The sequence below is a fragment of the Tenrec ecaudatus genome (assembly GCF_050624435.1).
Source record: "Tenrec ecaudatus isolate mTenEca1 chromosome 2 unlocalized genomic scaffold, mTenEca1.hap1 SUPER_2_unloc_11, whole genome shotgun sequence".
In the NCBI taxonomy this organism is placed as follows: Eukaryota; Metazoa; Chordata; class Mammalia; order Afrosoricida; family Tenrecidae; genus Tenrec; species Tenrec ecaudatus.
Genome location: NW_027457571.1, coordinates 548549 through 620637, shown reverse-complemented (window position 1 = coordinate 620637; position 72089 = coordinate 548549). Strand labels below are relative to the sequence as shown.

At 46.7% G+C, this 72089-nt stretch overlaps 1 pseudogene; it reads right to left on the bottom strand.

Annotated features, from left to right (window-relative positions):
* Nucleotides 1–55988: 55988 nt before the first annotated feature.
* LOC142435835 (thyroid transcription factor 1-associated protein 26-like) lies at nt 55989–56780 on the bottom strand (annotated as a pseudogene).
* Between the last annotated feature and the right edge of the window lie 15309 nt (nt 56781–72089).

Sequence of the window (72089 nt, the reverse complement as noted above, 5' to 3'; positions counted from 1 at the left end):
TACCTAGCGGATACTTGGACTATGTAGGTTACCTAGCGGGCACTTGGACTATCTAGGTTAACGAACGGGCACTTGGACTATGTAGGTTAGCTAACAGGAACTTGGACTATCAAGGTTACCTAACGGGCATTTGGACTATGTAGGTTCCCTAGCAGGCACTTGGATTATGTAGGTTCCCTTCTTGCACTTGTACTATGTAGTTTACTAGCGGGCATTTGGACTATGTAAGTTACCTAGCGGGCACTTGGACTATGTAGGTTCCCTTTCAGGGACTTGGACAATGTAGCTTAACTAGCGGGCACTTGGACTATCTAGGTTAACTAGCGGGCCATTGGACTATGTAGGTTAACTAGCGGGCACTTTGACGATATAGGTTAGCTAACAGGAACTTGGACTATCTAGGTTACCTAACGGGCATTTGGACTATGTAGGTTCCCTAGCGGGCACTTGGATTATGTAGGTTCCTTTCTTGCTCTTGGACTATGTAGTTTACTAGCGGGCATTTGGACTATGTAAGTTACCTAGTGGGCACTTGGACTATGTAGGTTACCTAGCAGGCACTTGGACTGTCTACCTAGCGGGCACTTGGACTATCTGGGTTAACGAACGGGCACTTGGACTATGTAGGTTAACTAGCGGGCCATTGGACTATGTAGGTTAACTAGCGGGCACTTTGACGATCTAGGTTAGCAAACGGGCACTTGGACTATGTAGGTTACCTTGCAGGCACTTGGACTGTCTAGGTTACCTAGCGGGCACTTGGACTGTCTAGGTTACCTAGCGGGCACTTGGACTATCTAGGTTAACGAACGAGCACTTGGACCATGTAGGTTACCTAGCAGTCACTTGGACTATCTATGTTAGCTAACGGGCACTTGGATTATCTAAGTTATCTAGCGGGCACTTGGACTATGTAGGTTACCTAGCGGGCCCTTGGACTATGTAGGTTACCTAGCGGGCACTTGGACTATCCAGGTTAACGAACGGGCACTTGGACGATGCAGGTTCCCTAGCGGGCACTTGGAATATGTAGGTTACCCAGCGGGCACTTGGACTATCTAGGTTAACGAACGGGCACTTGGAGTATGTAGGTTAGCTAACAGGAACTTGGACTATCTAGGTTACCTAACGGGCATTTGGACTATGTAGGTTACCTAGCGGGCCCTTGGACTATGTAGGTTACGTAGCGGGCACTTGGACGATGCAGGTACCCTAGCGGGCACTTGGACGATGCAGGTACCCTAGCGGGCACTTTGACTATGTAGGTTCCCTAGCGGGCACTTGGACTATGTGGGTACCCTAGCGGGCATTTGGACTATCTAGGTTACCTAACGGGCATTTGGACTATGTAGGTTCCCTAGTGGGCACATGGATTATGTAGGTTCCCTTCTTGCACTTGGACTATGTAGTTTACTAGCGGGCATTTGGACTATGTAGGTTACCCAGTGTGCACTTGGACTATCTAGGTTCCCTAGCGGGCACTTGGACTATCTAGATTCCCTAGCGGGCACTTGGACTATATAGGTTCCCTAAAGGGCACTTGGACTATGTAGGATCCCTAGCAGGCACTCGGACTATGAAGGTTCCCTAGCGGGCAATTGGACTATGTAGGTTCCCTAGCAGGCCTTTTGACTATGTAAGTTCTCGAACGGGCACTTGTACTATGTGGGTTCCCTAGCGGGCATATAGACTATCTAGGTTACCTAAAGGGCACTTGGACTATGTACATTACTAGCGGGCATTTGGACTATGTAGGTTACCTAGCGGATACATGGACTATGTAGGTTCCCTATCAGGGACTTGGACAATGTAGGTTAACTAGCGGGCACTTGGACTATCTAGGTTAACTAGCGGGCCATTGGACTATGTAGGTTAACTAGCGGGCACTTTGATGATCTAGGTTAGCAAACGGGCACTTGGACTATGTAGGTTACCTAGCGGGCACTTGGACTATCTAGGTTAACGAACGGGCACTTGGACTATGTAGGTTAGGAACAGGAACTTGGACTATCTAGGTTACCTAACGGGCATTTGGACTATGTAGGTTCCCTAGCGGGCACTTGGATTATGTAGGTTCCCTTCTTGCACTTGGACTATGTAGTTTACTAGCGGGCATTTGGATTATGTTAGTTACCTAGAGGGCACTTGGACTATCTAGGTTAACTAGCGGGCCCTTGGACTATGTAGGTTAACTAGCGGGCACTTGGATTGTCTAGGTTACCTAGCGGGCACTTGGACTATCTAGGTTAACGAACAGGCACTTGGACTATGTAGGTTAGCTAACAGGAACTTGAACTATCTAGGTTACCTAACGGGCATTTGGACTATGTAGGTTCCCTAGCGGGCACTTGGATTATGTAGGTTCCCTTCTTGCACTTGGACTATGTAGGTTACCTAGCAGGCACTTGGACTGTCTAGTTTACCTAGAGGGCACTTGGACTATCTAGGTTAACTACCGGGCCCTTGGACTATGTAGGTTACCTAGCAGGCACTTGGACTATCTAGGTTAACGAACGGGCACTTGGACTATGTAGGTAACCTAGCGGGCACTTGGACTATCTAGGTTAGCTAACGGGCACTTGGACTATCTAAGTTACCTAGCGGGCACTTGGACTATGTAGGTTACCTAGCGGGCCCTTGGACTATGTAGGTTACCTAGCGGGCACATGGACTATCTAGGTTAACGAATGGGCACTTGGACTATGTTGGTTAGCTAACAGGAACTTGGACTATCTAGGTTAACTAGCGGGCACTTGGACGATGCAGGTACCCTAGCGGGCACTTTGACTATGTAGGTTCCCAAGAGGGCACTTGGACTATGTGGGTACCCTAGCGGGCATTTGGACTATCTAGGTTACCTAAAGGGCATTTGGACTATGTAGGTTCACTAGTGGGCACTTGGATTATGTAGGTTCCATTCTTGCACTTGGACTATGTAGTTTACTTGCGGACATTTGGACTATGTAGGTTACCTAGCGGGCACTTGGACTATCTAGGTTCCCTAGCGGGCACTTGGACTATCTAGGTTCCCTAGCGGGCACTTGGACTATATAGGTTCCCTAATGGGCACTTGGACTATGTAGGATCCCTAGCAGGCACTAGGACTATGAAGGTTCCCTAGCGGGCAATTGGACTATGTAGGTTCCCTAGCAGGCCCTTTGACTATGTAAGTTCTCTAACGGGCACTTGGACTATGTGGGTTCCCTAGAGGGCATATGGACTATCTAGGTTACCTAACGGGCACTTGGACTATGTACGTTACTAGCGGGCATTTGGACTATGTAGGCTACCTAGCGGATACTTGGACTATGTAGGTTACCTAGCGGGCACTTGGACTATCTAGGTTAACGAACGGGCACTTGGACTATGTAGGTTAGCTAACAGGAACTTGGACTATCAAGGTTACCTAACGGGCATTTGGACTATGTAGGTTCCCTAGCAGGCACTTGGATTATGTAGGTTCCCTTCTTGCACTTGTACTATGTAGTTTACTAGCGGGCATTTGGACTATGTAAGTTACCTAGCGGGCACTTGGACTATGTAGGTTCCCTTTCAGGGACTTGGACAATGTAGCTTAACTAGCGGGCACTTGGACTATCTAGGTTAACTAGCGGGCCATTGGACTATGTAGGTTAACTAGCGGGCACTTTGACGATATAGGTTAGCTAACAGGAACTTGGACTATCTAGGTTACCTAACGGGCATTTGGACTATGTAGGTTCCCTAGCGGGCACTTGGATTATGTAGGTTCCTTTCTTGCTCTTGGACTATGTAGTTTACTAGCGGGCATTTGGACTATGTAAGTTACCTAGTGGGCACTTGGACTATGTAGGTTACCTAGCAGGCACTTGGACTGTCTACCTAGCGGGCACTTGGACTATCTGGGTTAACGAACGGGCACTTGGACTATGTAGGTTAACTAGCGGGCCATTGGACTATGTAGGTTAACTAGCGGGCACTTTGACGATCTAGGTTAGCAAACGGGCACTTGGACTATGTAGGTTACCTTGCAGGCACTTGGACTGTCTAGGTTACCTAGCGGGCACTTGGACTGTCTAGGTTACCTAGCGGGCACTTGGACTATCTAGGTTAACGAACGAGCACTTGGACCATGTAGGTTACCTAGCAGTCACTTGGACTATCTATGTTAGCTAACGGGCACTTGGATTATCTAAGTTATCTAGCGGGCACTTGGACTATGTAGGTTACCTAGCGGGCCCTTGGACTATGTAGGTTACCTAGCGGGCACTTGGACTATCCAGGTTAACGAACGGGCACTTGGACGATGCAGGTTCCCTAGCGGGCACTTGGAATATGTAGGTTACCCAGCGGGCACTTGGACTATCTAGGTTAACGAACGGGCACTTGGAGTATGTAGGTTAGCTAACAGGAACTTGGACTATCTAGGTTACCTAACGGGCATTTGGACTATGTAGGTTACCTAGCGGGCCCTTGGACTATGTAGGTTACGTAGCGGGCACTTGGACGATGCAGGTACCCTAGCGGGCACTTGGACGATGCAGGTACCCTAGCGGGCACTTTGACTATGTAGGTTCCCTAGCGGGCACTTGGACTATGTGGGTACCCTAGCGGGCATTTGGACTATCTAGGTTACCTAACGGGCATTTGGACTATGTAGGTTCCCTAGTGGGCACATGGATTATGTAGGTTCCCTTCTTGCACTTGGACTATGTAGTTTACTAGCGGGCATTTGGACTATGTAGGTTACCCAGTGTGCACTTGGACTATCTAGGTTCCCTAGCGGGCACTTGGACTATCTAGATTCCCTAGCGGGCACTTGGACTATATAGGTTCCCTAAAGGGCACTTGGACTATGTAGGATCCCTAGCAGGCACTCGGACTATGAAGGTTCCCTAGCGGGCAATTGGACTATGTAGGTTCCCTAGCAGGCCTTTTGACTATGTAAGTTCTCGAACGGGCACTTGTACTATGTGGGTTCCCTAGCGGGCATATAGACTATCTACGTTACCTAAAGGGCACTTGGACTATGTACATTACTAGCGGGCATTTGGACTATGTAGGTTACCTAGCGGATACATGGACTATGTAGGTTCCCTATCAGGGACTTGGACAATGTAGGTTAACTAGCGGGCACTTGGACTATCTAGGTTAACTAGCGGGCCATTGGACTATGTAGGTTAACTAGCGGGCACTTTGATGATCTAGGTTAGCAAACGGGCACTTGGCCTATGTAGGTTACCTAGCAGGCACTTGGACTATCTAGGGTAACGAACGGGCAATTGGATTATGTAGGTTACCTAGCAGGCACTTGGACTATCTATGTTAGCTAACGGGCACTTGGATTATCTAAGTTATCTAGGGGGCACGTGGACTATGTTGGTTACCTAGAGGGCATTTGGACTATGTAGGTTCCCTAGCAGGCACTTGGACTATCTAGGTTAACGAACGGGCACTTGGACTATGTAGGTTAGCTAACAGGAACTTGGACTATCTAGGTTAACTAATGGGCACTTGGACATGCAGGTTCCCTAGCGGGCTCTTGGACTATGTACGTTTCCTAGCGGGCACTTGGACTATCTAGGTAAACGAACGGGCACTTGGACTATGTAGGTTAGCTAACAAGAACTTGGACTATCTAGGTTACCTAACGGGCATTTGGACTATGTAGGTTCCCTAGCGGGCACTTGGATTATGTAGGTTCCCTTCTTACACTTGGACTATGTAGTTTACTAGCGGGCATTTGGACTATGTAAGTTACCTAGCGGGCACTTGGACTATGTAGGTTACCTAGCAGGCACTTCGACTGTCTAGTTTACCTAGCGAGCACTTGGACTATCTAGGTTAACGAACGGGCACTTGGACTATGTAGGTTACCTAGCGGGCCCTTGGATTATGTAGGTTACCTAGCGGGCACTTAGACTATCTAGGTTAACGAACGGGCACTTGGACTATGTAGGTTAGCTAACAGGATCTTGGACTATCTAGGTTAACTAGCGGGCACTTGGACGATGCAGGTTCCCTAGCGGGCACTTGGATTATGTAGGTTCCCTAGCGGGCACTTGGACTATGTGGGTACCATAGCGGGCATTTGGATTATCTAGGTTACCTAACGGGCATTTGGACTATGTAGGTTCCCTAGCGGGCACTTGGATTATGTAGGTTCCCTTCTTGCACTTGAACTATGTAGGTTACTAGTGGGCATTTGGACTATGTAGGTTACCTAGCGGGCACTTGGACTATGTAGCTTAACTAGCGGGCGCTAGAACTATGTAGGTTACCTAGCGGGCACTTGGACTATGTAGGTTAAGTAGCGGGCACTTTGACTATCTAGGTTAGCTAACAGGAACTTGGACTATCTAAGTTACCTAGCGGGCACTTGGACTATGTAGGTTACCTAGCGGGCACTTGGACTATGTAGGTTAACTTGCGGGCACTTGGGCTATCTAGATTACCTAGCGGGCACTTAGACGATGTTGGTTAAGTAGTGGGCACTTGGACGATCTAGGTTAAGTAGTGGGCACTTGGACGATATAGGTTAACTAGCGGGTAATTGGATTATCTAGGTTAGCTAGCGGGCACTTGAACTATGTAGGTTAACTAGTGGGCCCTTAGACTATCTAGGTTAGCTAACGGGCACTTGGACTCTGTTGGTTAATTAGCGGGTATTTGGACTATGAATGTGCACTAGCGGGAATTTGGACTATATATAGGTTACCTAGCGGGCACTTGGACTTTGTAGGTTACCTAGCGGGCACTTGGATTATGTAGGTTCCCTATCAGGCACTTGGACTATGTAGGTTACTAGCGGGCATTTGGACTATGAAGGTTACCTAACGGGCACTTGGACTATGAGGGTTCCGTATCCGGCACTTAGACAATGTTGGTTAACCAGCGGGCACTAGGAATATGTAGGTTACCTAGCGGGCAGTTGGACTATCTAGGTTAGGTAACAGCACGTGGACTATCTAGGTTACCTAGTGGGAACTTGGACTATGTAGGTTACCTAGCGGGCAGTTTGACTATGTAGGTTACCTAGCGGGCCCTTGGATTTTGTAGGTTATCTAGCGGGCACTTGGACTATCTAGGTTAACGAACGGGCACCTGGACTATGTAGGTTAGGAACAGGAACTTGGACTATCTAGGTTAACTAACGGGCATTTGGACTATGTAGGTTCCCTAGCGGGCACTTGGATTATGTAGGTTCCCTTCTTGCACTTGGACTATGTAGTTTACTAGCGGGCATTTGGATTATGTAAGTTACCTAGTGGGCACTTGGACTATCTAGGTTAACTAGCGGGCCCTTGGACTATGTAGGTTACCTAGCGGGCACATGGACTATCTAGGTTAACGAATGAGCACTTGGACTATGTAGGTTAGCTAACAGGAACTTGGACTATCTAGGTTAACTAGCGGACACTTGGACGATGCAGGTACCCTAGCGGGCACTTTGACTATGTAGGTTCCCTAGAGGGCACTTGGACTATGTGGGTACCCGAGCGGGCATTTGGACTATCTAGGTTACCTAAAGTGCATTTGGACTATGTAGGTTCACTAGTGGGCGCTTGGATTATGTAGGTTTCCTTCTTGCACTTGGACTATGTAGTTTACTAGCGGACATTTGGACTATGTAGGTTACCTAGCGGGCACTTGGACTATCTAGGTTCCCTAGCGGGCACTTGGACTATCTAGGTTCCCTAGCGGGCACTTGGACTATATAGGTTCCCTAAAGGGCACTTGGACTATGTAGGATCCCTAGCAGGCACTCAGACTATGAAGGTTCCCTAGCGGGCAATTGGACTATGTAGGTTCCCTAGCAGGCCCTTTGACTATGTAAGTTCTCTAACGGGCACTTGGACTATGTATGTTACCTAGCGGGCACTTGGACTATCTAGGTTAACGAACGGGCACTTGGAGTATGTAGGTTAGCTAACAGGAACTTGGAGTATCTAGGTTACCTAACGGGCATTTGGACTATGTAGGTTCCCTAGCGGGCACTTGGATTATGTAGGTTCCCTTCTTGCTCTTGGACTATGTAGTTTACTAGCGGGCATTTGGACAATGTAAGTTACCTAGCGGGCACTTGGACTATGTAGGTTACCTAGCAGGCACTTGGACTGTCTACCTAGCGGGCACTTGGACTATCTAGGTTAACGAACGGGCACTTGAACTATGTAGGTTAACTAGCGGGCCATTTGACTATGTAGGTTAACTAGCGGGCACTTTGACGATCTAGGTTAGCAAACGGGCACTTGGACTATATAGGTTACCTAGCAGGCACTTGGACTGTCTAGGTTACCTAGCGGGCACTTGGACTGTCTCGGTTACCTAGCGGGCACTTGGACTATCTAGGTTAACGAACGAGCACTTGGACCATGTAGGTTACCTAGCAGTCACTTGGACTATCTATGTTAGCTAACGGGCACTTGGATTATCTAAGTTATCTAGCGGGCACTTGGACTTTGTAGGTTACCTAGCGGGCCCTTGGACTATGTAGGTTACCTAGCGGGCACTTGGACTATCTAGGTTAACGAACGGGCACTGGACGATGCAGGTTCCCTAGCGGGCACTTGGAATATGTAGGTTACCCAGCGGGCACTTGGACTATCTAGGTTAACGAACGGGCACTTGGACTATGTAGGTTAGCTAACAGGAACTTGGACTATCTAGGTTACCTAACGGGCATTTGGACTATGTAGGTTACCTAACGGGCACTTGGATTATGTAGGTTCCCTTCTTGCACTTGGACTATGTAGGTTACCTAGCAGGCACTTGGACTGTCTAGGTTACCTAGCGGGCACTAGGACTATCTAGGTTAGCTAAGGGGCACTTGGATTATCTAAGTTATCTAGCGGGCACTTGGACTATGTAGGTTACCTAGCGGGCCCTTGGACTAGGTAGGTTACCTAGCGGGCACTTGGACTATCTAGGTTAACGAACGGGCACTTGGACTATGTAGGTTAGCTAACAGGAACTTGGTCTATCTAGGTTAACTAGCGGGCACTTGGATATGCAGGTGCCCTAGCGGGCACTTGGACTATGTATGTTACCTAGCGGGCACTTGGACTATCTAGGTTAACGAACGGGCACTTGGACTATGTAGGTTAGCTAACAGGAACTTGGACTATCTAGGTTACCTAGCGGGCCCTTGGACTATGTAGGTTCCCTAGCGGGCACTTGGATTATGTAGGTTCCTTTCTTGCTCTTGGACTATGTAGTTTACTAGCGGGCATTTAGACTATGTAAGTTACTTAGCGGGCACTTGGATTATGTAGGTTACCTAGCAGGCACTTGGACTGTCTACCTAGCGGGCACTTGGACTATCTAGGTTAACGAACGGGCACTTGGACTATGTAGGTTAACTAGCGGGCCATTGGACTATGTAGGTTAACTAGCGGGCACTTTGACGATCTAGGTTAGCAAACGGGCACTTGGACTATGTAGGTTACCTAGCAGGCACTTGGACTGTCTAGGTTACCTAGCGGGCACTTGGACTATCTAGGTTAACGAACGAGCACTTGGACCAAGTAGGTTACCTAGCAGTCACTTGGACTATCTATGTTAGCTAACGGGCACTTGGATTATCTAAGTTATCTAGCGGGCACTTGGACTATGTAGGTTAACTAGCGTGCCCTTGGACTATGTAGGTTACCTAGCGGGCACCTGAACTATCTAGGTTAACGAACGGGCACTTGGACGATGCAGGTTCCCTAGTGGGCACTTGGAATATGTAGGTTACCCAGCGGGCACTTGGACTATCTAGGTTAACGAATGGGCACTTGGACTATGTAGGTTAGCTAACAGGAACTTGGACTATCTAGGTTAACTAGCGGGCACTTGGACTATGCAGGTACCCTAGCGGGCACTTGGACGATGCAGGTACCCTAGCGGGCACTTTGACTATGTAGGTTCCCTAGCGGGCACTTGGACTATGTGGGTACCCTAGCGGGCATTTGGACTATCTAGGTTACCTAACGGGCATTTGGACTATGTAGGTTCCCTAGTGGGCACTTGGATTATGTAGGTTCCCTTCTTGCACTTGGACTATGTAGTTTACTAGTGGGCATTTGGACTATGTAGGTTACCCAGTGTGCACTTGGACTATCTAGGTTCCCTAGCGGGCACTTGGACTATCTAGGATCCCTAGCGGGCACTTGGACTATATATGTTCCCTAAAGGGCACTTGAACTATGTAGGATCCCTAGCAGGCACTCGGACTATGAAGGTTCCCTAGCGGGCAATTGGACTATGTAGGTTCCCTAGCAGGCCCTTTGACTATGTAAGTTCTCGAACGGGCACTTGGACTATGTGGGTTCCCTAGCGGGCATATAGACTATCTAGGTTACCTAACGGGCACTTGGACTATGTACATTACTAGCGGGCATTTGGACTATGTAGGTTACCTAGCGGATACTTGGACTATTTAGGTTCCCTATCAGGGACTTGGACAATGTAGGTTAACTAGCGGGCACTTGGACTGTCTAGTTAACCTAGCGGGCACTTGGACTATCTAGGTTAACAAGCGGGCCCTTTGACTATGTAGGTTAACTAGCGGGCACTTGGATTGTCTAGGTTACCTAGCGGGCACTTGGACTATCTAGGTTAACGAACGGGCACTTGGACTATGTAGGTAACCTAGCGGGCACTTGGACTATCTACGTTAGCTAACGGGCACTTGGACTATCTAAGTTACCTAGCGGGCACTTGGACTATGTAGGTTACCTAGCGGGCCCTTGGACTATGAAAGTTACCTAGCGGGCACTTGGACTATCTAGGTTAACGAATGGGCAATTGGACTATGTAGGTTAGCTAACAGGAACTTGGACTATCTAGGTTAACTAGCGGGCACTTGGACGATGCAGGTACCCTAGCGGGCACTTTGACTATGTAGGTTCCCTAGAGGGCACTTGGACTATGTGGGTACCCTAGCGGGCATTTGGACTATCTAGGTTACCTAAAGGGCATTTGGACTATGTAGGTTCACTAGTGGGCACTTGGATTATGTAGGTTCCCTTCTTGCACTTGGACTATGTAGTTTACTAGCGGGCATTTGGACTATGTAGGTTACCTAGCGGGCACTTGGACTATCTAGGTTCCCTAGCGGGCACTTGGACTATCTAGGTTCCCTAGCGGGCAATTGGACTATGTAGGTTCCCTAGCAGGCCCTTTGACTATGTAAGTTCTCTAATGGGCACTTGGACTATGTGGGTTCCCTAGAGGGCATATGGACTATCTAGGTTACCTAACGGGCACTTGGACTATGTACGTTACTAGCGGGCATTTGGACTATGTAGGCTACCTAGCGGATACTTGGACTATGTAGGTTACCTTGCGGGCACTTGGACTATCTAGGTTAATGAACGGGCACTTGGACTATGTAGGTTAGCTAACAGGAACTTGGACTATCTAGGTTACCTAACGGGCATTTGGACTATGTAGGTTCCCTAGCAGGCACTTGGATTATGTAGGTTCCCTTCTTGCACTTGTACTATGTAGTTTACTAACGGGCATTTGGACTATGTAAGTTACCTAGCGGGCACTTGGACTATGTAGGTTCCCTTTCAGGGACTTGGACAATGTAGGTTAACTAGCGGGCCATTGGACTATGTAGGTTAACTAGCGGGCACTTTGACGATCTAGGTTAGCAAACGGGCACTTGGACTATGTAGGTTAACTAGCAGGCACTTGGACTGTCTAGGTTACCTAGCGGGCACTTGGACTATCTAGGTTAGCTAACGGGCACTTGGATTATCTAAGTTATCTAGCGGGCACTTGGACTATGTAGGTTACCTAGCGGGCCCTTGGACTATGTAGGTTACCTAGCGGGCACTTGGACTATCTAGGTTAACGAACGGGCACTTGGACTATGTAGGTTAGCTAACAGGAACTTGGTCTATCTAGGTTAACTAGCGGGCACTTGGATATGCAGGTGCCCTAGTGGGCACTTGGACTATGTATGTTACCTAGCGGGCACTTGGACTATCTAGGTTAACGAACGGGCACTTGGATTATGTAGGGTAGCTAACAGGAACTTGGACTATCTAGGTTACCTAACGGTCATTTGGACTATGTAGGTTCCCTAGCGGGCACATGGATTATGTAGATTCCTTTCTTGCTCTTGGACTATGTAGTTTACTAGCGGGCATTTGGACTATGTAAGTTACTTAGCGGGCACTTGGACTATGTAGGTTACCTAGCAGGCACTTGGACTATCTATGTTAGCTAACGGGCACTTGGATTATCTAAGTTATCTAGCGGGCACTTGGACTATGTAGGTTACCTAGCGGTCCCTTGGACTATCCAGGTTAACGAACGGGCACTTGGACGATGCAGGTTCCCTAGCGGGCACTTGGAATATGTAGGTTACCCAGCGGGCACTTGGACTATCTAGGTTAACGAACGGGCGCTTGGAGTATGTAGGTGAGCTAACAGGAACTTGGACTATCTAGGTTACCTAACGGGCATTTGGACTATGTAGGTTACCTAGCGGGCCCTTGGACTATGTAGGTTACCTAGCGGGCATTTGGAGTATCTAGGTTAACGAATGGGCACTTGGACTATGTAGGTTAGCTAACAGGAACTTGAACTATCTAGGTTAACTAGCGGGCACTTGGACTATGCAGGTACCCTAGCGGGCACTTGGACGATGCAGGTACCCTAGCGGGCACTTTGACTATGTAGGTTCCCTAGCGGGCACTTGGACTATGTGGGTACCCTAGCGGGCATTTGGACTATCTAGGTTACCTAACGGGCATTTGGACTATGTAGGTTCCCTAGTGGGCACTTGGATTATGTAGGTTCCCTTCTTGCACTTGGACTATGTAGTTTACTAGCGGGCATTTGGACTATGTAGGTTACCCAGTGTGCACTTGGACTATCTAAGTTCCCTAGCGGGCACTTGGACTATCTAGGTTCCCTAGAGGGCACTTGGACTATATAGGTTCCCTAAAGGGCACTTGAACTATGTAGGATCCCTAGCAGGCACTCGGACTATGAAGGTTCCCTAGCGGGCAATTGGACTATGTAGGTCCCCTAGCAGGCCCTTTGACTATGTAAGTTCTCGAACGGGCACTTGGACTATGTGGGTTCCCTAGCGGGCATATAGACTATCTAGGTTACCTAACGGGCCCTTGGCTATGTACATTACTAGCGGGCATTTGGACTATGTAGGTTACCTAGCGGATACTTGGACTATGTAGGTTCCCTATCAGGGACTTGGACAATGTAGGTTAACTAGTGGGCACTTGGACTATCTAGGTTAACTAGCGGGCCATTGGACTATGTAGGTTAACTAGCGGGCACTTTGACGATCTAGGTTAGCAAACGGGCACTTGGCCTATGTAGGTTACCTAGCAGGCACTTGGACTGTCTAGGTTACCTAGCGGGCACTTGGACTATCTAGGATAACGAACGGGCAATTGGATTATGTAGGTTACCTAGCAGGCAATTGGACTATCTATGTTAGCTAATGGGCACTTGGATTATCTAAGTTATCTAGCGGGCACTTGGACTATGTTGGTTACCTAGCGGGCATTTGGACTATGTAGGTTCCCTAGCGGGCACTTGGACTATCTAGGTTAACGAACGGGCACTTGGACTATGTAGGTTAGCTAACAGGAACTTGGACTATCTAGGTTAACTAGCAGGCACTTGGACATGCAGGTTCCCTAGCGGGCTCTTGGACTATGTAGGTTTCCTAGCGGGCACTTGGACTATCTAGGTTACCTAACGGGCATTTGGACTATGTAGGTTCCCTAGCGGGCACTTGGATTATGTAGGTTCCCTTCTTACACTTGGACTATGTAGTTTACTAGCGGGCACTTGGACTATGTAAGTTACCTAGCGGGCACTTGGACTATGTAGGTTACCTAGCAGGCACTTGGACTGTCTAGTTTACCTAGCGGGCACTTGGACTATCTAGGTTAACGAACGGGCACTTGGACTATGTAGGTTACCTAGCGGGCCCTTGGATTATGTAGGTTACCTAGCGGGCACTTAGACTATCTAGGTTAACGAACGGGCACTTGGACTATGTAGGTTAGCTAACAGGGACTTGGACTATCTAGGTTAACTAGCGGGCACTTGGACGATGCAGGTTCCCTAGCGGGCACTTGGATTATGTAGGTTCCCTAGCGGGCACTTGGACTATGTGGGTACCATAGCGGGCATTTGGATTATCTAGGTTACCTAACGGGCATTTGGACTATGTAGGTTCCCTAGCGGGCACTTGGATTATGTAGGTTCCCATCTTGCACTTGGACTATGTAGGTTACTAGTGGGCATTTGGACTATGTAGGTTACCTAGCGGGCACTTGGACTATGTAGGTTAAATAGCGGGCACTTTGACTATCTAGGTTAGCTAACAGGAACTTGGACTATCTAGGTTACCTAGCGGGCACTTGGACTATGTAGGTTACCTAGCGGGCACTTGGACTATGTAGGTTAACTTGCGGGCACTTGGACTATCTAGATTACCTAGCGGGCACTTAGACGATGTTGGTTAACTATTGCTACTTGGACGATCTAGGTTAACTAGTGGGCACTTGGACGATATAGGTTAACTATCGGGTAATTGGATTATCTAGGTTAGCTAGCGGGCACTTGAACTATGTAGGTTAACTAGTGGGCCCTTAGACTATCTAGGTTAGCTAACGGGCACATGGACTCTGTTGGTTAATTAGCGGGTATTTGGACTATGAATGTGCCCTAGCGGGAATTTGGACTATATATAGGTTACCTAGCGGGCACTTGGACTTTGTAGGTTACCTAGCGGGCACTTGTATTATGTAGGTTCCCTATCAGGCACTTGGACTATGTAGGTTACTAGCGGGCATTTGGACTATGAAGGTTACCTAACGGGCACTTGGACTATGAGGGTTCCGTATCCGGCACTTAGACAATGTAGGTTACCTAGCGGGCACTTGGACTATCTAGGTTAGGTAACAGCACGTGGACTATCTAGGTTACCTACTGGGAACTTGGACTATGTAGGTTACCTAGCGGGCAGTTTGACTATGTTGGTTAACTAGCGGACACTTGAACGAACTAGGTTAACGAGCGGGCCCTTGGACTATGTAGGTTACCTAGCGGGCACTTGGACTATCTAGGTTAGCTAACAGGAACTTGGACTATCTAGGTTACTAGCGGGCACTTTGACTATGTAGGTCACCTAGCGGGCAGTTGGACTATCTAGGTTAGCTAATGGGCACTTGGACTATCTAGGTTACCTAGCGGGCACTTAGACTAGGTAGGTTACCTAGCGGGCACTTGGACTACCTAGGTTACCTATCAGGCACTTGGACTATGCAGGTAACCTAGCAGGCACTTGGACTGTCTAGGTTACCTAGCGGGCACATGGACTTCTAGGTTAACGAACGGGCACTTGGACTATGTAGGTTTCCTAGCGGGCACTTGGACTATCTAGGTTCCCTAACGGGCACTTGTACTATGTAGGTTCCCTAGCGAGCACTTTGACTATGTTGGTTCCCTATCGGGCACTTGGACTATGTAGGTTAACTAGCATGCCCTTCGACTATGTAGGTTAACTAGCGGGCACTTAGACTATCTTGGTTACATAGCGGGCACGTGCACTATGTACATACCCTAGTGGGCACTTGGACTATCTAGGTTACCTAGCGGGCACTTGGACTATGCACATCCCCTAGTGGGCACTTGAACTATCTAGGTTAAATAACGGGCAATAGGACTATCTAGGTTAACTAGCGGGCACCTGGACTATCTAGGTTACCAAGCGGACACTTGGACTACGTAGGTCAACTAGCGGGCACTTGGACTATCTAGGTTAGATTACGGGCACTTGGACTATGTAGTTTAACTAGAGGGCACTGGGACTATGTAGGTTAACTAGCGGACACTTGGACGATCTAGGTTTACTAGCGGGCCCTTGCACTATGTAGGTTAACTATCGGCCTCTTGGACTATGTAGGTTAACTAGCGGGCACTTGGACCATCTAGGTTAACTAGCGGGCACATGGACTATATAGGTTAACTAGCGAACACTTGGATTAGCTAGGTTACCTAGTGGGCACTTTAACCATGTAGGTTAACTAGTTGGCCCTTGGACCATCTAGGTTAGCTAACGGGCACTTGGACTATGTAGGTTACCTAGCGGGCTCTTGGACTATATAGATTACCTAGTGGGCACTTGGACTTTGTAGGTTACCTAGCGGGCACTTGGACTATCTAGGCTCCCTAGCGGGCACTTGGACTACATAGGTTCCCTAAAGGGCACTTGGACTATGTAGGTTCCCTAGCAGGCCCTTTGACTATGTAATTTCTCTAACGGGCACTTGGACTATGTGGGTTCCCTAGCGGGCATTTGGACTATCTAGGTTACCTAATGGGCATTTGGACTATGTAGGTTCCCTAGCGGGCACTTGGATTATATAAGTTCCCTATCGGTCACTTGGACTATGTACGTTACTCGTGGGCATTTGGACTATGTATGTTACCTAGCGGATACTTGGACTATATAGGTTCCCTATCAGGGACTTGGACAATGTAGGTTAACTAGCGGGCACTAGGACTATGTAGGTTACCTAGCGGGCCCTTGGACTATGTAGGTTAACTAGCAGGCACTTGGAGTACCTAGGTTAACTAGCGGGCCCTTGGACTATGTAGGTTACCTAGCAGGCACTTGGACTGTCTAGGTTACCTAGCGGGCACTTGGACTATCTAGGGTAACGAACGGGCACTTGGACTATGTAGGTTTCCTAGTGAGCACTTGGACTATCTATGTTAGCTAACGGGCACTTGGACTATCTAAGTTACCTAGCGGGCACTTGGACTATGTAGGTTACCTAGCGGGCCCTTGGACTATGTAGGTTACCTAGCGGGCACTTGGACTATCTAGGTTAACGAACGGGCACTTGGACTATGTAGGTTAGCTAACAGGAACTTGGTCTATCCAGGTTAACTAGCGGGCACTTTGACCATATAGGTTAACTAGCGGGGACTTGGACGATATAGCTTAACTAGCGGACACTTCTATTAGCTAGGTTACCTAGCGGGCACTTGAACCATGTAGGTTAACTAGTTGGCCCTTGGACTATCTAGGTTAGCTAACGGGCACTTGGACTATATAGGTTAATTAGCGTGTACTTGGACTATGTAGGTGCCCTAGCGGGCATTTGGACTATATAGATTACCTAGTGGGCACATGGACTTTGTAGGTTACCTAGCGGGCAATTGGACTATCTAGGTTACCTAGCGGGCACTCGGACTATCTAGGTTACCTAGCGGGCACTTGGACTACATAGGTTACCTAAAGGGCACTTGGACTATGTAGGTTCCCTAGCAGGCACTCGTACTATGAAGGTTCCCTAGCGGGCACTTGGACTATGTAGGTTCCCTAGCAGGCCCTTTGACTATGTAAGTTCTCTAACGGGCATTTGGACAATGTGGGTTCCCTAGCGGGCACTTGGATTATGTAAGTTCCCTATCGCTCACTTGGACTATGTATGTTACTAGCGGGTATTTGGACTATGTAGGTTACCTAGCGGATACTTGGACTATATAGGTTCCCTATCAGGGAATTGGATAATGTAGGTTAACTAGCGGGCACTAGGAGTATGTAGGTTACCTAGCGGGCCCTTGGACTATCTAGGTTAACAAGCGGGCCCTTGGACTATGTTTCTTTGTCTCTGTCGTGCTAGGGTCATCTCTGTTGTTATACACTCAATGAGCCACGTGTACTAAATCACTAAGATATTTCCCTTCAAACGCTTCCCACTTCTTTTTCATGTCTGAGGCAGACTGACTGAGTCATAAAGGCAATACTTATTGCCCTCCTGTTCTCGGGGCCTCTGGGCTGTTAGGGGTATAAAGCCCGAGTTTTCCATCAGCCACTCTAGAAAGGCAGGCGGACATTCTCTTATAAGAGCCTGAAAATTCTCACTGACCTTAGATAAATTCATAGGTTTCCTAGCTCTTCCGCAGAGGGTCATGTAAGAGCAACGGGTGATACCTGGTAAAGCGCTCATGGGGACTTTGATGCTCCGTTTTCTTTCTCTTCTGCTGCACTCTCTTAGTGTCATGCCTCGATGTGGCAGGATCAGTTCGGGCGCAGCTCCCACACTGTGTCTCCAGTGTTGTCCCCTCTAGGGCTATGGGTCTTTGAGGGACGTTTCTCATCGTGGGGCTGCCCATGTGGTCTTCTCTGTGAGCTGGCTTCTCTGATTGGGAACATCATCCTCAATGTATATTGGGCCAGGATGTGCTCCATTCTCCCCTCCTCCCCCTTGTTCTGCCCTGTGTTCTCTGATCAGATATGTCCCTCTCCGCGAGCTGCAGATCCGGTGCCACGCTGTGAAATACAATCTTCGGGGCCTGCAAGCATGTAGGGCTGGGTAGGTGTCAGCTCAGATCTTTTGAGAGTCCAGGAGATATTGACTGCTCGATGGGCATAGTTCTTTGGGGCACCGTGCTCTAAGTCCAGATGCTGGTTGTGAATATGACTTTGTTGTTAACCAGGTGTGTGTCTCTGGGTCAACTCCTGTGTGTTTTTGAGTGAGTTTTCTCATCTGGAAAGTAAATGAACTGAATTATCCAACTCCCATGTCAGCAAGTTATCGAGAGGGGTTAATCAGAGACTGTTTCATATAGTGTGTACCTGCGCGCCGCATTCTAGACCTGGGGTGACAATTATGAGCTCAGGATAGAGATGGTGTCCAGCAGGTCACATACGTGGCTCCATATTGAAAAAGGAAGCCCACGGTGGAGATTTGGTCCTTCCGTTGATGGCCACCGGCCACCTAGTCTTCTCCTGCTATAACTGCTTCACTGGTTCAGCAGCTGAGCTAGGTGCCAGTGCCATCATAACCAGGTGGCTAACTGGGACAAAGGGCAGATAGATATTTGTTATCTTGTTGTCTTGAGAAGCCCATCTAACCTCCATGCAAACCTTCTGGTGTGAGTTATCTGTGGAAGGAATCATAGGCTCACAGTAATTCACATCTTTCTTTTTGACAATGTGCCCGTATTCCTATCTGAACCTGAGAAGGTGGCCCCAGTGTCCACCAAGAAATTTACTGGCTGGCCCCCTACATGGAGATTTAGCCTGGGCTTTTGGCGGCGAAGTTAAACAGAGCCCTGACCCCTTCACTCAGCTTCTTCAAGCATTATTGTCTCTTTCTTGGGTCTTTCTAGGTGCAGATGAGACCCGTCTACTCTAGTGGAGGGTCATGCACCTCTCCTGGGGTTTACAAGGCACTGAATTTTCCAGTGTCCTTCTTTCCTGCAGTAGGCACATTGATCCTTCCCCATGGCTTGGCGGTGTCCACAGGTTAGTCTCTCCGTGAGTGGGCCATGCTCTCCATTTCCTGTGTCTCTGGGGTCTCTCATGGCAATTACTAGTATTTTAGCTAGTTTCTTTGTCTCTGTCGTGCTAGGGTCATCTCTGTTGTTATACACTCAATGAGCCACTTTTACCAAATCACTAAGATTTTTCCCTTCAAACCCTTCCCACTTCTTTTTCATGTCTGAGGCAGACTGACTGAGTCATAAAGGCAATACTTATTGCCCTCTTGTTTTCAGTGCCTCCGGGCCGTTAGGGGTATAAAGCCCATAGGCTTCCATCAGCCACTCTAAAAAGGCAGGCGGACATTCTCTTATAAGAGCCTGAAAATTCTCACTGACCTTAGATAAATTCATAGGTTTCCTAGCTCTTCCGCAGAGGGTCATGTAAGAGCAACGGGTGATACCTGGTAAAGCCCTCTGGGACTTGCTAGCAATTGAGATCCCACATTGTTCGTGTAGTGGCCAAAAGAGTTTCTCTCAAGTGGGGAGTGCCCGCTCGCTGACCATCAGGTTCACTGACTGCTTACTGGGCCTCTGTCTGGAAGGGCTACCCTTCCTCCGTTGTGAACAGCACCTGGAGAAGTTGCTGGCAATCATTCCAGGTGGGCTGATGAGTATGGAAGACATACCAGGACTAGTGTGTGTGGGGGGGGGGGCTGCTGGTAGGGCGGGGGATGGGGTGGGGTGCCGGTGAGGGAGGGCATGACTCAATAAGGTCCTGTTAGAAGTTTTCTATTTCTGTCCCCTAGAAACTTTATAGGGCGGGGCTGGAACTAAAGGGTCTGAAGCCAGCTCTCCCACTCCCAGAGTTCTCCTGAAAAATGGGATAAAGCAGATTAGGGGAGAGAGATTGGGAGAGGAGGGGAGGGGAAGGGATGGGGAGGGGGTCAGGGTGGGGGACGGGGAGGGATGGCCTCGCCCTATTTGGTTTTGGGTACTTGGACCGTGTGTTTTTCCGGTCCTGCCATGTTTCCTGAAACCTTGGAAACAAGGACTCTTTCTTTGAGGGAGGGAATAAGTCTTTTATATTTGCAGGATTCTTAGTGGCAATGTCAGCCCACACTTGAATTAAAGGGATCACATCGGGATGTCCTGGTTCCCCATAACCATAACTATGAACTCTTTGTAATTGGGGATGGGAAAGCTAGTCTTGCGTGGGTCAATCAGGGACTCCTTCTGCCCCATCACTTTTAAACAAATTGTAGAGTCTCCAAGCTTTGGGGTTGAAACCACATCCTCTTGGTGAACGCCTAGAGCAGGGGTCCTCAAACTACAGCCTGTGGGACACATGCAGACAACCGAGGTCATTAATCCTTTCTGCCGGGTGGATGTGCCCCATTTATTTATTTTTTTTTGAAATTCAAATCAAGATATGCAGTGTGCACATGAATTTGTTCGTAATTTTTGTTTTTTTTAAACTATAGTCTGTCCCTCCAATGGCCTGAGGGACAGTGAACTGGCCCCCTGGGTAAACAGTTTTAGGACCCTGCCCTAAGGTATCCTGGACTTAGGTGTTACTAATCTCCCAGCCCTGAAACATTCCTGAACATTCTACCCGTTGTAGGAGGCACCATGGGAATTTGGACCCCGGGTAATTTACAAGCCTTTACTCCAATTGAACCCAAGAAAATACAAAATGACTTAGTCAGTTACTCTCTTTTGGTCACTTTTGACTCCTCCTGTACTAGCCCATTATTTCCATTTAACTCTATAACACGGAGCATGATGTTTTCATAACATTTTAAAAAATGTATATATCTATATCTATATCTATGTCTATATATATATAAAACTATGAAAGTCCACAACAAAAAGAAAATAATTTTTCCCAAAATTAAAATTGAAGCGTTATAGGGTTAAAAAGAAGGATGGGTCTTATCAGCAGGTCCAAGACCTTAGCATCATAAATGAATCAGTGATACCACTGCACCTAGTAGTGCCCAAACCTGTACCCTCCTAGGGGAAAGTATGAATGCTTTTATCCCTCTTCCTGTACTTCCAGTGAACAAACACACATGTCTGGTAATTCTCAGATTTTTTTTTCCTGTGACACTCATCTAATTTCAAGGCCACTGCCACCACACAAGCTTACCCTTGTCGAAGTCAAACTGTTCACCTTTTAGACCGTTTGTTTTTCCCAGAAGTTATCGGGTGACTAAAGCTTCTGAACCAAGTGTGCCAGGTCCACGACTACCACCTCCTGGACTACGTCAACTTTATCCATCCTGGATTAAGTTGCCCTCAATGGACAACCCCTCCCAGCAGTGTAGGAAGGGTGTGGACCCAAAGCCCCACTTCGCCAATTTTGCCAGCAGGAAGTAGCTAGAGATGTCGTCGCCCAGTACCCCAAAGATTTGGGTCCATATCTCTTAAAGGAGGCAACTGTTAGGTAGCTATCCTAGGAATTGGGGCATCCGTTATGCATGCCCATAGGGTCAAGATAAGAGCCCAGTTAGGAAAAGCACCCTGTGCATGCTCAGAGGTACAGGTTTCTGGCCATGAAGGGGAGGTACACCTGGGTGGGTCCTGTACCTGGAGTGACCAACCTAGGCCATGTAAATTCAATTCAGCCACTGGGGTCGGCTAGACTTGCCCACCACGCCTCCCTAGCGCTCATAAAACTCACTTTAGTGACAGACCAGGCTACTGCGTGATATCTCTCTCACTCAAGAAGGCTCTTTGGAGGCAGCAGGGCTGCACATGAGTGGCTGGTGGATACTGTTCAGATGCATGGCTTTCTGCTTGCAAGGGTTTTTGTCTCAGCTGACTGGAAGGGAGGAGGTAGTACATCTGGATCACAGAGTATCCATGTCCACAAATGAGGCTGCTCTTTCCACAGTGCTGGCAGTGCTTTATGAAAACCCTCTGCTTTGCAATGTAACTCCTTGTAGATTAGAGTGGGAGGGGCTTGGACCAAGGTATGCTTCCTCTTACTCCCAGTTGCAGGTTTCTGGATGCTGATTGTATCTCTTACAGCATCAGTTAGTGGGCTTGTTGTCTGCCTCAGGCTTTGTTCACGGAGATCCTCAAGCTTGTTGTTGGTGTGTGGCATGAGCAGAGGCTTCCTGCCAATCCCCCATGAGTAGTAGAGCTCCCATGGTGTGGACTCCATGTAAGCCCTACCCCAGACAGCACGCTTAAAAAGGAGGGTGGGCCCTGCAATACAGAGGACCATTCCCCCTGTGGAATGGCCTCAGAGACCAACCTCCCTCACTGGTCAGCTGCTGGGGCTGTGGGCCTTAAGCTTCATGCCTTACTCAGGAATAAACACAGGGTGAGGTGACTCCAGTAGCTGTTTTGACTGGTCTAATCCAGCCTGAGATCATCCTTGCATGAGCCCTCTGCCCAGATTATTTTTGTTTCTTTTATGATCTTTTTATTAAGGGCTCTTACAACATTAACCACAATCCATATATACATCAGCTGTTTGAAGCACATCTGTACGCTAATTGCCCTCATTATTCTCAAAATATCCACCCTCCACCCAAGCCCCTGGCCTCAGCTCATCATTTGTCCCCCCTCAATGTCCGCGACCCATCCCTCATCAATCCTTGGAAATGTACTAATTCTTTTGTCATATCTTCACCCACCTTTCTTTTGAGGTCAATGAAGATCCTTGTAATCGGTTCCCACTTTCAATCCTGCCCTTCCTCCACTTCCCAGTATCTCCACTCAAAACACTGGTCCTAAAGGGCCCATCCCCCCTGGATTCCCCATGTTTGAAATTCCTATCGGTACTAGAATACCTGCTCTAGTTTGGCAAGATTAGTATGGTAGAAATGGGTTCATGATAGTGGGGCAAGAGGAAGCATTAAGAACTAGAGGAAAGTTGTGTTTCATCTTTGCTGTCTCATACCCTGTATTCTTTAATCTCCTTTCTGAGATCCTTCTGTAAGGGGATGTCCAGTGCACTGCAAATAGCTTTTGGGTGTATACCCGGCAGTCCCCTCTCATTCTCCATGATAAGATTTTTTTGTTCTCATGATGCCTGTTGCCTTATCCCTTTGAAACTTTGTGATCACACAGGCTGGTATTCTTCCTCCATGTGGGCTCGGTTGCTTCTGAGCTAGATGGTTGCTTCTTTACCTTCAAGCCTTTAAGACCCAACACGCTATATCTTTTGGTAGCTGGACCCCATCGGCTTTCTTCACCATATTTGCTTATGCAGCCGCTTTGTGGTCAGTGATCATGTAGGGAAGGTGAGCATCGTAGAATGCCAATTTTATAAAACAGTGTTGTTGCAAAGAGGGAGTCCTTGAGCGGAGGCCCAATGTGCATTTGCTACCTTAATACTAAATCTATAAACATATGGACATAGATCTATTTCCCCATACCCCTTTGTAAATATATGTACATGACTTTATTTAGACGTCTATAACTGGCCCTTGCTTCCCAGCACACTCTTCTATACCCTTTGATTTTCCTCTTGTCCCCAGCCATGCTCAGTCTTCCTTTGGGTTTCAGTAATTCCTCTTGGTTACATTACCCTTGATCACGCCCTACCAGGCCTCCTACATCACCCTCACCACCGATTTTCATCACTTGTTGTTCCCTTGTCTCTGGGTTTCTTGACACCACTTCCTTTACCCCACCGTGCTCACTCCCATGCGCAATGGAAAGGGCCGGTCACATGTTTGCTCCTCCAGATTGTTCATCCAGCCTCTCTTAATTAGACAGAATTGTAAATGTAATAACATGCACAAAACAAGACTGAGCAAAACCAAGCGACAAAAAAGAAAAATGAAAACAAAACCCAACCAAAATCCAATGACACTAAAAGAAAACAACACTAACCATGAAAGAAAAGTACAAGGACTGTGTGGTGAACTTTAGGAGTGTTTTCCAGTCCAACAGTTGGGGTACCGAACCCTGACCACAAAGTCCACTTTGGCATTCCCCAAGGACTTTGATGCTCCTTTTTCTTTCCCTTCCGCTGCACTCTCTTAGTGTCATGCCTCGATGTGGCAGGATCAGTTCGGGCGCAGTTCCCACACTGTGTGTCCAGTGTTGTCCCCTCTAGGGCTTGGGTCTTTGAGGGACGTTTCTCATCGTGGGGCTGCCCATGTGGTCTTCTCTGTGGACTGGCTTCTCTGATTGGGAACATCATCCTCAAGGTGTATTGGGCCAGGATGTGCTCCATTCTCCCCTCCTCCCCCTTGTTCTGCCCTGTGTTCTCTGATCAGATATGTCCCTCTCCGCGAGCTTCAGATCTGGTGCCATCCTGTGAAAGAGAATCTTTGGGGACTGCAAGGATGTGGGGGGGGGGTGGGTATCAGCTCAGATCTTTTGAGAGTCCAGGAGATATTGACTGCTTGATGGCACAGTTCTGTGGAGCACCGGGCTCTTGGTCCAGACGCTGGTTGTGAATATGACTTTGTTGTTAACCAATTGTGTGTCTCTGGGTCAACTCCTGTGTGTTTTTGAGTGAGTTTTCTCATCTGGAAAGTAAATGTACTGGATTATCCAGACTCCCATGTCAGCAAGTTATCGAGAGGGGTTAATCAGAGACTGTTTCATATAGTGTGTACCTGCGAGCTGCATTCTATACCTGGGGCGGCAATTATGAGCTCGGAATAGAAATGGTGTCTAGCAGGTGACATACGTGGCTCCATTTTGAAAAAGGAAGACCACTGTGGAGATTTGGTCCTTCTGTTGATGGCCACGGGCCACCTAGTCTTCTCCTGCTATAACTGCTTCACTGGCTCAGCAGCTGAGCCAGGAGCCAGTGCCATCATAACCAGGTGGCTAACTGGGATAAAGGGCAGATAGATATTAGTTATCTTGTTGTCTTGGGAAGCCCACCAACCCTCCATGCAAACCTTCTGGTGTGAGTTATCTGTGGAAGGAATCATAGACTCACAGTAAATCACATCTTTCTTTTTCAAAACGTGCCCGTATTCCTTTCTGAAGCTGAGAAGGTGGCCCCTGTGTCCACCAAGAAATTTACTGGCTGGCCTCCTACATGGAGATTTAGCTTGGGCTTTTGGTGGCGGAGGGAAACAGAGCCCTGACCACTTCATTCAGCTTCTTCAAGCATTATTGTCTCTTGCTTGGGTCTTTCTAGGTGCAGATGAGACCCGTCCACTCTAGTGGAGGGTCGTGCACCTTTCCTGGGGTTTTCAAGGCACTGATTTTTCCAGTGTCCTTCTTTCCTGCAGTAGGCACATTGATCCTTAGCCATGGCTTGGCGGTGTCCACAGGTTAGTCTCTCCGTGAGTGGGCCATGCTCTCCTTTTCCTGAGTCTCTGGGGTCTCTCATGGCAATTACTAGTATTTTAGCTAGCTTTTTTGTCTCTGTCGTGCTAGGGTCATCTCTGTTGTTATAGACTCAATGAGCCACTTGTACCAAGTCACTAAGATTTTTCCCTTCAAACCCTTCCCATTTCTTTTTCATGTCTGAGGCAGACTGACTGAGTAATAAAGGCAATACTTATTTCCCTCCTATACTCGGGGCCTCCGGGCCGTTAGGGGGATAAAGCCCGTAGGCTTCCATAAGCCACGCTAGAAAGGCAGGCAGACATTCTCTTATAAGAGCCTTTAAATTCTCACTGACTTTAGATAAATTCATAGGTTTCCTAGCTCTACTGCAGAGGGTGTTGTAAGAGCAACTGGTGAAACCTGGTAAAGTCCTCTGGGCCTTGCTAGGAATTGAGATCCCACTTTGTTTGTGTAGTGGACAAAAGAGTTTCTCTCAAGTGGGGAGTGCCCGCTCGCTCACCATCAGGTTCACTGACTGCTTACTGGGCCTCTGTCTGGAAGGGCTACCCTTCTTCCGTGGTGAACAGCACCTGGAGAAGTTGCTGCCAAACATTCCAGGTGGGCTGATGAGTATGGAAGACATACCAGTACTAGTGTGTGTGGGGGGCTGCTGGAAGGGGGCAGGGATGGGGTTGGAGAGCCGGCTGGGGAGGGAGTGACTCAATAAGGGCCTGTTAGATGTTTTCTATTTCTGGCCCCTAGAAACCTTATAGGGCGGGGTTGGAACCAAAGGGTCTGAAGCCAGCTCTCCCACTCCCAGAATTCTCCTGCAAAATGGGATAAAGCCGATTAGGGGAGAGAGATCGGGAGGGGAGGGGATGTGAAGGGAGGGGTGAGGGGGAGGGGGTGGGAGAGGGGGACGGGGAGGGATGGCCTCCACCTATGAGCTTTTGGGAACTTGGACCGTTTGTTTTTCCGATCCTGCCATGTTTCCTGAAACCTTGGAAACAAGGACCCTTTCTTTGAGGGAGGAGTAAGTCTTTTATATTTGTAGGTTTCTTAGTGGCAATGTCAGCCCACACTTGAATTAAAGGGATCAGATCGGGATGTCCTGGTTCCCCATAACCATAACTATGAACTCTTAGTAATAGGGGATGGGAAAATTAGTCTTGCGTGGGTCAATCAGGGACTCCTTCTGCCCCATCACTTTTAAACAAATTGTAGAGTCTCCAAGCTTTTGGGTTGAAACCAAATCCTCTTGGTGGATGCCTAGAGCAGGGGTCCTCAAACTACAACCTGTGGGCCACATGCAGACAGCCGAGGTCATTGATCCTTTCTGCCGGGTGTATGTGCCCCATTTATTTATTTTTTTTGGACTTCAAATCAAGATGTGCAGTGTGCACATGAATTTATTCGTAACTTTTGTTTTTTTTAAACTATAGTCTGTCCCTCCAATGGCCTGAGGGACAGTGAACTGGCCCTCTGGGTAAACAGTTTCAGGACCCCTGCCCTAAGGTATCCTGGACTTAGGGGTTACTAATTTCCCAGCCCTGAAACATCCCTGAACATTCTACCCGTTGTAGGAGGCACCATGGGAATTTGGACACCGGGTAATTTACAAGACTTTTACTGCAATTGAACCCAAGAAAATTCAAAATGACTTAGGCAGTTACTCAGTTTTGGTCACGTTTGACTCCTCCTGTAGTAGCCCATTATTTCCATTTAACTCTATAACACGGAGCATGATGTTTTCATAACATTTAAAAAATGTATATATTAATGTATGTATATATAAATTAATAACTATGAAAGTCCACAACAAAAAGAAAATAATTTTTTTCCCAAAATTAAAATTGAAGCGTTATAGGGTTAAAAAAAGGATGGGTCTTATCAGCGGGTCCAAGAGCTTAGCATCATAAATGAAGCAGTTATCCACTGAACCTAGTTGTGCCCAAACCTGTGCCCTCCTAGCGGAAAGTGTGAATGCTTTTATCCCTCTTCCTGTACTTCCAATGAACAAACGCACATGCCTGATAACCTAAGATTTTTTTTGTTTCCTTTGACACTCACCTAATTTCAAGGCCACTGCCACGTCACAAGCTTAGCCTTGTCGCAGTCAAACTGTTCACCTTTTAGACCGTTTGTTTTTCCCAGAAGTTATCGGGTGACAAAAGCTTCTGAACCAAGTGTGCCAGGTCCACGACTACCATCTCCTGGACCACCTCAACCTTATCCATCCTGGATAAAGTTGCCCTCAATGGACAACCCCTCCCAGCAGTGTAGGAAGAATACGGACCCAAAGCCCCATCTCGCCCCTTTTGCCAGCAGGAAGTAGCTAGAGATGTCGTCACCCAGTACCCCAAATATTTTGGGTCCATGTCTCTTCAGGGGGCAAATGGTAGGTAGCTATCCTAGCTACTGGGGCGTCCGTTATGCATACCTTTAGGTCCAATATAAGAGTCCAGTTAGGAGAAGCACCCTGTGCATGCTCAGAGGTCCAGGTTTCTGGCCATGATCGGGAGGTACACCTGGGTGATCCCTCTACCTGGACTGAAAAACCTAGGCCAAGTAAATTCAATTCAACCACTGGGGTCGGCCAGACTTGCCCACCACGCCTCCCTAACGCTCATAAAACTCACTTGAGTGACAGACCAGGCTTCTGCGTGATTTCTCTCTCACACGGAGCCAAAGACCGAGGTCTAACTGCCCGCAGAGAGATGCGACAAACTCACGAAGGCACTTTGGAGGCAGCAGGGCTTCACATGAGTGGCTGCTGGATACTGTTCAGATGCATGGCTTTCTGCTTGCATGAGTTTTTGTCTCAGATGACTGGAAGGGAGGAGGTAGTACGTCTGGATCACAGAATATCCATGTAGAAAAATGAGCTGCTCATTCCACAGTCCTGGCAGGGCTTATTGAAAATGCTCAGCTTTGCAATGTCACTCCTTGTAGATTACAGTGGGAGGGGCTGGGACCAAGGTATGCTGCCTCTTACTCCAGGTTGCAGGTTTCTAGATGCTGATTGTATCTCTTACAGCAACAGTTAGTGGACTTGGTGTCTGCCTCAGGCTTTGTTCACAGAGATCCTCCAGCTAGTTGGTGGTGTGTGCGCATGAGCAGAGGCTTCCTGCCAATCCCCCATGAGTAGTAGAGCTCCCATGGTGTGGACTCCATGAAAGCCTTGCCCCAGACAGCACGCTTACAAAGGAGGGTGGGCCCTGCAGGACAGAGGACCATTCCCCCTGTGGAATGGCCTCAGAGACCCTCGTCCCTCACTGGCCAGCTGCTGGCGCTGTGGGCCCTAAGCTTCATGCCTGACTCAGGAATAGACACAGGGTGAGGCAAATCCAGTAATTGTTTTGACTGGTCTAATCCAGCCTGAGATCATCCTTGCATGAGCCCTCTGCCCAGATTATTTTTGTTTCTTTTATGATCTTTTTATTAGGGTCTCCTACAACACTAACCACAATCCATATATACATCAGCTGTTTGAAGCACATCTGACCATTAATTGCCCTCATTATTCTCAAAATATCCACTCTCCACCCAAGCCCCTGGCCTTAGCTCCTCATTTTTCCCCCTCAATGTCCGCCACCCATCCCTCATCAATCGTTGGAAATGGACTAATTCTTTTGTCATATCTTCACCCACCTTTCTTTTGAGGTCAATGAAGATCCTTGTAATCGGTTCCCACTTTCAATCCTGCCCTTCCTCCACCCTCCCAGTATCTCCACTCATAATACTGGTCCTAAAGGGCCCATCCCCCCTGGATTTCCCATTGTTTGAAATTCCTATCGGTACTAGAGGACCTTCTCTAGTTTGGCCAGATTAGTATGGTAGAATTGGGATCATGATAGTGGGGCAAGAGGAAGCATTAAGAACTAGAGGAAAGTTGTGTTTCATCTTTGCTGTCTTGGGTCATCTCCTCTCTGAGCTCCTTCTGTAAGGGGATGTCCAGTGCACTGCAAATATGTTTTGGGTCTATGCCCGGCAGTCCCCTTTCATTCTCCATGATAAGATTTTTTTTGATCTATGATGCCTGTTGCCTTATCCCTTGAAACCTTGTGATCACACAAGCTGGTATGCTTCCTCCATGTGTGCTTTGTTGCTTCTGAGCTAGATGGCTGCTTCTTTACCTTCAAGCCTTTAAGACCGAACACGCTATATCTTTTGGTAGCTGGACACCATCGGCTTTCTTCACCACATTTGCTTATGCAGCCGCTTTGTGGTCAGTGATGGTGTAGGGAAGTTGAGCATCGTAGAATGCCAATTTAATAGAACAGTGTTATTGCAATGAGGGAGTCCTTGAGCGGAGGCCCTATGTCCATCTGCTACCTTAATACTAAATCTGTAAAATATGGACATAGGTCTATTTCCCCATGCCCCTTTGTAAATATATGTACATGCCTTTATTTAGACGTCTATAACTGGCCCTTGCTTCCCAGCTCACTCTTCTATACCCTTTGATTTTCCTCTTGTGCTCACTGCCATGCTCATTCTTCCTTTGCGTTTCAGTAATTCCTCTTGGTTACATTAACCGTGATCACGCCTTACCAGGCCTCCTACTTCCCCCTCACCACCGATTTCCATCACTTGTTGTTCCCTTGTCTCTGTGTTTCTTTACACCACTTCCTTTCCCCCCACTGTGCTCACTCCCATGCCCAATGGAAAAGGCCGGTCACATGTTTACTCCTCCAGATTGTTCATCCAGCCTCTCTTAATTAGACAGACCTGTAAAAGTAATAACATGTACAAAACAAGACTTAGCAAAACCAAGCAGTAAAAAGGAAAAAAAAACCAACAAAAATGAAAACAAAACCCAACCCAAATCCAATGACACTAAAAGAAAACAAAACTAACCAAGAAAGAAGAGTACAACGACTGTGTGGTGAACTTTATGAGTGTTTTCCTTTCTGGTCTGTTGGGGCACGGAGCCCTGACTGCAAAGTCCACCATTGGCATTCCTTGGGGACTTTGCTGCTCCGTTTTCTTGCTCTTCACTGCACTCCAATAGTGTCATGCCTCGATGTGGCAGGATCAGGTCGGGCGCAGTTCCCACACTGTGTGTCCAGTGTTGTCCCCTCTAAGGCTATGGGTCTTTGAGGGACGTTTCTCATCGTGGGGCTGCCCATGTGGTATTCACTGTGGACTAGCTTCTCTGATTGGGAACATCATCCTCAAGGTGTAGAGGGCCAGGATGTGCTCCATTCTCCCCTCCTCCCCCTTGTTTTGCTCTATGTTATCTGATCAGATATGTCCCTCTCCGCGAGCTGCAGATCCGGTGCCATCCTGTGAAATACAATTTTAGGGGCTGCAAGGAGGTTGGGGGGAGGCATCAGCTCAGATCTTTTGAGAGTCCAGGAGATATTGACTGCTCAATGGGCACAGTTCTGTGGGGCACCGTGCTCTTGGTCCAGATGCTGGTTGTGAATATCACTTTGTTGTTAACCAGTTGTGTGTCTCTGGGTCAACTCCTGTGTGTTTTTGAGTGAGTTTTCTCACCTGGAAAGTAAATGTCTTGCATTATCCAGACTCCCATGTCAGCAAGTTATCGAGAGGGGTTAATCAGAGACTGTTTCATATAGTGTGTACCTGCGAGCTGCATTCTATACCTGGGGCGGCAATTATGAGCTCGGAATAGAAATGGTGTCTAGCAGGTGACATACGTGGCTCCATTTTGAAAAAGGAAGACCACTGTGGAGATTTGGTCCTTCTGTTGATGGCCACGGGCCACCTAGTCTTCTCCTGCTATAACTGCTTCACTGGCTCAGCAGCTGAGCCAGGAGCCAGTGCCATCATAACCAGGTGGCTAACTGGGATAAAGGGCAGATAGATATTTGTTATCTTGTTGTCTTGGGAAGCCCACCTAACCTCCATGCAAACCTTCTGGTGTGAGTTATCTGTGGAAGGAATCATAGGCTCACAGTAATTCACATCTTTCTTTTTGACAATGTGCCCATATTCCTTTCTGAACCTGACAAGGTGGCCCCTGTGTCCACCAAGAAATTTACTGGCTGGCCTCCTACATGGAGAGTTATCCTGGGCTTTTGGTGGCGAAGGGAAACAGAGCCCTGACCACTTCATTCAGCTTCTTCAAGCATTATTGTCTCTTGCTTGGGTCTTTCTAGGTGCAGATGAGACCCGTCCACTCTAGTGGAGGGTCGTGCACCTTTCCTGGGGTTTTCAAGGCACTGATTTTTCCAGTGTCCTTCTTTCCTGCAGTAGGCACATTGATCCTTAGCCATGGCTTGGCGGTGTCCACAGGTTAGTCTCTCCGTGAGTGGGCCATGCTCTCCTTTTCCTGAGTCTCTGGGGTCTCTCATGGCAATTACTAGTATTTTAGCTAGCTTTTTTGTCTCTGTCGTGCTAGGGTCATCTCTGTTGTTATAGACTCAATGAGCCACTTGTACCAAGTCACTAAGATTTTTCCCTTCAAACCCTTCCCATTTCTTTTTCATGTCTGAGGCAGACTGACTGAGTAATAAAGGCAATACTTATTTCCCTCCTATACTCGGGGCCTCCGGGCCGTTAGGGGGATAAAGCCCGTAGGCTTCCATAAGCCACGCTAGAAAGGCAGGCAGACATTCTCTTATAAGAGCCTTTAAATTCTCACTGACTTTAGATAAATTCATAGGTTTCCTAGCTCTTCCGCAGAAGGTGTTGTAAGAGCAACTGGTGAAACCTGGTAAAGCCCTCTGGGCCTTGCTAGGAATTGAGATCCCACTTTGTTTGTGTAGTGGCCAAAAGAGTTTCTCTCAAGTGGGGAGTGCCCGCTCGCTCACCATCAGGTTCACTGACTGCTTACTGGGCCTCTGTCTGGAAGGGCTTCCCGTCCTCTGTTGTGAACAGCACCTGGAGACGTTGCTGGCAATCATTCTAGGTTGGTGATGAGTATGGAAGACATACCAGTACTAGTGTGCGTGGGGGGCTGCTGGTAGGGGGTGGGGATGGGTTGGGGTGCCGGTGGGGGAGGGAGTGACGCACTAAGGGCCTGTTAGATGTTTTCTATTTCTGGCCCCTAGAAACCTTGTAGGGCGAGGGTGGAACCAAAGGGTCTGAAGCCAGCTCTCCCACTCCCAGAGTTCTCCTTTAAAATGGGATAAAGCCGATTAGGGGAGAGAGATTGGGAGGGGAGGGGGAGGGGAGGGATGGCCTACACATATGTGGTTTGCGGAACTTGGACCGTTTGTTTTTCCGGTCCTGCCATGTTTCCTGAAATCTTGGAAATAAGCACCCTTTCTTCGGTGGAGGGAGTAAGTCTTTTATATTTGCAGGCTTCTTAGTGGCAATGTCAGTCCACACTTGAATTAAAGGGATCAGATCGGGATGTCCTGGATCCCCATAACCATAACTATGAACTCTTAGTAATAGGGGATGGGAAAACTAGTCTTGCGTTGGTCAATCAGGGACTCCTTCTGCCCCATCACTTTTAAACAAATTGTAGAGTCTCCAAGCTTTTGGATTGAAACCACATCCTCTTGGTGAACGTCTAGAGCAGGCGTCCTCAAACTACAGCCTGTGAGCCACATGCAGACAGCCGAGGACATTGATCCTGTCTGCCAGCTGTATGTTCCCCATTTATTTTTTTTGAACTTCAAAACAAGATGTGCAGTGTGCACACGTATTTGTTCACAAATTTTTTTAAGTGGCCACTAGGTGGGGAAGATGGCGATGGAATAACACATACCAGAGGGACTCCACAGAATCCAGCCCAGGAGAATGCCACTGGATTGCAGGAGGCGCATCAAGAAGATAAGTAGGCTCAGATCCACAGGGTTTTGAGGGGCTGGGGGCTTTTGGCTTACCTCAGTGGAAGCCGGCTGGGTCTCCACCGTAGCCTAGCAGCTGTTTCTGCCCAAACCGGGACCATTTGGAGCCTGTAGCAAGGCTTGGCCTTGGTGCAGCCAGTTTTCCCCTGCCTGCCTCAGGGCAGGGACAGGGCCCTTGAGGCTCCACGGGCAGGAATTGGTGTTCAGCTGCATTGTTGCTTCTGTTTGTGTCTCTGTTCTATATTCCCACACAGCCTTGGAGGTCTGCGCAGGGACTTTTTCGGGGCACAGCCACAGCTTGCCACGTGGCGTGGGCTGAGCAGGGTCTAAACCCAACCCCCCACAGCTCTGTAGACAGGGATCAAACTTCAGCTACATTGCGGTGCCGGTTAACATCTCTGCTCTCTGTCCCCCCACTTCTCTGGGGGCTGCTCAGCAGCTCTCTTGCGACTCTTCTTGGGGCTCAGCTGCGGATTGCCGCTGGGGCTTGCGGCAGGGAGTGGACCCTTGCAGGTCCACAGGCAGGGAGTTGGACTCAGCTGCATAGTTGCTTTTCCTTCCCTAGCTTCCCTGTACCCCAGCACTGTCCGGTCTCACTGTTTAATCTTTCTCCCCCTCTTGTTCCTGAACTGCTCTCTCATACTCCATTGCAGACTTACTGGACACTCCCATTGCCCTAGGGCATTTGCGCCTGGGCCACACCCAGCTAGGTGAGCTCAACCCTGCATAGATAGCCCAGGGCTAGGGAAAGGTCTGCTTGCTCTCCAGGGGATACTCCTCTGACTCCTCACCAGGGAGTTCCTGCTTGTTTACCTGGGGACATAAGGCAGCTCAGCCAACACTTATCAATATTCAAACCAATAGCAGGAACTTCAGCCCAGTCTCTGCAACACTGGGGCAGGCAGCCGACCTGCCACCTGAGGCACTCCCCTGATAGGGAAGCCACAGGAAGATAAAGTGGTAGGTTAATAACCCAGCAAAATCAGCTGTAGGCAGTTCGAAGAAGCATTCCTATAAGTCTTCCAGAGAGAGACTAGAAAATGGCCACTGGTCCCTCAAAAACAATTCAATGCAAACAGCCACCAGCCCCAACGACCTCAATGAAAAAACAGGAGAAACAAAAGACAAAGGCAGAAGATGTGCTGAACATAGCAACATACATAGAAGAAGCAGACATTGAGAAGCCATACAAAGAAACTCTCAGAAGGCTGCTTAGAGTCATGCAGGATATGAAAGAAACAATACAGAGAAAGAATGAAACGATAGAGGAGATAAAAGCCACACACCAAAGGGAAATACAGGAGCTTAGGGAGGAAATAACGAAAAACAATAGCAAAATCATGTTCCTTGAGAATCGACTGGAGGAATCAGAGAACCGCATCAGTGTCTTGGAGGACAGCCAAGCAGACTTTAATAAACGTGAACAAAAATCTAATAAGAGCATCAGAGAAGCCGAAGAAAACCTAAGAGCTATGTCTGATGCTATGAAGGGGAACAACATTAGAATTATTGTCCTCCCGGAGGAAGACACAATAAAGAAGTCATCTGCAACAGTAGCGAGAGAATTCTTGGAGGAAAGCTTCCCCGGCCTAATGAATGAAAACCAAGCAACCATCTAGGAGGCTGAAAGAACACCAGCACGACGGGACCCCAAGAAGAAATCACCAAGGCACATAATAGTTAAACTATCCAACTTTGAGGAAAAGGAGAAAATCCTGAGAGCAGCTAGGGCAAAAAAAGCAATCACATATAAAGGTCACCACATAAGGATATGTTCAGACCTATCAACAGAAACTATGAAAAAAAGGAGAGAGTGGAGTAACATATTCCAAAAGTTGAAGGAAAACAACGCAAACCCAAGAATACTCTACCCAGACAAATTATCGATCAAGATCGATGGAGAAGTAAAAGTCTTCCCAGACAAGGAAAAACTCAAAAAATACGTTACAACAAACCCAGCCTTACAAAAGATCCTCGCCGACTCAGTATGGGCAGAAGAACAACACTCACCAAGCACAAATAAGATACCAACACATAGAACAACTTCACCCAGACCACAACAAAGAGAAAACAGGCCCCAAGATAGCAATGGCTTAAGGATGGAAAGAAGTCAAGAATGAAACACACACAAAACACATACTAATGATAAAGGAAAGTAGGAAAACTCCGAACACAAAAGGTATAAAATGGCATCACAGAGTCTGCACATTGAGATAATAACCCTGAATATCAATGGCCTGAACTCAGGCATTAAAAGACTGAGACTAGCAGAATGGCTTAGAAAACACAACCCATCAATTTGCTGCCTACAGGAGACACATCTCCAGGCTACAGACAAAAATAGGCTGAGAATCAAAGGCTGGAGAAGGACCTACCCAGCAAACAGCAATACAAAAAAAGCAGGGGTTGCAATCCTTATCTCAGATAAAATTGACCTCAAAGTGCAAAGCATATAAAGAGATAAGGAGGGACACTATATAATGCTCAAGGGAATCATAGACAATGAACCACTAACCATTGTAAACATATATTCCCCGAATGAGAGACCAGCTCAATACTTCAACCAAACACTACAAAAGATTAAGAAAGAAATCACAGACTTGACAATTATACTGGGCGACTTCAACACACCACTCACTGAGAAAGAGATCACAGGGAAAGAAACTCATCAAGGAGACTAGGGAGCTAATCTCCACAATTAGACAATTTGACCTAATAGATATTTACAGAGCTTTTCACCCAAATAAAAAATATTTCACATTCTTTTCAAGTCCCCACGGCACATATTCGAAGATAGACCACATGCTGGGGCATAAGGCAAATCTACATAAATTTAAGCACATTGAAATAATACAGACCTCTCTCTCTGACCACTGTGCCATAAGACTGGAGATCAACAAAAAGAAGACAAAGAAAATAAGAGCAAATAACTGGAGAATGAATAACTCTCTACTGCAAAAGGAGTGCATACTGGTGCAGATCAGAGAGGAAATCAGGAAATTTCTAGAAACCAACGAAAATGAGCACACGACTTACCAAAACTTATGGGACACAGCAAAGGCAGTCATCAGAGGAAGGTTCATAGCAATACAAGCACACCTAAGAAAGGAAGAGAGAATCATGATGGATACGCTGACACAAAATTTACAAAAACTAGAGCAGAGTCAGCAGGACAACCCTACTAATAGCAAAAGAAAAGAAATTATAAAAATCAGGGCTGAGATTCAGGAGAGGGAAAATTAAAAAACTATGGAAAAAATTAATATTGCTAAAAGTTGGTTCTTTGAAAGGATAAACAGGATCGATAGACCATTGGCAAACCTAACCAGAGAAAGGAGGGAACAAATCTCAATAGCAAGAATAAGGGATGAAAGAGGGGTCATTACAACAGGCCCTAATGAAATCAAAAGGATAGTTACACAATACTATGAAGGATTGTACTCCGATGAATTCAACAATTTGGAAGAAATGGACAAATTCCTGGAAAAGCAATCCCTCCCTAGACTACCCTCGGTGGACATTAAGAATCTCAACAGACCCATAGCAATAGAAGAAATAGAAAAGGTTATCAAGGGATTACCAACAAAAAAATCCCCTGGACCAGATGGCTACACTGGAGAATTCTACCAAGCATTCAGGGAAGAACTAATACCAATCCTACACAAAATTTTCCAAAACATAGAAAAAGATGGCAAACTCCTTCTATGAAGCTAGTATAACTCTGATACCCAAACCGGGCAAGGATCCCACAAGAATCGAGATCTACAGACCAATATCCCTAATGAACATTGATGCAAAAATCCTTAACAAAATACTAGCCAACAGAATACAAAAGTATATAAAACAAATAATTCACCATGACCAAGTGGCATTCATACCAGGGATGCAGGAATGGTTCAACATACGAAAGACCATTAGTATTATTCGTCACATTGACATGAAAAAGTATAAGAACAACATGATTATATCAATAGACGCAGAAAAATCATTCGACAACATCCAACACCAATTCCTGTTTAAGACACTAGGGAAGATAGGAATGGATGGAAAGTTCCTCAAGACAATACAAGCTATATATGAAAAACCAACAGCCAAAGTGGTAGTCAATGGAGAAAAGACTAACACAATCCCACTGAAAAAGGGGACCAGACAAGGATGCCCCTTGTCCCCACTCCTATTTAATATCATGCTGGAGGTTTTAGCTAACAGCATAGGCAAAGAAGTGACATCAAAGGTATATGTCTGGGGAAGGAAGAGGTGAAACTATCGTTATTTGCAGATGATATGATTTTATATATGGAAAATCCCAAAAGTTCCACAAGGGGAGTACTGGAAGCAATAAAGGAGTTTGGCAGAGTGGCAGGATACAAGATCAACAAACAGAAGTCCATCGGACTGTTATACACATCAGATAAGCCCACAGAAGAAGAGATCAAAAAGGTGGTACCCTTCACAATAGCCAAACACAAATTGAAATATCTAGGGATACACCTGACTGAAAAAACAAAAGATCTATATAGGGAAAACTATAGAACACTAGTACAAGAAACCAAGAGCGACCTCAACAAATGGAAGAATATTCCATGCTCTTGGATTGGGAGACTTCATATAGTTAAGATGTCAGTTCTGCCAAAAGCACTATATAAGTTTAATGCTATCCCGATACAATTACCATCATCTTTCTTCAAAGAAATGGAAAAACTGATTACCAACTTCATATGGAGAGGGAAGAAACCCAGAATTAGCAGAGAACTCCTCAAGAAGAAGAACACCGTGGGAGGGCTTGCTTTACCTGACTTTGGCACATACTATGCAGCCACAGTCCTCAAAACTGCATGGTATTGGTACAATGACAGATACTCAGACCAATGGAAAAGAACTGAAAACCGAGAAATAAAAGCATCAGCATACACACAGCTGATCTTTGATAATGGCCCCAAATATATCAAATGGGAAGCCAATGCCCTCTTTAACAAGTGGTGCTGGAAAAAAATGGATATCCACATGCAGAAAAATGAAGCAAGACCCTTATCTCACTCCATGCACAAGAATAAACTCAAGGTGGATCACAGACCTTGAAGTTAAACCCCAAACTATTAGGGCCATCAATGAGGGAATTGGGGCCAACTTGAGAACTTTGGTGCAGGGAATACACAGGCTATCAGAAATAGGGAAGGACACAAACACAGAGGAGGCTCAAATCGACAAATGGGATATACTGAAGATAAAACACTTGTGTACATCTAAAGAATTCACCAGGAGAGTAACAAGAGATTCCACAGACTGGGAAAACATCTTTAGCAATGACACATCAGACAAAGGTCTTATTACTAAAATCTACAATACTCTGCTAGCTTCCTAAAAGAAAAAAACCAATAGCCCACTTGAAAGGTGGGCAAAGGACTTGAACAGAAATGTTACAGGGACAGAAATCCGAATGGCCAACAAACATATGAGAAAATGCTCCCGATCTTTAGCCATAAGAGAAATGCAAATTAAAACAACAATGAGGTACCACCTGACACCCTCAAAGGTAGCCCAATTCAAAAAATCAGAAAGCAACAAGTGTTGGAGGGGCTGTGGGGAGACAGGAACTCTCATCCACTGCTGGTGGGCCTGTAAATATTTACAGCCATGATGGAAATCAATCTGGCGATACCTAAAACAGATGGAAATAGAGTTACCATATGACCCAGCAATCCCCCTACTGGGCATACACCCAGAAGAGGCAAGGAACAAACCAAGACCAGACATCTGTGCTCCAATGTTCATTGCGGCACAGTTCACAATTGCAAGGAGTTGGAAGCAACCCAAATTTCCATCAACTGACGATTGGATTAAAAAACTGTGGTATATACATACAACGGAGTACTACGCATCACTACAAAGCAGTGATGAACGTATGAGGCACATAGCGGCATGGGAAGAACTGGAGGAAATCATGCTAAGCGAAGTAAGTTAGGCACAAAAGGACAAGTACAACTGAGCCTGCTGAGGTAAGTATTAAAAAATTTTTTTTAATTAAAAAAATTAAAAAAACAATTTTTAAATGCAAAAGTGGCATAGGGGGAAAAGATACTATATACAAACATTTCTAGGGTGAAGACTGTGTAGTATGGCAGAGACCAGATCAAAACCAGGGATGCACATGGCAGACAACAGTGGAGGAGGTCGGGAAAGGAAAATAAAAGGATGAATATAAGGAAGAAAAGGGAAGTGGGGGCATGGGGCACTAATCCACACAAGGGGAGGGTATTGTTTACATCTCCACAGGGAAAGTGTGACCATACTTCAACCCAGTGCCGCAAGGTGTGAATGCAATATACCGGCGTGGAGTAGGGAACCAGTGGAGAGGTCTGGGAGGCTGGCCCCAGCACCATAAATTAAGTGGATTCCTGCCCCTCCCCCGAAAAGAATTTGTTTCAAAGGATGACATTGATTCTGCAGCTCTGGGAGATGGACATATCTGATCAGAGCACACGGGAGCAGATGAAGGGGCAGGAGGAGACAGTGGAACACAGCCTGGCCCACGAGGCCGTGAGGGTGATGTTCCTGAGTAGAGCAGCCAGTCCACAGAGAGAACAACATGGCTGGCCCTACTATGAGACATGATGCCCCTCATTGACTAAGGGCGATACAGGGGACAGCACCGGAGACACAGTGTGGGAATTGCACCTGACCTGATCCCACCACACCGAGGCAAAACACTGGGGGAGTGCAGTGGAACAGCAAGGGAATGGAGTGGCAAGGTCCCCAGGGTATGCTGAAAGTGGACTTTGGGGGCAGGGCGTGGTGCCCCAACAGACTGGACTGGAAAACGTTCCTAAGGGCCAGCAAACGATCCTTGAACGAACTACAAGCCTTTCTTTTGTGAAGTGTTTTCTTTTGTTCTCTGTCTGTGGTTTGTTTTTGTTGTTTTATTGTCTGGTTGTGTACAGTTGCTTTGTTTTCCTCTGTCTTGTTTTCGTGTATGTTAGTGTCTCCATAGGTCTGTCTAAATAGGACAGGCTGGATGAACTATCTGGAGGAAAAACAATAGGACAGACAGTTCCGGGGGGAGAGACAGTTCCGGGTGGGGGATGGGGAAGAGGGTAAGGAAGTGGTGTTAATATACACAGGGACAAGGAACAACTTGGGACCCAAAATGGTAGTGAGGGGGGAGTGGCAGGCCTGATGGGGAACGATCAAGGGTAAGGTTGCATAGAGAAGAGGTATAGCTGTAGCCCAGGTGGGGACGGAGCATGGTGGTGGGGCTGGAGGAAAATCAAGGGAGATGGAGGAAGGAGCTGGGAGTCAAGGGGCATTTATGGAGGTCTAGACAAAGACATGTACATGCAAACATATATATGAGGATGGGGAAATAGATCTAATTGTCTACATTTATAGGTTTAATATTAAGGTGGCGGAAGGACCTTGGGCCTCTACTCAAGCACTCCCTCAGTGCATGAATACTTTCGTTTATTAAATTGGTACTCTATGATGCTCACTCTCATGACACAACTGCTGAAGCCAAAGTGGATGAAAAAGTAATTGTGGTGAAGAAAGCTGATGGTGCCCGGCTATCGAAAGAGATAGTGACTGGGGTCTTAAAGGCTTGAAGATAAACAAGCGGCCATCTAGCTCAGAAGCAACAAAGCCCACATGGAAGAACACACTAGCCTGTGTGAGCGAGTGATCCCAAAGGGATCAGTTATCAGGCATCAAAGAACAAAAAATCATCATATCATTGGCTGCACACCTCCATGATAGGATCGCTGAAGACAAATGGGTGCATAAGCAAATGTGGCGAAGAAAGCTGATGGTGCCCGGCTATCGAAAGAGATAGCGTCTGGGGTCTTAAAGGCTGGAAGATAAACAAGCGGCCATCTAGCTCAGAAGCAAAAAAGCCCACATGGAAGAAGAACACCAGCCAGTGCGATCACGAGGTGCCCAAGGGACCAGGTATAAGGCATCATGCAAAAATAAAAAAGAATATGTGTATGTGTATATACCGTATTGAATGAAGGGTGAAGTGCAGAGTGGAGACACAAGGCCCAAGTGTCGGCCACTGGAAATCCCCTCATAGAGGGGTTTAGGAGAGGAGATGGGTCAGTCAGGGTGCGAGGTAGTACCAATGAAGAGCACAGCTTTCCCCCAGATCCTGGATGCTTCCTCCCTCCAACTACCATGATCCGAATTCTACCTTGCAGGGCTGGATAGGGCAGAGGTTGTACACTGGTACATATGAGGGCTGGAGGCACAGGGAATCCAGGGTGGATGATACCTTCGGGACCAAGGGTGTGAGGGGCGATGCTGGGAGAGTGGAGGGTGAGTGGGTTGGAAAGGGGAAACTGATTACAAGGATCCACATGTGACCTCTTCCCTGGTAGAGGGACGGCAGAGAAAGGGGGAAGGGAGACTCCGGATAGAGCAAGATATGACAAAATAACGATGTATAAATTACAAAGGGCACCTGAGGGAGGGGGGAGCGGGGAGGGAGGGGAAAAAAGGAGGACCTGATGCAAAGGGCTTAAGTGGAGAGCAAATGCTTTCAGAATGATTGGGGCGGGATATGTATGGGTGTGCTTTATACAATTGATGTATGTATATGTATGGATTGTGATAAGAGTTGTATGAGTACCTAATAAAATGTAAAAAACGAAATGGAAAAAAAATAAGAAAGAAAGAAAATAAAATGATTAGGGAAAAGAATGTACAGATGTGTTTTATACAATTGATATATGTATATGTATGGACTGTGATAAGAGTTGTATAAGCCCCTAATAAAACGTTTAAAACAAAACAAAAACTATTGTCTGTCCCTCCAATGTCCTGAGGGACAGTGAACTGGCCCCCTGGGTAAAAAGTTTCAGGACCCCTGCCCTAAGGTATCCTGGACTTAGGGGCTACTAATGTCCCAGCCCTGAAACATCCCGGAACATTCTACCCGTTTTAGGAGGCACCATGGGAATTTGGACCCCGCGTAATTTACAAGCCTTTACTCCAATTGAACCCAAGAAAATTCAAAATGACTTAGGCAGTTACTCTATTTTGGTCACTTTTGACGCCTCCTGTGCTAGCCCATTGTTTCCATTTAACTCTATAACACGGAGCATGATGTTTTCATAACATTTTAAAAATGTATATATTAATATATATATAAATTAATAACTATGAAAGTCCACAACAAAAAGAAAATAATTTTTTTCCCAAAATTAAAATTGAAGCGTTATAGGGTTAAAAAGAAGGATGGGTCTTATCAGCGGGTCCAAGACCTTAGCATCATAAATGAATCAGTGATCCCACTGCACTGAGTAGTGCCCAAACCTGTACCCTCCTAGGGGAAAGTGTGAATGCTTTTATCCCTCTACCTGTACTTCCAGTGAACAAACACACATGCTTGATAATCCTAAGATTTTTTTGTTTCCTGTGACACTCACCTAATTTCAAGGCCTCTGCCACCGCACAAGCTCAGCCTTGTCGCAGTAACACTGTTCACATTTAGACCGTTTGTTTTTCCCAGAAGTTATCGGGTGACTAAAGCTTCTGAACCAAGTGTGCCAGGTCCACGACTACCATCTCCTGGACCACCTCAACCTTATCCATCCTGGATAAAGTTGCCCTCAATGGACAACCCATCCCAGCAGTGTAGGAAGGGTATAGACCCAAAGCCCTACTTCGCCCCTTTTGCCAGCAGGAAGTAGCTAGAGATGTCGACGCCCAGTACCCCAAAGATTTGGGTCCATATCTCTTCAGGGGGCAAATGTTAGGTAGCTATCCTAGGGACTGGGGCATCCATTATGCATGCCCATAGGGCCAAGATAAGAGCCCAGTTAGGAGAGGCACCCTGTGCATTCTCAGAGGTCCAGGTTTCTGGCCATGAAGAGGAGGTACACCTGGGTGGGCCCTGTACCTGGATTGACCTACCTAGGCCATGTAAATTCAATTCAGCCTCTGGGGTCGGCCAGACTTGCCCACCACGCCTCCCTAATGCTCATAAATCTCACTTGAGTGACAGACCAGGCTTCTGCGTGATTTCTCTCTCACGCGGAGCCAAAGACAGAGGTCTAACTGCCCGCAGAGAGATGTGACAAACTCAGGAAGGCTCTTTGGAGGCAGCAGTGGCTGGGGTGGTGGATACTGTTCAGATGCATGGCTTTCTGTTTGCAAAGTTTTTTGTCTCAGCTGACTGGAAGGGAGGAGGTAGTACGTCTGGATCACAGAGTATCCATTCCACAGTCCTGGCAGTGCTTTATGAAGGGGCTGGGACCAGGGTATGCTGCCTCTTACTCCCAGTTGCTGGTTTCTGGATGCTGATTGTATCTCTTACAGCATCAGTTAGTGGGCTTGTTGTCTGCCTCAGGCTTTGTTCACAGAGATCCTCCAGCTAGGTGGTGGTGTGTGCGCATGAGCAGAGGCTTTCTGCCAATCCCCCATGAGTAGTAGAGCTCCCATGGTGTGGACTCCATGAAAGCCGTGCCCTAGAGAGCAGGTGTACAAAGGAGGGTGGGCCCTGCAGGACAGAGGACCATTCCCCCTGTGGAATGACCTCAGAGCCCCACCTACCTCACTGGCCAGCTGCTGGGGCTGTGGGCCCTAAGCTTCATGCCTGACTCAGGAATAGACACAGGGTGAGGCGATTCCAGTAGCTGTTTTGACTGGTCTAATCCAGCCTGAGATCATCCTTGCATGAGCCCTCTGCCCAGATTATTTTTGTTTATTTTATGATCTTTTTATTAGTGGCTCCTACAACACTAACCACAATCCATATATACATCAGCTGTTTGAAGCATGTCTGTACATTAATTACCCTCATTATTCTCAAAATATCCACTCTCCCCCCAAGCCCCTGGCTTCAGCTCCACATTCCCCACCCTCAATGCCCGCCACCCATCCCTCATCAATCCTTGGAAATGTACTAATACTTTTGTCATATCTTTCACTGTCTGATGTCCCCCTTAACCCACCTTTATTTTGAGGTCAATGAAGATCCTTGTAATCGGTTCCCACTTTCCATCCCACACCCTCCCAGTATCTCCATTCATAACACTGGTCCTAAAGGGCCCATCCACCCTGGATTCCCCGTGTTTGAAATTCCTATCGGTACTAGAGTACCTTCTCTAGGTAGACCAGATTTGTATGGTAGAATTGGGATCATAATAGGGGGGCAAGAGGAAGCATTAAGAACTAGAGGAAAGTTGTGTTTCATCTTTGCTGTCTCATACCCTGTCTTGGTTCATCTCCTCTCTGAGATCCTTCTGTAAGGGGATATGCAGTGCACTGCAAATAGGTTTTGGGTCTATACCCGGCAGTCCCCTCTCATTCTCCATGATAAGATTTTTTTGTTCTCATGATGATGCCTGTTGCCTTATCCCTTTGAAACTTTGTGATCACACAGGCTGGTATTCTTCCTCCATGTGGGCTCTGTTGCTTCTGATCTAGATGGCTGCTTCTTTACCTTCAAGCCTTTAAGATCCCACACGCTATATCATTTGGTAGCTGGGCACCATCGGCTTTCTTCCCCACATTTGCTTATGCAGCCGTTTTGTGGTCAGTGATCGTGTAGTGAAGGTGAGCATCATAGAATACCAATTTAATAGAACATTGTTCTTGCAATGAGGGAGTCCTTGAGCAGAGGCCCAATGTCCTTCTGCTACCTTAATACTAAATCTATAAACATATGTACATAGATCTATTTCTCCATGCCTCTTTGTTAATATATGGACATATGTACATGCCTTTATTTAGACGTCTATAACTGGCCCTTGCTTCCCAGCTCACTCTTCTATACCCTTTGATTTTCCTCTTGTGCCCACTGCCATGCTGAGTCTTCCTTTGTGTTTCAGTAATTCCTCTTGGTTACATTACCCTTGATCACGCCCTACCAGGCCTCCTACATCCCCCTCACCACCGATTTCCATCACTTGTTGTTTCCTTGTCTCTGGAATTCTTAACACCACTACCTTTCTTCCCACCTCCCTCTCTCGCATGTCCTCCAGGATGTGCTAGTCCTGTTTTTTTTCTCCTCCAGATTGTTCGTTCAGCCTATCTTATTTAGGCAGACCTGTAGAGGTAATAACATGCACAAAAACAAGAATGAACAAAACCAAGCAGCAAAATAAACAAAACAACAAAAATCCAATGACAATAAAAGAAAACAAAGGTCAACAAGAAAGAAAAGCTCATAGATAGTTTAAGGACTATGTGTTGGCCTTTAGGAGTGTTTTCTAGTCCAGTCTTTTGGGGCACCAAACCCTGACCCTAAAGTCCACCTTTAGCATTTCCTTGGGATCTTGCTGCTCCTTTTACTTGCTCTTCTGCTGTACCCCCTTAGTGTTATGCCTCGGTGTAGCGAGATCAGTTTTGGGGTAATTCCCACACTGTGTCTCCAGTGTTGTACCCTCTAGGGCTATGGGTCTTTGAGGGACATTGTGTCTCATCGTGGGGCTGGCCATGTGGTCTTCTATGTGAACTGACTTCTCTGAGTGGGAACATCATCCTCAAGGTCTGGTGGGACAGGATGTGCTCCACTCTCCCCTTCTCCCCTTCATCTCTGTGTGCTCTGATCAGATAATGTCTCTGTCCAGGAGATGCAAACTCAATGCTATCCTCTGAAATAAAATCTTTGGGAGGGGTTGTGGGGAATATCTGCTCAGATCTTTGGTGTGTCCAGGAGAGAGGGACTGCTCGGCTGGGCACAGCCACGAGGGGCTCAGAACTCTGGCTCCAGAAAATGGTTGTAAGTTTGGCTTTGTTTTTAACCAGTTGTGTGCCTCTGGGTCAACACCTGTGTCTTTTTGAGTTAGTTTTCTGATCCGAAAAGTAAAGGTACTCCATTGTCCAGACTCCCATGTCACCAAGTGATCGATAGGGGCTAACCAGAGCCTGATTCAAATAGTGTGGATCTGTTAGGTGCCTTCTAGACCTGGGGTGGCGATTCTGAGCCCAGGACAACAATAATGTCCGAAAGGTGATATAGGTGGCTCCATATTGAAGCAGGAAGACCACTGTGGAGATTTTGTCCTTCCACTGATGGCCACAGGCCACCGTCTCACGTCCTGCAAAAACAGTTTCCCTGGCTCAACAGCCAAGCCAGGGGCCAGTGCCATAAAAATCATATGGCTAACTGGGACAAAGGGCAGACAGATATTTTTTATCATGATGTCTTGAGAAACCTACCTAACCTCCATGCAAATCTTCTGGTGTGAGTTTTTTTTGGAAGCAATCATATGCTGACAGTAATTCAAATCTTCCCTTTTGACAATTTGCCTGTACTCTTTTCTGAACCTGAGAAGGTAATCCCTGTGTCCACTAAGAAATTGACTGGCTGGCCTCCTACTTGGACAGTTAGCCTGGGATCCTGGGGACCAAGTGAAACAGAGCACTGACACTTTCATTCAGCTTCTTCAAGCATTATTGTCTCTTGCTTGGGATTTTCTAGGTGTGGATGAGGCCCGTCCTCTCTATTGGAGGGTCGTCTGCTTCTCTTGGGGTATTCAAGGCACTGATTTTTCCAATGTCCTTCTTTCCTGCAGTAGGCACATTGATCCTGCCCCATGTCTTGGCGGTGCCCACAGGTCAGTCTCTCCGTAAGTAGGCCATGCTCTCCTTTTCCTGAGTCTCTGGGGTCTCTCATGGCAATTACTAGTATTTTAACTAGTTTCTTTGTCTCTGTCGTGGTAGGATCATCTCTGTTGTTACACACCCGCTGAGCCACTTGTACCAAATCACTAAGATTTTTCCCGTCAAACCCTTCCCACTTCTTTTTCATGTCTGAGGCAGACTGAGTAATAAAGGCAATACTTATTGCCCTCCTGTTCTCGGGGCCTCCAGGCCGTTAGGGATATAAAGCCCGTAGGCTTCCATCAGTCACTCTAAAAAGGCACGCAGACATTCTCTTGTAAGAGCCTGAAAATTCTCACTGACCTTAGATAAATTCATAGGTTTTCTAGCTGTTCCACTGAGGGCCTGCAACAGAAACTGGTGATACCTGGTTAGGCCTTCTGTGCCTTGCAAGGAGTTTGGATCTCACATTTTTCGTGCAGTGGCAAAAAGAGTTTCCCTCACATGGGGAGTGCCTGCTGTCTGACCATCATGTCCATTGACTGCTTACTGGGCCTCTCTCTGGCAGGGCTACTGTACCTGTGTTGTGAACAGCACCTGGAGAAGTTGCTGGCAATTTCTGGAGGTGGGCTAATGCATATGGAAAACCGTTTCTATCAAGGAATCAGACCTGCTTTGTCAGAAAAAGGGATTTTGTTGATTCCAATTATACAAATCACTGGAATACAAGGGGATATATACCCAAAAGGGACTCAGGGGTCTTCCCCAGGTGTTGGGGCTGCTTGCCTTGAGTGGAGAATGGCTGCTGCCGAATCATCCTTCTTGGGGGGTGGGGCGGTCGAGATCCCATACCAGCCCTAGTGTATGTTGGGGTGTGGACTCAGAAAGGAGTTGTGAGTATTTCTCTCTCTCCAGCCCCATGCACCTGACAGGGTGGCAGTGATAATGAAGGGTCGTAAGCTAGTTCTCCCACTCCCAGAGTCCTCCTGCAAAAAGGAATAAAGCCGAGACAGAGGGGTATGGGGAGGGGTTGGGGAAGGGCGGCCTCCACCTTAGTGGTTTTAGGACCTTGGGTCTATTTTTTTTCTGGTCCTGCCATGTTTCCTGAAATCTTGAAACAAGAACCCTTTCTGTTGCAGGAGGAAGTAAGTCTTTTGTTTATGCTGGCTTATTAGTGGCAATGTCAATCCACGCATCAATTTTAGGGATCAGATAGGGATGTCCTGGTTCCCCATAAACATAACTATGAACTCTGGGAAATAGGGGAAGGGAAAACGAGTCTTGCATGGGCAAATCAGGAACTCCTTCTGTCCAATCACCTTTAAACAAATTGCGGAGTCTCCAGGCTTTAGGGCTGAAACTACATTCTCTTTGTGAGCGCCTAGAGCAGGGGTCCTCAAACAATAGCCTGTGAGCCACATGCGGGTAGCCGAGGACCTTGATCCTGTCCGCTGAGTGTTTGTGCCCCGTTTGTTTGTGTGTTTTTTTTTAAACTTCAAAATAAGGTATGTACAGGAAGCATAGGAATTTGTTCATAGTTTTATTGAAACGATAGTTCGGCCCTCCAACTGATCAGAGGGACAGTGAACTGGTCCCTGTTTAAAGAGTTTAAGGACCCCTGGCCTAGAGAAATCAGAAATCCGTAGTTCTGGGGAGAGCACTCCTGTTAAGGAGGTTTCCTTTCTAAGCAAGCCCAAACAGTGGCAATTGGATCTCGGTGCACCTCGAAATGTTGTAGCCACTGTCCATTCCCAGAAAGAAAACTACTCCGACCGCTGACAAGTTCATCAGAAAAAGTTTTTTTCCTGAGCAGCCCCAGTCTAATTGTCCAAAGGTTTTTATACTTTTGCAATGTGCAGGTGTGCAAGCAGGCAGAGTAGAGAAGCAGGGTGTTGCAGTTAGTCATTCTTAGTTGAACAAAGACTGCTCTGGTCGCTCTCGCGAATCTTCTGAGCATCCATATCCTTTGGGACATTCCCTTGGGCACATCTGCACAGCCTATGTGCACTCCCCTATATCAGCTAGTTCATTTACAGTTCATAGCTACTTTATTTACTTTACATGGTGCCTTCTGTCAGCTCATAATGGCTTCACTCTTGTCAAGGCTGTTTAAGCTTTTCCCAGAGATCCTATATAGCCGCCATTGTGGCCATGGGGAAACGGGGCCTGTGACCCTGGCCAAGATGGTGCCCACCAGCCCAAACATGTGGAAGGGCACTGCCTAGGGAGCTGGTTGAATAGACCTGGGAGTTAGCCCTGCCTTGTCCTGGGAGCCAAATATTTCCCTTTTCCCCTCCATTCCCTTTCTCCTGGCTTTTCAAACAAGCTGCTTTAGCCCTATAATGCCCAGCACAACATTTTTATAACATTTAATTGAAACTTATCTGGTACCAAACTTATAAATTATCAATGTGACAATTTGGTTACATTTCAAAAACATTGCACGTTTTATATATTTGAATGCCATATATACATATTGATAACTATGAAAGTAAAGAATAAAAATGTTTAAAATTATTTCCTGAATTTAAAACTTGAGGTGTTATAGTGTTAGTGTTCTACCAGTGTAGGTTTGTTCCTTGTTACAGGCTGGTTTTCTGTGGCCCAGGCTTAGGCCAATGGCCTATGGAACCCTACCTGAGTAACTGTTACCTTTAGGCTTTCAGTGTTGCTGCTTAAGGCACTTTTGGGGAAAGCTCTTAATACACAGTTCCACTGCCACGATGTTCCAGACAGAAATTCCAATTCCCTTAAGGTTCCCTGAGCTTCCAGATGCCCCTTCCCTTCAGAGATTTGAGAGTCTGCTCCCGCCAGCAGGCATCTGGGAAGGCCGTGGGGCCATTCCAAGCAGTGGTCCTCTTAGCTTGTCTAGAATAATGGTTGGACTTAAAGTCGCCCTCAGTGAGTTGTCTTTGATCCCTTACTTCTTGCTGGGGCATCTTCCTGAGGCAACAGATTCAGGGCAACAAAGGGTTCGCTCTCAAGTGGGGTTTATTGACCTTGAGGCAGCAAGCTCTACATAGCCTTCTTTTGTGCTTTCTAGATGGGACTTAGCAGCTTCATACTCAGGAATTGCCCCCTTGCATGAATCCTGTCCAATTGGGATAGAGTTGACACAGAGGCTAGACAAACAAAAGCTGATACACTATGCAACTTTATTTGAGAAAGGAGAATGGTGGCCAGAGAATGGTACACTTTCCCTTCTAACCCTGATTCACCTGGAACAGTTTTGTAAAGTGATTGGAAAGTGGGCCGAAATGCCAGAAGTTACAGCATTTCTCCTTTTGAGGAGCAGTAGAGACCTTCATCCCCAGTGCACCCAGGAACCCCTAAGGCAGGCATCCTCAAACTGTGGCCCGTGGGGCACATGTGGCCTGACGACATTTATCCCACCCTCAGGGTGTTTTTGCAGCCTCTGCATGTCCTACTTAGTAGCCGATTCGTGCAATGTGCATAGGAATTTGTTCATAGTTTGGTTTTTTTTAACTATAGTCTGGTGCTCCAACGGTCTGAGGGACAGTGAACTGGCCCCCTGTGTAAACAGTTTGAGGACCCCTGCCCTAAGGGATCCTGGACTTAGGGGTTACTACTCTCCCAGCCCTGAAACATCCCTGAACATTCTACACGTTGAAGGAGGCACCATGGGAATTTGGTCTCTGGGTAATTTACAAGTCTTTTATTCAATTTGAAGCCAAGAAAATTAAAAATGACTCAGACACTTACTTTACTTTTGATCCCTGTTGACTCCCGCTGTAGTATTCCAATATTACAATTTAACGCTATAACGCATGACCTTTTCATTCCATTCAATTAAATGTGTGTGTATAGATAGATAGATAGATAACTATGAAAGTAATTAATGAAAACAAAATTTGTTTGACCAAAGTTAATAATTGAGGGATAATAGGATTAAATAGAAGCATGGTTCTTAGCAATGGGTCCAAACATTAGGATCATAAATGAAACAGTGATCTCAGTGCACCCAGTAGTTCCCAAACCCTGTACCCTCAAGGGGAAATTGTGGATGCTTTTACTCCCATGCCTATACTTAGAACGAACAAACACACATGCCTGATAATCCTAAGATTTTTTTTTTGTTTCCTGTGACACTCACCTAATTTCAAGGGCACTGCCACCTCACAAGCCTAGCCTTGTCTCAGTTAAACTGTTCACCCTTTTGTCCGTTTGTTTGTTTTTCCAGAAGTTCTCAAGTTACCAAGCCCTCTGAACCAAGTGTGCCACCTCTAGGACCACCATCTCCTGGACCACCTCAACCTTATCCATCCTAGACCTGAATGGACAACCCCTCCCAGCAGAGTAGAAAGGGTATGGACCCAAAGCCCCACTTCACCCTTTTGCCAGCAGGAAGGACCTAAAGATGTCGTCGCCTTGTACCCCAAAGATTTGGGTCCATATCTCTTCAGGGTGTAAATTTTAGGTAGCTAGCATAGGGACTAGGTTGTCCATGATGCATGCTCAGAGGGCCAAGCTAGCCACCCAGGAAAGAGTGGCACACCGAGCGTGCTCAGAGGTCCAGGTTTCCAGTCAGGAAGGCCAGGTACACCTGGAAGGCCAGGTACACTTGGCTAGGCCAAGTAAATTCAATTCAGCCACTGGGGTCCACCAGGGTTGCCTACCATGCCTCCCTATCGCTCCTAAAACACAATTGGATCACAAACCTGGCTTTGGCGTGAATTCTTTCTCATGCAGAGCCAAGGACCAAGGTATATCTGTCCACAGAGAGAAAAACCTAGGAAAGCTCTTTGGAGGCAGCAGCACTGCACATGAGTGGCTATTGGATACTGTTTAGATGCATGGCTTTCTATTTGGAACTTTTTTTTGTCTCACCTGAATGGAAAGGAAGAGGTAATACTTCTGGATCACACAGTATCCATGTCCACAAATGAGCTGCTCATTCCACAGTCCTGGCAGTGCCTTTTGAAAACCCTCTGCTTTAGAATGTCACTCCTTGAAGATGGCAGTGGGAGTGGCTGGGGCCAAGTATGCTGCCTCTTACTCCCAGTTGCAGGTTTCTGGATGCTGATTGTATCTCTTACAGCATCAATTAGTGGGCTTGTTGTCTGCCTCAGGCTTTGTTCACAGAGATCCTCCAGCTAGGTGGTGGTGTGTGCGCATAAGCAGAGGCTTCCTGCCAATCCCCCATGAGTAGTAGAGCTCCCATGGTGTGGACTCCATGAAAGCCGTGCTCCAGCCAGCAGGATTACAAAGGAGGGTGGGCCCGGCAGGACAGGAGGGCCATTGCCCCTATGGAATGACCTCAGAACCCCGCCTCCCTCCCTGTCCAGCTCCTGGGACTATGGGCCCTAAGCTTCATGCCTGACTCAGGAATAGACACAGGGTGAGGCAACTCCAGGAGGTGATTTTGCTGATCTAATCCAGCCTGAGATCATCCTTGCATGTGCCCTCTGTCCAGACCTTTTTTTAAATTGTTCATGCAACACTAACCACAATGCATATATACATCGGTTGTGTAAAGCACATTTGTACATTCATTGCCCTCATTATTCTCAAAATATCCACTCTCCACCCCACCCAAGCCCCTGGCCTCAGCTCCTCATTTTTCCCCCTCCATTCGAGCTACCCTTGATAATTTACTAATTATTTTCTCATATCTTGCACTGTCTGATGTTCCTTCACCCACTTTTCTGTTGAGGTTAAATGTAGATCCCTGTATACGGTTTCCGTTTTCCAACCTACCCTCCCTCCACCCTTCCCGAGTCTGCACTCATAACACTGGTCCTCAAGGGCTCATCCACCCTGGATTCCCCATGTTTCCTGTTCCTATCTGTCCAAGTGTACATTCTCTAGTCTAGCCTGATTTGTAAATTAGAATTGGGATCATGATAGTGGGAGATAGGAAACATGTAGGAACTAGGGGAAAGCTGTGTTTCATCGTTATTATCTGGTACCTGTCTTGGTTTATCTCCTCCCTGACACCCTTCTGTTAGGGATGTCCAGAGGACTGTAAATGGGCTTTGTGTCTGTACCCAGCACTCCCCGCTCATTCGCAAGGATAAGATTTTTTTTGTTCTGATGATGCCTGCTACCAAATCTTTTCAAAACCTCATGATCGCACAAGCTGGTGTGCTTCTTCCATGTGGGCTTTGTTTCTTCTGAGCTAGATGGGCGCTTGTTTTCCTTTAAGCCTTTAAGACCTCAGATGCTATATATTTGATAGCTGGGCACCATTAGCTTTCTTCACCACATTTGCTTATGTACCTGCTTTGTGTTCAGTGATCGTGTAGGGAAGGTGAGCATCATAGAATGCCAATTCAATAGAACAGTATTTTTGCAACGAGGGAGTCCTTGAGCGGAGGCCCAATGTCCATCTGCTACCTTAATACAAAACCTATAAATATAGGGACATAGATCTATTTCCCCATGCTCATATATTTAAATATGTACATGCCTTTTTTTAAACCTCTATAATTGACCCTTGCTTCCTAGCTTGCTTTTCTATTCCCTTTGATTTGCCTCTTGGGCCCACTGCCATGCTCACTTTTCATTTGTGCTTCAGTAATTCAGTAATTCCTCTTGGTTCCATTGGTTCCATTTCCCTTGATCACTCCCTACCAGGCCTCCTACATCCCCGTCACCACTGATTTGCATCACCTGTTCTTCCCTTTTCTCTGGGTTTCTTAACACTACTACCTTTCCCCACACCTCCCTCTCTCCCATGTCTCCCCAGAAGTGTTGGTCCTGTTTTCTCTCCTCCAGATTGTTCATCCAGCCTATCTTATTTAGACAGACCTGTAGATGTAATAACATACACAAAACAAAACAGCAAAACCAAGCACTAAAAGCAACAAAACAACCAAAATCCAATGACAATGAAAGAAAACAACTCAACAAGAAAGAAGTGGCTCATCGTTAGTTCAAGGTCGGTTTGTTGGCCTTTAAGAGTGTTTTCCAGTCCAGTCTGTTGGTGTACCAAGTACTGGCCCCAAAGTCATCCTTTGGCATTCCCTGGAGACCTTGGTGCTTCGTTTTCTTTCTCTTCTGCTGTACCCCCTTAGTGTTATGCCTCGGTGTGGCAGGATTAGTTCGGGCGCATTTCCCACACTGAGTCTTCAGTGTTGTCCCCTCTAAGGCTATGGGTCTTTGAGGGGTGTCTTGTCTCATCGTGGGGCTGGCCATGTGGTCTTCTATGTGGACTGGATTCTCTGAGTGGGAACATCATCCTCAAGTCCTGGTGTGCCAGGATGTGCTCCACATTCCCCTCCTCCCCCTTCATCTGCTCCATGTGCTCCGATCAGATATGTCCCTCTCTCAGAGCTGCAGATTCACTGCCATCCTCTGAAATAAAATATTTGGCATGGGAAGGGGAGTTGGGTGGGAGGATCTGCTCAGATCATTTGATGGTTCAGGATAGATTGACTGTTCGGCTGGGGACAGGTATGTGGGGCTTAGGGCTCTGGCTCCCAACACTGGTTGTGAATATGTCTTTGTTGTTAACCAGTTGTGTGCCTGTGGGTCAACACCTGTGTCTTTTTGAGTGAGTTTTCTCATCTGCAGAGTAAAGGTAATCCATTATCCAGACTCCCATGTCACCAATTGATTGAGAGGCACTAACCAGAGCCTGATTGAAATAGTGTGTACCTGTCAGCCGTGTTCTAAAAACACCTTAAAAGTCTTAAAAACACTATAAATGCCTTAAAAACCCTAAAACGTCTAAAATATTTCTAAAATGCTAAGACCACCCCTAAAGACTCTCTAAAACATCTTAAGACCATTAAATACATGGTAAAAGGCTTTCTAAAACACCCTAATGCGCCATAAGTCTAATTTTTTTTTATCCTGTGAAATCACCCTTTATTGAAATAGTACACAAAGGCTACTCCATGATGTGAGTGGTACCTTTGTTTGAAAACCAATCTATTTGAAAACGAAAGGTCAACAATTTCTCAGAAGCAAAAATGAAGAGGAGGAGGAAGGGAAACATACTGCAAAGGGAACAAACGAGGTGCAATCTGGAAGAAGGTCGACACAGTGTAACTAATGTCAGTGGACAATTTGTGTGAGAAGTGTAAAAGGGTAACCTATCTTGTGCAACCTTCTTTAATAAACTCAGCATCTCCTACTGCATTCTGTCTGTCAATGCAATAAGCTGGGATCGTGCCAAAGCAATCTCTCTGGCTTCCCCTTCAGTTATGTGGCTGCTTTTCCCAAAGTAAAGATCGCAGGTCTTTCTCCCCATTGCATTTTAGAATGCAGAATCAATTGATAGTGTACATGGAAGTCCTACTACAGCTGTAATGCAGTTTCAGGCGACATTCGTTACCACTTTTAACATTTCATTACGCAATCACAATTTTTAAATGACTGTTATTACAAACCTTTTGCTTGCAATGATTGTTGCCAACATGTTTTTCAATGATTGCCAAGAAATAAGCAGAAGAAACATCCCAGTACTTGCCTTAGTTCCCAAGGGCACCAACAGGGGACACATTTCAGTGACAGTGTTCTTACAATACAGTTGCACAGATCTGGAAAGCTTAATTCTTGTTGCAACACTACTGGTTTACATGACTATCTGAATGACCAAAGATTAAGAAAGTATTTCATTTCTTTCAGGAAATATTTACAACTAATGACTGAGTCCTTATGCCCACATCTGCTCTTAGAGATCATATCCTTATATAGTGGGCCACAAGGTAGTTGCAGCACTACTTGTCCTGAATAAAATTTCTGCCCTGATATTTCTAGAAAGTCCATCTCCCAGCAAAATGCACTTAATTTAAAATAAAAGCAAAGCAGGACTGTTGGCCTCCATTGTTGAAATGAATCGCAGATCGCAATTGCTGAACACTGTGTAAATTGAAGCACTGCATTAAAGCTGTTCCTATAAAACATTTTGTACTTACTTTACATATTACAAAAGTATTTATGTTTGAGTCTGCTCCCAAATAGAAGGTGCTTTCGGTTCTTCAATCTATTTTTCTTTAGAAACAAATTAAAACAAGTCCTATAATGTACAACCTGTATAGAAAATGTCCTTTAAAAAAAGAGCATTTGCAACATTTTACACTTAGTGTAACTTAGCAATACAGTTTATGCTCATATATTTAGCTGGCTGTTAAGAGGCACATTGCACAAGAAAGTTTCAAAAAGTTTGTGAAAGATGTACTGAAAAGACAATGGAACTTTCCCTTGGAAGATTTGAAGTCCCCTTGTCCATTCAGAAATAGTCGACATATGCAGATGCTTCAGCCACTGATTAAGGATGTATCTGATTTAATTTCCTGCTTGTATTTTTTGAAGAAGATATTCCATTTGTAAATTCAAATTTGGTTGGCCCCTTTTAGTCTTTTTGCTTAATATTTTGAACACTTCCATTTTCTTCTTTTTGTAGAGTCTTTGAGCTTCTTCTCGCTCCTGTTTCCTCCGCTCAAATTCCTGTTTCTTAGCAGCACGTTTGGCTTGGATCTGTGAATTTTCTTCCTGTGCTTTCTGATTGGATGTTTTCTTCCTCTTTGTCTTTAGGGTAGCAAAGGAGTTTACTGCGGTGCTACAATGTTCTTCTGGAAGAGGATGGTCCAGACTGCACTGTTCCTCAGACACAGCCTGGTCAAGGCTGGCGTGATCTTCTGGCAAAGGTGGTGCAACTTGTCCTTCTGGCAAAGGCTGGCGAACTTTTCTGATTTGTTTCTTGAGCCTTTCTTCTTCAGCTAAATAGAGATGTTTCAGGTGGTCTGGGTATTGATCTGTGAACTGGGATTCCCGTGAGGTTTGAAACTTTCTTTCCTTCCAAAGCAATTTCTTGTAACTGCTGAATCTTTAGCTTTCTTCGAAGTGCAAAGCCTTGCCCCTCGCGGACGCTCCCCGAAAAAGCCTTCGGATGATTCGATCGCCACCTTCTCTGTTTCAAGTCCCTCTTCGTGACTTCCACTGGAGAAAGCGCTTCGCCACGCAAACCCCGACTCTCGGCGCGCAGCTTCACCGGCGCCATGGCGGAGGCCTCGCGCCATAAGTCTTAAAAAAAACTCCTTACGTCCCGAAAACATAATAAATGCCCTAATATTATGCAAATGCCTTAAAACGCAAAATAAAGAACACGTGAAGCCCTAAAAACACGCTAAAAGTCTTTTAAAACCCCAAGAACATCCCTACAAAGCAACCCGAAGCACTATAAAACCCTGTAAAAGTCCAACAGCCTAATAGACATGAATTCACCATGAAAGCAAAAAATAATCCAACAAAACCCTAAAGCCCTGAAAACCAAAACCTAATCCCCCCAAACACTCTAATGCCTTAAGAAGCACCCTAAAATTTTAACAAAACACTAAAAGCCATAAAAACACATATAAGCCTAATAAACACCCTTAAACACTAAAATCACCCTAAAAGCCTTAAAATGTCTGAAAAGCCATAATATTCCCTAAAATTCAAATAACACTCTGAAGCCACAAATAACACACTAAATGCCTCCCAAAACATGTGGAACTTCCAAATCATATCCCTAGAAGATTCCCAAACCATGAACTTCCAAAACCACATAAATGCCCTGAAGACAACATGAAAGCCCCAACAAAACATAAAATGCTGGGGAAAAACACATAAAATATTTTAAAATACCCTAAAATCTCTAAGAAACCCTGTAAGATCACTAAAAACACCCCTACCTGCTAAAAAATACCTATACACACCAAAAAATCACCCCTAAATCCCTTGAAAACTCCCTTAAACCTTATAAAACACCCTTAAAGCCCAAACTACCCTAATGCGCAAAAAAAATAAATGACCTTAAAGCCCTAAAAATCACATGCCACAAAAAAATCCTAAATGACCCCAAAATTCCAACTCAAAGCCAGCCTACAAAGGGCTTCTGTAGGTTTAAGTCTTTTATGAGAACAGTTTTATCTTTCTACCAAGGAGAAGTTTGTAGGTTCAACCCCTGACCTATGCCCTTACCATATGAAGTTAGTAATCAGTGTTTTTGCAATTCTTTGAAGAAAGATGAGGGTAATTTTGTCAGGAGTGAATTAAACTTGTCTAGTGCCTTGAGTAGAACTGATAACTGTACTACATTGAGTCGTCTGGTCAAGGAGCATGGGATATTATCCCATTTGCTGAGGTCACACTTGATTTCTTGTAATTTCTGTAGTTTTCCTCATATAAATCTGTTGTTTTTTATTCAAGTATAGATATAGATATTTTCATTTACACTTGGCTATTGTAAATGGTACTACCTGAAAATGTGTATTTCATTAATTATTATTTCTTGATCTATTTCTTCATCCTTCGAAATATTATCAGTTTGTTGTGGTAGATAAACATTAGGACTTTGCATAACTTAGAAATATTACATTTCCCGGAAACATCATATTAATTATGTCAACAGAGCTATAAAAGGAATGTTGCCCTGAATATCTTAAGATATGACAGCTGTTTCATTGAGAAATTGAGCCAGACAGACACAATGTGATGTAAATTTTGTTATTTTCATGTGGGTTCCTTCACTCTTCCAAAAAAATTAGTTTCATGAGCCCCTTGGGGAATGAGTTTGAGTTCAGATCAGATGTATATTTATTTATTTGAGTCCTGAAGCCCATTTGATGGACTATTCTGTTGCTTCCAAAGTAGTCAGTCACTTCCCCACCAATTCAGGAATTTGTCCGAAGCAAAAGTAAAAGTGTGGCGGACGACATTTGACTGCACACCATCTAAAATCACACTCTCATTTGGTGTTGGCAGTTTTACTTGAATTTCAACTGTAAACTACACTTCAGAGTTTAGGCTAGTGAAAACGTTTCAGTGGGGAAAATTTGCACAGAACTACGTGCAGTTTGTGATTCTGTTGTTCCCAAGCAAGGCTATGAGGACAAAGATGCACAAGCATGTGGGGCACTGCAGACAATGTGTGAAAGTTTCCAGGAGCTCAGGGGTGGACAGTGGCTGCTAATTCTCCCGTGCTGGCAGTGAGCTATGTGGGAGGACTTTGTGTAAGGTCCTTGTGAGGTCTCTGAGAAGTCTCCATAAAGGATGCTGAGAACTTCATATGAAGTCTCTGTGCGAGGCCTCTGAGTCTCTCTGGAAGTCTCCAAGGAAGTATGTGTGTGAGGTTTCTCTCTCGGGTATGTGTGAGTGTCCTTGTGAGATGTCTGCTGAATTGTGGGGGGTGGGGGGCAGTTGTTTCGCTGAGGTCTCTGCAGGTCTGAGTGGGCTTCCCTTTGTTTGACCTCACAGCACCATATAAGAGGACCTGGTGGCAGGGGAAAGGGAAGGGGCTTGGTCCATGCACCCCTTGCTGTTCTTTCAGGGTCTTCTCTCCATCTCCGTGCACTTACCTAGCACGAACGGTAGGGTTCAGCAGCGGGTAGTCCGGTGTCCAGCTCTTCACACTCCCTAGGAACACACCCAAGCTACCTGCTACCCAAGAGGCCCCAGATCCAGGCTCTGCAGATCAAGAATCTGATTTTTTACTGCCACAGACACTCCAGAGGCTGCCTTGGCACAATCAGGACTCCAGAAACAACATCATGCTGCTGTACCAGCAGTCTCTGGGGCCTATGTCCAATTCCCTCCTCCACCACGGGTGTCAGTCCCCCCCCCATCCCACACACACACACTTGGTGTCCTGACTGAGGCATGGAGGTCAAGGCTCAGTGGATGTCTTCCTCGCCATCCTTTACTGTTTAGTTCAGTAAACAGTAAACCCTGGCCCACCAGGGTGTTCTTTTAAGCACATGAGAATTTACTCTAGCGGATCAACTAATCATATTTTGGGGGGCCCTCCTGCGCCTCCTTCTATAATCTGGTGCCCAGGAAATAAAACCCTGTGTTAGAAGCACAGAGGAAACACTGACCACTATTGAACTGTTTTCCCTTATCAAGACAGGTGATGTCTAATCTCCGTGCACATCCTGATTTCCCAGGAGTCTCTAGGGGAAGGGAAGGCTGCTCCCAGTTGTGACTTTCTTTGCAGCACTCAGTCCTTAGAAGCCACTCTCTCCGGAGAACATTCCTAGAGCACGTGCACGTGTGTGTGTGTGTGTGTGTGTGTGTGCGTCCGTGTGTGTGAAGATCACCAGCCTGGGGTCATGTTTCTTGAGAACATTCCTAGAGTTTGCGTGTGAGTGTGTGTGTGAAAACCACCAGCCTGGGATCATGTTTCTTGAGAACATTCCTAGAGCATGCGTGCGTGCGTGCGTGTGTGTGTGTGTGTGTGTGTGAAGACCACCAGCCTGGGATCATGTTTCCTGAGAACATTCCTAGAGCGTGTGTGTGTGTGTGTGTGTGTGTGTGTGTGTGTGTGTGTGAAGACCACCAGCCTGGGGTCATGTTTGCTGAGAACATTCCTAGAGCATGTATGTGTGTGTGTGCGCACGCGTATGTGTGCATGTGAAGACCACCAGCCTTGGGTCTTGTTTCGTGAGAACATTCCTTGAGCGCGGACACGTGTGTGTGTGCATGTGTGAAGCCCAAAAGCCTGGGGTCATGTTTCCTGAGTCCTGGCATCCCTGTTATTGTCTCATCCCCACTCTACCCCACCCTGGCTATACACTCATTCTTCCACCACACAGGAGATGGAAATCAAGTAAAATAACAGTTTGTCGCCCCACTAAGATAGTATTGAGAAAATAACCTTCCCTGCTTGAAAACTGTGCCTTTGCTATACAACCTAGTGCTCTCTGTAGGAGATAAAGTTCTGCTGTGGGGGCAGCTAGCTAAAGCTGGGGTGAAGCACCTGGCCGATTCCCCTTTGTAAGCCTGTGTTAGCTCTGCTTGTGTCTTGCATCATTTCTGGGGATCCTCATGCTCTTTGGCCGCCTTTGCTACTTCCAACACTTTATATTCTTCTTCACTGTATCCTTCCCTACCCTGTGTCCATGGTGCCTAACCATTAGTGGTTATTACACAGACACTCATCCTGTACCACTCAGCCTAAGATGTTGCTCCTTCTCCGGGTTTATATACAGAGGAAGGCATGTGAGCTGTGAACCAGATTTTCCCTTGGTGCAGTGGGTGAGAATAGTCCCCCGCTGGCAGCCTTCCCTAGCAGTTCCCACCCACATGTGTCAGACCTGGGACTTCCATCCTGGAGGCTACCCTAGGCTGGGAGAGAGGCAAAGGTAGCAAAAGATGTCATTTCACATTTTGTGACAGGTGTATTGAGGCGGAACCTCCATGCCAAACTTGGCAGCCTTCATCAAATGCACATGTGGGACTTAGACAGGCCGCCATATGTCTCATGCCTGCTTGGTACCATGAGACGCTACTTTGGTCTAAACCTCTTCTGGAGCCTGCGATGGAATTTCTTGGCTGGATTGCGCCTCTCAAAACCTATCAACTGCAGCCACATAACGTTGAAGACAAAGTAATGGCACCAGGGAACATTCTTCACTGTTTTGGGACCTTCTGAGGTTTTCACAGTAGGGGTGTTACCATAAGTCATAAGAGGTGCAAAATGAAGAACTTGGGATGGAAGTGGGTGGGAAACACTGCTGAAAACCTCCTCCAGAGCCCTGCCCTTTGAGAAGTCAGAGCTAGCACACAGAGAAGGAGACGCAGTATCTAACATAGTTAAAGGTATATTATGCCAACCTCGTCAATGAACTCATGTGGGGTTAATTGAAGGGCAGGGAGATCAATGGCTCTGTGAGCCTAGCCTTTCTGGTCTCTTGCTCTCTGATAGTGCCACCAGGGTGGATATGCATTTGTTAGGTCCCTAAAGCAGCTGGAAAGACTCATTTCCTGGGACATCCCTGAGGAGAAGCCGCATGGACCTACCCTGTTGCAGCCCTGGTTTCTGCAGCAGCCTCATGGAGAACCTGCCAGCGCACGGACTACAATTTCCTCCTGCAGTCATTGTCTCCCCGTGTGTTTTTGGATTGTGAGGAGGACTTTGTAGATTGGTGTCAGACACATGGGATACTATTGGACTGGTGGTCTTAGATTGAACTGGGTTGGGATGCTTTTCAATGTTCACTTAACCTTTATATAAAACTCATAAAATATGAGTGTATGAATTTTGTTTCTCTAGTCTACACAGACTAACACACATGACACCCCCTCTAGATCCCGCCATGCAGCACAGAAGTCACACTTTAATGTAGGAGGGGGAAAATCTCTATTATGGAACAATGAATATCATGGCTGAGAGAAGCCATTAGCCTGTGCAGAACAGGCTAAAGTGGCTGGCATGGATACTTTCCTACTAATCAGAGCAGAAGAAGCGTCTTCTAATTTGCCAGATAAGACATATTCTCGAAGACAGTGACGTGGGCAGTGGTAAGGGTAACTGGAGTAAGCCCACCTCCTCCGCTTGTGCTGCTGGAAGCTGACTGGGCACACAAACACCCTGGGGGTCAATGCCTGAGTGTGGCTTCTGACATTGAATCCCTTGAACAGACAGAAATTTGTGAATACATCCCTGATACTGGTGCTCGTGGTGGGAAGGCTCTGGCAGTCAGGTATCGCCTGGCAAAGGCAGGGTCTCACACTTGCCACTCTCCTGTGTTCTACAAAGAAAGGAGCCCCACATGTGGAGGAACATCCATTAACTGAGGCCTGCGCTTCTTTTCGTGAACTTGACATTGACGCAAGATACTCCTGTTGACAGCCTGGTGTCCCCTCTAGGACTTGGCCAACATCTGTCGTGAGCACCTGAGCCTCCGTGACCTTGTTAGGAGACACTGGTTTTCTTTGAAGGGGCCTAAGGCTGTGACCACAGTGTAATACGGGCTTTCCTTTTTGCAAAGGATCACCGTGTCCTGTAGATTTTTTGCTGGAGCAAATCCACTGGACAAAGTGCTTCCTCCATTTTTTGCTGTGGCCCTCAGCAGGAAGCTGTCCCTTCTCTGGTGGGAGCTTTGAGGACTTGATCTCAAGGCACTCAGCCAATGCCTTGTCTTGCACAGGCTGGCTTAACCCACAGACTTGGGAGATGCCTCTTCCTGCTAATCCTTTTCCATGCTCTTCTGGATTAGGCCATTTATGGGTCTCCCTCTTGTCAGTGGGAACAGCATCCTTCCTTCTCCTTGTCGAGGGGTCCTGAAGGTTGGGGCTTTTGAGCTTCTGCTGCCCCATGTAACTTGCTCTAGCCACCACGAAGCCACTTGGCCCTTGACATATTGGCTTATCCCCAGTGAACAAATGCTGGGGGTGGCAATGGACCACCCGAGAAGGCAAAGCATTGGTGGCAGTGAGCACATCAGTGGTACAGTCCTGAAGGGGCCCGTCTACAGGACAGCATGGAGAACCACCCTCTGCCTCTACGTCCACCTGGAGCTTAATCTCACTGCACACTCGTGCTGTAAGGCTTGGCTTTTCAGGAACTGGAGCACACTTTCCAGGTAGCAGGAAACTTTTACTACATCCTAGAGCCTCGAAGCACCCCCGGTCCACATCATTGGTTTGAGATTTTGCCAGCACACTGGTTTTGAAAGTGTCTAGCTCTATTGAAGAAGACTTCTTGACCACCACCAACCCTGTCTCTTTGGCTCTTGAAGATGGGCATTCAGAGTTCACTTCCAATCTGGGGCCTCCTGGGGCACAACTAGCACCCTCTTTCCTTGACCCCTTGCTGGTCAGTACTGGATTTGAGGTTTGCTCTAGGCTCTCTCTCTGGACACTTTCATTCTGGAAGGTTCTGCCAAGGATACTGGGCATGAAGGCTGGAAACGGCTGCCTGAGGGCCAATGAGCATCCACTGTCATTATCAAGTGGGGGGTAGGCTGGGGTTCCCTGAACAGGCTCCTCTGTAGGGGAGCAATCAGCAAAAGGACTCTCCAGGGTAGGGCTTGATTTCTTTGTGGTCACTCTCTCTCCCCAGTCTGCCTGACAGGGTTCTCCCAGGACTTGACAGCCTCAGTTACTTGGTTAGTTGAAGACTTAGGGGTGGCTAAGCAGGTGGACTGTGGAAGGGACATTGCGTTGTCTTTTCTTGTCCTACAGAGGTTTGTGGGCTCAAGGACTTTGAGGGGCATGCACCACCTCTGCCTCATTTGGAGCCTTACGATATGCGAGTCCAGTACCTGTTGAGTGCCCGGGCTGAGAAAGGAAAGGCTCTGCGTTGTGTTCAGGAGATCTCCCAGCTCTCCCCAGGAGGCCACATTGACAACACGTGGATGGGTCAGGGAAATAGACAAAGCATGCGTGGTCGCAAGACATGAACGGCAAACAATGCCAGGGATCTGATCCTTTCTAATCTGCTCCACCTTCCTGCACATGTGGACATTCAGGGTGTTTTCCAGTAGGATTTTGTTTGGACCCCTTAGGGTGTAAGTTCCTGTGCTAATCCCCTTGTGTATCCTCAAATCACTTAACTCCTTTGAGTCGGCTCCCGGAGTTCCTTTTGGGCAGTAGTTTCCTGATCCACGGATAGATAGATTACATTTGGATATTTTCCTCAAGTAATTCCCTTGTCCATTGACCGAGTTGTTCCTCAGCTGGACACCGGCTCTGCAGCACGCAAGCGACGGTCCAGGGTGTGTGCATTTTCCTGGGGACACCGTCTTCATTACATTCTTCCCCTGCTTGTCTCCAGGTGTGGAGCAGGAACATTCGGGCTGCTTAATATCCAGACAAGTCCCTGGCCATTTTTCCTGAGGTTGCTTTAGTGTCATAGACTCAAGAGTCCCATTGCCAAGGGGCCCCTGCAATTGAGGGAAGTTCTCTTGGCGGTGGAGCTCCGATTGCTTCAAGCAGCCAGGAAGCTTGTGGTCTGTCTTTGGGGTCTGGACCTTCTGATTATCCTGGGGATGAGTGGGGCTGCGAAGACAAAAAGCTTCCTAGGGTCGTGGCATCATAAAGGGTAAAGAACTCTCACTTTCCTGTTGTTTCTTTAAAAAATGGCTTTCCAGCTGTTGAAGTGAATTTGGAACGCGTGATTGGGACTTAGTGTGGACGGGAAGACAGGATTCATCACAGGGACTCTTGTGTGGAGGAGGAAAAGGTACTGCGAGTGGGCCACGGGGCTGTGGACCGGGCGGAGTCAGGACTGTAGCCGCCGGTGGGGCCTGGGCTTGGCATGCAATTGGAAGTAAAAGTTGGAATCGGCCTTCAGTGTAGGGCAAGGAGTGACGTTGCAACAAGAGTGGGTACTCTTTAGCTTGCATTTGAGCTGGTAAGGCATTAGGAATTTCATTAAATAAGACAGTGGGAAACTCTAGGGTGGATCCAGAGACCCTGAGAGCAACTGCCAGAGACTCGCTGTGCAGAAAAGGTAGACCCCGGAAAAACTCACTGAATTTTTGTGGAAAATGCTTCTGAGGGCTGGGTATCTGCTCTGCTTTACTGCTGGCATTCCAGAAGGGATGGGGAGGTGCAGTGATCTGCTCCCCATCGAGTGGCTTCAACATATTTAAGGCCTGCAGATGGTATTCTGATACACCCTTTCCTTTTTCTTCCCAAATATTCCATTTCTCTGCCTTTGTGATTTCTATTTCCAGCAGCTTGTGGACATTGGGGTTGAGCAAGGTGGGGCTCCCTACTTCCCCCTGCCTCTTTGTGGGTCCTTCCCGAAAGGTGTCTTCTTGGGGGTGCCAGGTAGAGTGCTCTTTCAGAGACCCAATGTATTCCAAGGAGGGAAGCTGTATGTTCTTGGCAGCTGCCCAACACTGGGGTGGGGAGGTAGTAGGGCGGCCTGTGTGATCCTGACTTGTGATGGCTGCCATGGCAGGTGTGGAGCAGCGGTTGTGTGGAGATGGGCTCTGCCTGGGCCTTGCCAACAAGTCATTCTGAGAATGAGTCCCTGTGGGAGGCGGGGGTGGTGAGTCCCAGAGAGTGCTTGGAGGCTGCAGGTAGGCCTTTGAATCCGGGGGTTTGGCACTGGGTGAGGGAAGAGCCAGTGGTGTGGGTGAAAGACTGTCAGGTTCACGGGAATGTGCGCAGTCTGGTGATTGACTCAAGGCGGGTAAGACATGAGAAGTTGAGAGGCACATCTGGGCCCGTGGAAGGGTGGAGTTCTGAGACCTAGGTGTCCGGAATGGATGAGCCGCAGAACCGTGTGGGGCGCGCGTACCGACGTGGACTTCAGCCGTCCCTCTATTTCGCCAGCTACCAGAGAGGGCTTGAGCTTTCTGTTGACCAAAGCTGCCAGTGTCAGATGGGTTTCCCAAGTGGCTGCAGGAGACAGAAGGACCAGATTACAGCGAGGACTGAAGGGGCAAGAGACCTAGCAGGCTAGCAAGGGTCGGTGCAAGCTCAGTCCCTCCCCAAGCCTTGATGGCCTGCTCTTCCTGCCCCACCCCACTGCCCGGGACTCCTGTCATTCTCTGCCCATCTCTGAAAGTGTCCCCCAAACCAGCGCATCCCAGCTGCTCTGCAGCCCGAGGCCACACAGGCACCCTGGTTGGAAGATGCACCCCGCGGTGAAGCAGGAAGGTTACTTACTTCTGCCTAAGACGCAAACGCAGGTTCTGAGCGCCATATAGTTCTTGCAGGAAGCTTCGGAAAGCTGGAAATCAGGAGAACCGTTATGGTGCAGCCCTCCCAGAGGACCGAAAGGAATGTCACACGGGCTGTGCGCTTAGGACGTTGGACTCTCCAGAGCTCAAGGTCAAATGATAGCTTACTCCCACGGGCAGGAGGTGCTTTGGCATTTCAAGGAGCATCGGTTTCCAATATTGTCTGTGGGGTCTCAGTGAGCAATCTGAACCTTGGCAAAGTTACACAGCTTATCGCAGTTACCCCTCAATGTTCCACCTCCAAATCCACCAGAATGTGCTCCTGACACCCCCACTGATCCCTACTGGGTCCTACCTTGGCCAGCCTTCATCCCATCCTAGGCCCCTCCTGTACATCTGGGAAATATCTGGGTTCTGTTTCCATCACCAGTATCCTTTTGTTCAGGATTATTACCTGAGAGAGACGGGCTGTTGCCACTGGCATCCTGCAGAGGAGGGGACAGGAGAGCTTACAGAGCTTGGTTGAATGGGCAGAACCTTACCTTTCAGAGCATCACCTTTGTCCCTTGACCTGCTTCTTCTCCTTGTCTCCACCTGAGGCTGGAGCACAAGAGAGGAAGTCAGGCTGGAATCCAATCCTGCGTCTGTTCTTTGTGACAAACTGCAGGCATTTACTGGTGATTAGAAGAATGACAATCTCCATGGAATGACTAAAGCCCAGAAACCAGCTTCTGTGTGAGACCTAGAGTGCATTTCTTCCGTCAGCCTTCCTCTGCTCACGGAGAGTACACACTCTCAGCACTCGGTGTTCTGCTGGGCAAGATTTTGATTATGGAGGCTGAAGCTCTGGGCCAGCCCTTGACCACTTCCTCCCGGGGGTCAGCCATGCTTTCTCAATTAGCCCAGACAGAAAAGGAGCCTTGGCCCAGAGACTGGAGCTCAAGGAAAGAGACTGAGGACCCAGTGATGAGAGCTGCCCTTTGAAATGTCTAGTCATCTAGTCCTTAGCCACTGCGTCACTATATTGGGGATTTTTACCTATTGCCCTCTATAACAACTAGAGATGGGAGGTCTGAGATCTTCAAAGAGAAATATTTTTGAATGCTCATCTTACTGGCAAATGATTTACATATCATACGAGTCAATAGTTCAGTCGTTCAATCAGATCAAGGGCAATGGTACAATCAATGATTACCATATCCATTTTAGAACAACACCCCCCCCCCTCCATGGTTAAATTGCCTTCAAAAGGAGTTGTGTAATCACAGTCAGGTCTAAAGCTCTCTGTCCCCTCTGGCCTCCTTCATTTTTTCGTCTTGAAATCAATCCCCCTTCACTCCCTAGCTTCCCGATGGGGGAGTTCTCCACACTGCTGATCTCACAATCCCTCCCTCTGCCATGAGATCTCTCCACCTGCAACTCTGTCAACCCTTGTGTCCATGATGATCATGATGCCTCCACGCCTCCCGTGCTTCACAAACAGGGAAAGCCAACAGAAATAATGAAAATCAACATAAGCCGGCAAGGATAAAATGATACTAATGCAATGAACAATGTCCTAACATTGAGTAAGGACGCACCAGCCCTCATCAACATTCCAAAGCCAGGGCTGATGGTCTCTTCTTTCTTGAGATTTCCCCTCTCAGGAAATTAATAAGAAAGGAAAAATTTATAAAACAAGGAAAAATCAATCTCTCCTATGGCTGGGTTGAGAATTTCTTACCTTTATCCTTTTCCTGGGTGGTCGCACAGGTGGAGTATTTGGAAGGAAGGGGAGGACCAGGAAGAAGCAACCCACTCCATACAGGATGCCCAAGGTCAAAACAGTGAACCAGGTGGGGTATTGGTAGGTCAGCCAGGAAGCACTTTTCTGTTCCAGCAGAAAGAGAATCTCCTCCATCTTCTGGATACAGCGGTTGCACTCAGGCAACTGAGCACTCTGAGTCCCCTCTGCCTTCAAAACCACTTGCATCACAAACCTGGGCCCACATCACTAAAGGGTCACAGTGGGGTGGGAGGTGACAGCAGTACAATATATAATCCCTCCCTCTACCCTCCAGCTCATCACATCCCTCCCCTGCTCTGGTCTTCTCTCTCCCACTGCCTGCTCTGGGCCTCCAAAGTCACCAGCTGCACCTGATGGAATGGAATCTTAGTGCAAGTTCTTATTCATTCCACCTCCCACCTAGGTATTACCTGCTTCCTTGGCAAGTTGCCTGAATCATGACCAATTTCATAGGCTTAGAATATCTGAAGTTGTCTCTGTCCTCAATGAAAACCTTTTCAAGTCATGGTTTTACTTTGTCTTATCCAAGATAGAGAACTTAGGTTTATGTAACATTTATTTAGCTTTATGAATGTTGGATGAAAAGCTTGGAATTTGACTTCTATGACCAGGAGAGTTATTCAAGAACTGAGGTATATCTCTCCCAGGAGAGAGATCTAACAAATTTTCTGTCAGATGGTACATTTGGGGAGACAAGGAATACTTAAGCATTAATCATTCTTAACAGTGTCCCCTGCAAATCTTCCTTGTGTGTGACTACTGCCCATTTAGGGCTTGCTCTGGGAACACTTGATGGGGTAATAAGCCTTGCAACAATTCAGGCTCAAAGGGCAAGCATCTGGCTGAGCAAAATAAAGAGATAATATGGATTGAGTTGTGTCCTTACCACTACCACTTGAGATATTCTCCCAAAATTCGTTGGAACCCTAACACTGAAGGCTATAATCTGATTTGGTTATGTGAGGGCTCTCTCTGGGAGAAATGTACCTCTGTCCTTGGCTTCACACAAGAACCAATTAACGCAGAAACCTAGTTTGTGATCCAAGTGACTTTATAAAGGATAGAAGAGGCAAATATGCTCGTGGGGGGTGGGGGCGGACTGGACAGCCCACGCACGCTGGGTTGCATGACAGCTGGTTTGAGACCCCCACCCATACCCTGTTGGTAGGCATGGCTGATGGTACTGTTTGACCCCATTGACTGAATTAAGCCCACCTGGTCTAGATGGGGGCCCGCCCAGGTTGACCTGCTTCCTGTCACAAGGACCTAAATGTGTGCATCTTTCCAGCCTGAAGTAGCTTTCAACTGTCTGTGATGGGGAGGAGGTTTGGCATGCACAGCGACCACCCTCAGTTCTGCCTCTACTTACCTAACAGGTACACGGCATTTCTTTTCTGTTTTTTGAAACAACAACAAAAAAATCATTTGTGATCTTTCTATTCCAGCGGTGCTAGGAGCAAGGCAGAGGCAAAACCCAAGAACAGGGTGCTTCTGTGTTGAAGCGCGATAAACTCACGGGGAAGCAAACAAGCATCTTCATCCACGTGAAGTGAATCTGTGAATCAGCAGCTCCCAACTGACCAAAGCACGCATGGAGCAGCCCAGCATCAAGGTCCATTTCTGTGCACTGCTCCCACTGTGAGGAAGATCTTCATGTGCATTAAAAAGGAACTTTTGTAATATTTGAATTGTGAATAGTGGTTTTTGTCAGAAACTGGAAAAAATCTCAAAGCCTGAAGAAACTCCTTTCTAGTACTGAACATTCAAGGGAGCCTGTAGAAGCCTGAAATGATTGCTAGGTGACCACCTGGATCTGCTTGTTGAGTGAAAGTGGCAGAATAGCAGCAATAGAGCAGCGGGTTCCTTCTGACCATTGACACTCATGGACCTGGTTTACAGGCAGTAGAGAAGAAGATGAGAGCAGGTTGACTGGTTTGAAGTCCATGACCTACTCTGAGGAGACTAGAGTTGTGGAGAATTGGTGATGGGGCCAAGGCCTAAAGGCAATGCGACCAATGGACACTGAGGTGAGGCCAAGAGAGGGAGCCCACATTGACTTGACCCGAACCCGACCAGATGAAGAGAAGAATGTTGAGCCTGTGCACTGGTATATACTGCTGCAGACTGTATAGACGAACCGTCCTGCTTTGACTTTCTTGTGGATGTGGACTTCACAAGGTTCCAACTGGCATGAAGACTCTTTATATTGAAGAATATGATTGTCTCCTCAGAGCACTGGGTTGATGGAAGTAGGCAGTAGAGAAACTGGATAGCCAAAATGGGCCAGATAAAGGCGTGAAGTGGCTAGCTTACAAGATTTCATAGATACTGGAATATATTCATAGAATTATAGGATTACTATGTGGGGGTACCTTACCTGCAATTGTTAAGCATAGGATATTTTTGTTTCATCACTTACAGAATATTATGTTTAAAGGAGGGTGGCACGGAGTGAAATGTATGCATTTTCATATTATACTGTTAGATACTGATATGATTCTATTATTGTTTTGAAATTATATACGGCTAAAGAATTTTGTGAAAATGTCAAATGGACAAGGGGTGGTCTGTTGTAGTTATACAATCTGGTGTCAATTTGGGACTTGAGAGGATTAAGAGTGAAGGGGTAGACTCTAGTCTCTCTATTGGGTTATGGCCAATGAGGCCTCTTTGTGGGCCTGGCCTTCCCGTCAGGGTTCTGGGAAATCTGGTATTTCCTCCTTGGAGGCAGGAGACTATCTTTCTGCTCATTCCCTGAGAGATGTCCTACTAACAAGACACATGGCACCACACTGATAGAACCCATGCCCTGGGAACTGGAGGAGCCACATGGAGACCCTGCCAAAGCTGAGATGCTTCTACCACCACTGGATGCAGAAGACTTTGCAACTACTGACCTGTGTGATCTTCCTGCATTTGGGGTCATTGAAGGTGTTTCATGAGTCTGAAGAGAACATTATAGATTGATATCAGACATGGGCTAATATTGGACTTATGGACTTGATCTTGGTTGGGCTGGAATGCTTTCTCAATATACAACTGTTCTTGTATATAAAGGTCTTTCCTATACACATCTGAGTGTGGATTTGTTTCTCTAGTCTACCTGGACTAACACTCATGGATCCCTTTCAGGACTGTAAGTTCTGTTCCCCTGACTGCTGCAAAGTATGTGACAGAGAAGAAAAGGGAGAAGAGTGAACTGTACCCATTTATTGAGGTAAGAAAAGTGATGAAGGAGCATGGCCGGTTCCCCAAACTTCATGAGTGGAAAAATGGGCTCTTGGCACAAAATGACATTCAATCTTCACCAAGAGATTCAGGGCTAAATTGCTGCCCTATCTCTGACCTCAGCTTTTGTTTTATTTTAATTCTCATATAATTCACATATATCATTCAATACTTCAGTCATATTAAGATTTGTGTAATCCTCACCACAATCAGGTTTACATCATTTCCTTCTTTTATATTCATTTTTGTTAGCCCCCCCCCTCACTCCCCCAAATCTTCCCTGCCTGTCCCTAGGTGATTGTTAATTCTGTTAGTGTCTCTCTGGATTTACCTCTCCTGGATTTCATATGTATTAAAAAAAAATACAAAACAAAATCAAGAAACAAGTAGAAAAGAAAAACTAACAATGATAAAAGAGAGAAAAACCTCAATCGAACAGAAAGTGAAAAATACTAAAAACTGTAACCAAATTAAAATTAGTCTGAAGAGATCAAATGATCAGGTGTTACATTTGAACTTAACTGTATCTGTTCATGTCCATGGACTGTGGTCAGAGGGAATTCACCCCGCATGTGCATTTGAGTCCTTTTGCAAACTGGGTGTTCCGAACTTAAGCTCTGATTCTTGTTCATACCTGCAGATTGAGATTCTATTATTTATCACCCTGGCATCACACTGGCTGTGCTGCTTGTTCTGGGCGGCCTTAGTTGACATCTCACTTAGATGGCTGCTTATTTTCAGAAAAAAAGGTTAAGTACAAGGCCCTGTTTTTTGTGATAGATGTGCACCATCTGATTTCAGGGGTTTTTTACACCCTATGCTTTCCAGTCAAATATTCACTTGAGGTAATTCAAAACACTCACTTGGCTCGATGACGCCAGAATAGCTCCCCTCCATGCA